The following is a 71,413-nucleotide window of genomic DNA, read 5'->3' on the forward strand; positions in this document are numbered from 1 at the left end:
CTCTCCATCCATCTATCATCATCTATTTTCTATCTACCATCTATGATCTCAATCATCTGTTTATCACCTACCTTTTATCATCTAGCTATCTATCATCTCTCTGTCCATCTATGTCAGAGCAGGCTTATAGTTATTTAGTTTACATTTGATTACAATCTGCTATTACTCGAAATGTTCCAGTAATAGGCATTGGGAAGTCCCGGTTGCCTCCTGTGTTTCTGTGCCACACTCCTATAAATTTGGGCATTCTTTGTCCTCTTACACTCTTTACTGTTTGCTGGAACAAGAAGGTCTCATTGTGAACATTTTCTACACCAGTCAAATGGGGTTAGAAGTTGGAGTCTGGGTGCTCATGATCTTTTAACTAGGAGGGTAGCATTGCTTTTAAGTCCTATTAGCTGACACGTCAAGGATTAAATTGAGTGTTCAAACCTGGAGATACACCCATTGCTTTGTTGTATTATTTATATGTTTGTTTTATGTGGTGCTTGGCATTGAACACTAACATCTTGTTCACCGTAAGCAAGTGCTCTACCACTCTACCACTGTTACATGCCCAGCCCCAGATCTTTATAAATATTACATCTATACACAACTGTGTATCTATGTGAAGCCATTAATGAGTGTATAGTAATGCATTCCATTCTGTTACCTCTATTATCACGAGTTTTTTTTTTTCCTTCTCTTTGTCTTCCTCTTCCTCCTCCTTTTGCTGGTACTGGGTCTTGAACTCATGGCTTGAGTGCTGTCTCTTAACTTTTTCACTCAAGACTGGTGTTGTACCATTTGAGCCACAGCTTCACTTCTGGCTTTGTGGTGATGAATTGGAGATAAATGTCTCATAAACTTTCCTGCCAAAATTGGTTCTAAGCTCATATCTGAGATTTCATCCTTCTGAGTAGCTAGGATTATAGGAGTGAGCTACTGGAACCTGGTTGGGAAGCTTTTTTCTTTATATAGCTGAGTAATATCTCATTGATGATATGCAACATTTAACCCATTCACCTAGTAGAGGATACCTTGACCATTGCTGATTTGGGATGATTATGAATAAAACTCCAATAAGCATCCATGTGCAGGATTGTGTGTGTGCGTGTGTGTGTGTGTGTCTGTTGTGTTATTGGGAATTGAACCCAAAGGGTTGTGCATGCTCATGCATATGTTTGGTTTGTTTCTGAGACAGCATCTTGTTATGTAACACAAACTGGCCTCAACCTCATGAGCATCTTCCTGCCTTGTGCTCTCAAAAGCTGGGATTACGGGTGTATCTCACGATACCTGGCTAAGGAAAATTTTCTTTCTTTTTTCTTTCTTGCCTGTACTGCGGTTTGAACTCAGGGCCTCACTTTTGCCAGGCAGGTTCTTTACTACCTGAATCATGGCTCCAAACCCTCCCCATTCCAAACAAAAGAACAAATACAACTTTATTTCAATTTTCATTAGTTTCCATCCTTGGGGACACAGCACCACATAATTCTATTGTCCAATGGTCTCAGCATTGGACAAAGTTACTTCTCAGTTTGACCTGAACTATGCCGCTGTTTGCATGGGTCCGACTTGCCTTTCCCCAGATTCTTCTGTTTTTGTGCCATTTACTTCCAGGAGCTACCATGTTGTGGTGTTGCTCCTGGCTTTGTATATCAAGTAGAACTCAGTTGTATCTTTGTGAATGAGTATCTACCTTCAAGCATGTCTCTTGGGCAATTTGAGGGTTTGTACTTAAGGTCACACGCTTGCCAGGCAAGCATCGATCACTGGAATCACCCCGTTACTGGCTTTTTCAGGCAGGGCAGTATATTTTTGCTTAGGGCTGGCTTTGAACCAGCATCTTTCTGCTTTTGCCTCCCAAGGAGCTAGATTTACAAGCACATACCACTATGTCCAACTTACTGATTGTGACAGGGGGCTCATTAACTTATTTTTGCCCGGGTAGCACAGGAATATAGTCATCTCGATCTCTACCTCCCAAGTATTTGGGATTACAGGTGTGAACCACTAAACACCATCTTCTAGAAGAAGTATATATTCCCTTTCGTTCTGGAAGTCCAGCAAAAATGGCCACAAACCACAACCTTCCACATAGATATTTGCCGTACTTGTATTTATTTTTATTTGTGCCAGTCCTGGGGCTTGAACTCAGAGCCTGGGCACTGTTCCCTAGCTTTTTTTTTGCCCAAGGCTAGTACTCTACCACTCATTCCACAGTTTCACTTCTGGCTTTTGGGTGTTTAATTGGAAATGTGAATTTCATAGACTTTTCTGCCTGGGCTGGTTTTGAAGTGAGATCCTCTGATGTCAGCCCCTGGAGTAGCTAGGATTACAGGTCTGAGAGCCAGCACCTGCCTGGATTTTTTTAAAACTAAGTTCTGGTCACAGCAGGCTTCCCTAAGCTCTGGGAGAGACATGTGCGGGGAAGGTTTCTAATACCTTGCTCTGACCAGTTAAAAGTAGCTGTCCAGCTGCTTCAGTATTTTGCTTCTAAATTTCTTCTACTACATGTCTAAGCTCATTACTCATAATTTTGTCCTGAAATGCTTTGAGTATGGTCCAGCTCAGCCACGTTCTTGGCTACTTTGTTACAGGATGACACCTTTCCCTCCCTGTTTCCAGTACTGGGCTCCATTTCCATGTGTGTGTGGGGAACATCCAAAGGGCTTTTATTGTCCAAAGTTCCTCCATCATTCTGCTGCAGGTCACTTAATCCTTAAGAAGACTCCATTAGCCAGGTTCCTGGTGGCCTGCCGTTAATGCTAGCCATTCTGGAGACTGAGATCTGAGGACTGCAGTTAGAAGCTAACCCCGGAAGGAAAATCTGTGAGGCTTTTAGCTACAATTAACCAACTAAAAGCCAGAAGTAGAGCTATGGCTCAAGTGGTAGGGTGCTAGCCTTGGGCAAAAAATCTCAGGGACAAGGCTCGGGCTCTAAGTCCAAGTCTCAGGTCTGGCACATGCGCGTGTGTGTGTGTGTGTGTGTGCATGCACACACACACACAAAGTCTCTGGGCTGGGCTATGTGATTCACTTGCTCTAGCAAGTTGAAGGCCCTAAGTGCAAATCCCAGTGTCATTAAGAGACCCACATTCCCCCCCCCCCCGTTTTCTGCACGACCATCTGCACTGCTTTACATGCTGTATTCAGGGAAAGCTTGGCCTTTCCTAGTCTGTTCCTTGAAACTCCTCCAGCCTCTGTTCATTACCCAGTTCCAACAACCAATTCTCATTACAAAGCCTCTGTCTTGTCTATTTTTGTGCTGCTAAAATGTAATACACAATAGTGGGCAATCGTTAGACAAGAGAGGTGTATTTTGGGGCTGGGGATATAGCCTAGTGGCAAGAGTGCCTGCCTCGGATACACGAGGCCCTAGGTTCGATTCCCCAGCACCACATATACAGAAAACGGCCAGAAGCGGCGCTGTGGCTCAAGTGGCAGAGTGCTAGCCTTGAGCGGGAAGAAGCCAGGGACAGTGCTCAGGCCCTGAGTTCAAGGCCCAGGACTGGCCAAAAAAAAAAAAAAAAAAAAGAGAGGTGTATTTCTCACAGTTCTGAAGTTGGGAACTACAAGATACATTTAGTGGCAGATGGCCCGCTGGCTTAATGGAAGACACTTCTCATCCCTGAGTTCAAAACACTGCCTTGATCACTTCTTTCGGTGGCATTAATCACTCATGAAGGCTCCACCTCCCACAGCCCGCATCTCCCAACCCTGTCCTCTTGGTGACTCACTGCCAGCACTTGGAGAGACATTTTCAAACCACAGAAGGAATCTTTGGTTCTAGCCAGCTATTGGTATTTGTCAGTCAGTTGGGAATTGTTTTCTGACTGTGGTCTTCATGCCAGGCAAGTGGGCTTCGGAGCGGCGAATTCCACCTGTTTCTTGGTGTGTGTTTGAACAGTCCATAAATAAATCAGTACTTTGCTAGATACAATGTGGTACAATCCCCCTGCCACTCCTGACATTGCTAGTGTCTTGTCTATGACTTTTTAATATGTGACTGGCGCCCCCTAGTGAACAAAAACTTTGGTTAGCCTCCAGATGGAGAAGAGAGGCCATGGAAATGGCAGGTGTCCCCACAATTCACTTAAAAAAAAAAAAAAGTAAGTAAACATGATGAGGTTTGTGTGTGTGACTGACAGCAATCTGCTCTCCCTGGTAGCAGTGAGCTCTCCCTAAATTAGGGATGTACAAATCAATCTGCACTCTTATTTCCAACTCACCAGCCAAAAGCTTCGGGAAGCAGGGGTGTGGCTCAGGTGGTAGAGTGCTAGCTTTGGGAGAACAAAAACAAAACAACTGAGAGCATGAGGCTTCAAGCTCAAGCCCCAGTACCAGCACAAGAAGAAAAAAGAAAAGGAGTTGATTGTTATCCCATTTCCAAGTGGAAAGACTTGACTCCCCCCACCCTCCACCCCCTCGAATTCAGGGCCTGGTTGCTGCCCCTGAGGTGTTTAACTCCAATTCCGGCTTTTTGTGTTTGTTTTGGGGGTTTAATGGGGGGGGGGGGGCTTTTCGGCAAGGCTTACTTGAACCTCAGCCTTCTGAGCAACTAGGATTACCGGTGTGAGCCAGCAGCGCCTGGCTTGACTAATTTCTTCAATCAAATGGTTGACAAATCATACATGGGTTGGTTACAAGAACAAAGCATTTCAAGAAGGCGACTTGAGCTATTCGAAAAAATGGGTTACTTCTAATGACCTGTTCTCCCCAGACTCATCGTTAATGACCCGGAAGGAGCGGCCACCATATATATACACACATATAAATATACATATCTATGACCACTCTTGTGGCCCTGGGTGAGGGCTTCGTCCCGCAGCCCCCCAGCCGCCGTGCTTGTTCAGCGCGCTCCCGATACGAGGCCTGGAGACCACGCAGCCGGGGCGACCGACAGGAGAAGCCGGGTGGTCCGCAGAGCCCTCCGTGTCCCGGGGCTGCGGTTCCGTCACGCATCCCCGGCCGGCCGGGGGGGGGAGGCGGGGAGAGACCCGCGGACGAGGGGGCCATCGTGAGGGCTCGTGCGGTGACTGGGGTTATGGACCAGGGGCCGCGGGTCCCCGAGGTCCGCCCGCCCGCCCCGCCCGGGGAACCCAGGACGCCTCGCCCGCTCCTTCATCTTCGGCCCGGCATCTCGGCATCTCCCCCCCCCGCCGCTTCCCGGGGCGACTCGGGGATGCGAGCCCGGGGCCCCGCGGCGGGGCGGCGCGCTCCTCCGCCTCCTCCTCCGCCCCCTCTTCCTCGGGGGGCCGGGGTGGGCGAGCGGCCCCGCGCCCGGAGCGAGGGGGGCGGGGGGGCGGGGCGTCGAGGGCGGCGCGCGGCGGAGGGCGGGGCGGGGGCCGGGGGCGGGCAGAGGGGCGCGGGGCGCAGCGCGCCTGCGCGCAGCATCCCCGCGCCGGGAGCCGCACGCCGCGCCGCCGTCCTCCCCGCCCCCCCCGCACGCGCGAGCCCCCCCCCCGCCGCGCCCCCGCCCCGCGCGCCGTCACGTGACGCCGGCGGAGGGGATTGGGGCCGCGGCGGCGCGGGCCGCTCAGTGGTGCAGCGCCGGGCGCGCGCAGCGGGTCCTCCTCCTCCTCCGCCGCCGCCGCCGCCGCCGCCTCCTCAGCCTCTCCCGGGAGCCCCGACCCACCGCACCTCCGGCCCCGCGCCCTCCGCTCGCTGCCTTCGCGTCCGCGCCGCCGCGGCCCCGGGAGGAGGAGGAGGAGACCGGCCAGGGCCCCGCCGCCCCGCCGCCCCGCCGCCCCGCCGCCCGCCGCCCGCCGCCCGCCGGCCTCCGCGGTCACCGACCCGCCGCCCGCCGCCCGCCGCCCGCCGCCCGCCGCGATGGGGCTCCCGGACTCGCAGTCGGGCGGGGTCCTCAGCGCGATGTCCACGGCGCTCAACGACACGATGGAGTTCTACCGCTGGACCTGGTCCATCGCAGGTACCCGCGCCGCCGCCCCGTCCTCGCCCGGCCCCCCGGGGCCCCCCGGCCCCCCGGCCCCCCGGCCCCCCGGCCCCCCCGGCCCCCCGACCCCCGGCCTCCCGGCCCCCCGGCCCCCCGGCCCCCCGGCCCCCCGCGGCCCCGCGGCTGTTGGGATCCCAGCCGGTGGCGGCGGCGCGGGGGCGCCCGGTTCTCCCCCACCGGACGTTAAGGCCGCCCCGAGCCCGGGGCGAGCGAGGCGCCCCGCGCTCCCCGCCTCCCGTCCGCTCGCCCCTCGGGTGCGGGTCCCCCCCGCCCGGCCCCCCGCGCGCAGCGTCGCCCCTGACCTGAGCTCGGAGGCGCGGGGAGGAGCGGGCCGGGGCCGGGCGGGGGGACCCGTGCGCCCGTCGGGCAGCTCCGGGGCGAGGCTCTCCACCAGCCGCCCGCGGTGGCCTGGCGCACTGCGGCGGGCGCGGCGCCGTCCGGCCGCCGGGGACCCCCGGTCCCCCCCCCCCGCCCCGCCCGGCCCGCCGGCCCCGCTCCCCCGTGTGTTTGGCGGCGCTGTCATCGGGTTGAGGGGTGTTCTTTTTCCCCGGGGTGGGGGGGACGGTGGCGGGTAGGGAAGCAGCCGCGGTTCCAGTGTTTGCCACGCCGCCGTCCGCCCTCCCCCCTCCGCCTGGTGGCGCTGGGCGATGCGAGGGCACCCGCGGCGTCCGGAGCGCCCTGTCACCGGTGGTGTGCGGTGCGGCACCGTGGGCACCGTGGGCACCGTGGGCGCGGGGTGCCCCGGGATGCAGGGAGTCGAGGCGGTGAGCGCGCGCGCGCGCGATGGTGGGGGCGCACAGCAGGACGGTGCCATGTACCAAGGATTGGGTTGCGGACAAAATGTCTGCTGGACTTTCGCATGTGGAGCGTGGTTTTGTGGTGTTTTTGGTGTTTTTTTGACATCGATACTCCATTGACTTTTTAAAAAGTGTCATGTTTCAGAACTCAAATCTGACAGGCACTGGGAGATAAGCTATGCAATGGGCCCCTAGAACCGAGCAAGGTAAAAGGCAGGTGGCTCTGTGTTTAGTTTCTCAAGCAGGGTCTCTCCCTCTCTCTCTCTCTCTCTCTGTACCCCCAGGCTGGCTGTGGTTCCCCTCTCCCCATCCTCTCAAGTTCTTGGGACTGTGGGTGTGTACCACCACACTGGTCCCAGAGGCAGCTTCGAATGGAGTGCTGCTCCTCGCAGCCTCTCTTTAGAGTCCCGTCACACTGATGTCAGGCTGGGCCTGAAAACCCTGGGGAAGACATACATACCCTTCCTTCCATCCCTGTGATTTGGCTTGGGACATTGCATCAGAGATTCTCATTGTGCAATTGTTCTGATCCGAACAGCAGACAAGTTTCCCCAGCAGGTAATTTCACTTTGCATACTTTGGAGTCAGGAATTGTTGAGGCCCTCCAGTATCCTCGGAGCCAGAGCCACACCTAGGAGTGTGCTCAGTCACCTGCCATTCCCTTCCTGTCCCCGAGCTTTCTCACGTTCTGAGTCTCAGAAAGAAAAGTGGACAGCCGAGGTAGAATACACCTTTCTGGGCTGGCCAGTTCCTTCCTAATGATGCTTAGATGAGAAAGATCATGGATGGCTGGGAGAGGAACGCTTGCCATTAGCTTTGCAGGACATGTAAAATAATAGCATGTTGCAGGTCAGGCCTGAGAAGTGAGAGAATCAGCGGAACTCAAGGGACCCCTCGCTAGCAGGAGGGAGGAAAGTATTCACCTGCACTCCTGCGATCCCCTTACGAAACCTGAGAGCCTGTCCTGGTCTCAATCACCAGCGTAGACAGAGATGCCTTTTCACCTGGACGGGCCCTTTTTCCTTGCTGCCCTTGTAAGGTGGGGGTTGATTCTGGTTGAGGGAGGGTATAGATGGAGTTGGGGGAGATGCCCCTCTCCTTCCCTGCCCATCCCTCTTCCGCTTCCTCTGGTCCTTCCATTAGCCTCGACCATGCTGCTCCCCTTCTAAGAACAGCTCTTCTGTAATCTCGTATAGTCTGGCTAAGGTTGGGCTTATTAGACAAGACAGCACAAAGTTGGCGATTCCGATATTTGGAAAAAGAGAAGAAATCAGAGTGGGTAGGAGAGAAATAGTAGTGAGCGTGATGGTGAGATGCAAATTATTCAGGAAGAGCGAATCTCTCCAGAAGAATCTGCATCTCTCCAGTCCTAGAACTGTGGTTATGAGCTTTTCCTTCCCTTTTTTTTTTTTTTGGCCAGTCCTGGGCCTTGGACTCAGGGCCTGAGCACTGTCCCTGGCTTCTTCCCGCTCAAGGCTAGCACTCTGCCACTTGAGCCACAGCGCCGCTTCTGGCCGTTTTCTGTATATGTGGTGCTGGGGAATCGAACCTAGGGCCTCGTGTATCCGAGGCAGGCACTCTTGCCACTAGGCTATATCCCCAGCCCTTTTCCTTCCCTTTTAATCCCTTCATATACCTTTTTTCTATCAAAGTGCAAATCAATTACATCTACTTTACACGATCATAAAAGGAGCACTACTTACAGATTTTTAGAGAATATTTGATAGTCCAGGCAATTTTTTTTTGCCATAGAGCAAAGAATTTCTAGAGTAAAAGATCGTTTCGATCTTTAATATCAAATAGTGCTATTTAATAAAACATACCCAAAGCAAGGTGATGAAGGCAGGCTTTTCCAAAGGCCCATATCTAGCAAACACAGAATGTGATCCCTAACGTGCTGACACGGGGCATGCTGCCTTTAGTGTAGAAGCAGCACTGTACACATTGGAAGTGATACTTGGAAAGAGCTGTTCTTTTAGGAAAGCAATCAAAATACTTCGTGACTTCCCTAAATGTTTGTTAGATATTTAGAACAAGGATCGTAATGTGGATCTAATGGAATAAATTGTAGATGCATGTTGGACTTTGTATTCCTTCATCCTCCTTATTTTTTTTCTGTTTATGTTATGAATACATCAGAAAGATTAGGACTATGAGCCTAGGCCGGGTTTCTAATTAAGAAGTAGGCAGATTTTAAAATGTGACAAATCTAAATGTTTCTCATTGTATCAACATCCATAGTATTTATTGATTGCATCCAACTTTGTTACATCAATAAATGTTAGTAGATTTCTCTAGGCCCTACATCTAGCATAGAAATGCAGTAAATCAGGTGTCTCCTCAGCTGCCCTGTTTCTTTCTGGCCTCATGGTTTTACACAGGTCTTGTTCATTTATCTTGGTGGGGAGCGATTTACATTAGTCCTCAGGCCAAAGATACAGTAACCTGAACTTCAATGAAAAGTTCTCATATTTTATTTGGTAGTTGAAGTTAGGACATGAAAGGCCAATTAGCTTAGGCTTTTCGTGTGTGTGTGTGTGTGTGTGTGTGTGTGTGTGTGTGTGCTGGTACTGGCAATTTCAACTCAGGGCCTCCTGTCTTCCCTGAGTTTTTTTTTTGCTCAAGTCTGGTGCTCTGCCTCTTGAGCCACACCTCCAGGTCTGGCTCCTTGCTGGTCCATTGGAGTAAAAGTTTCAGGGATATTTCTGCCCAGGCTGGCTTTGAACCTCAATCCTCAGATCTCAGCCTTGCGAGTAACTAGAACCAGTTCTAGTTCAGTTGATGAGTTTTACTTTGGTGTGGGCAGAAGGGTGCGTGGTGAGAGGAGGATTCCTGTAGCACGATGGTGCAGTTTGGAAGCCAGGCTTAGATGGTCCTTCAGAGAAGGTTCTGGAGGATACTGGGCTGCAGTTCACAAAGCCCAGCTTGCGATTACTGACTCACAGTAAGGCTTAGCTGAGGGTTCAGGGAAGTGCACAAAAGTCTTTGTGCTCAACCCTTGCTGTCCAGCATGCACTGTGTCTTGAGTTGTGAAAGGAAGGGCCATTTGGCAGATGCTGAAGCTGGGTTTTTGTGGTTGTTGTTTTATTTTTGATTTTGTTTTTTCCACAGTTTTCTTACCCCTGCCTGGGAATAAGTTGAAACTGGCACATAAGGTTGGGGTCGGTGTAGTAACACAGCCGATGCCGAGGCAAGGGAACTTGGCTAAGTAAGCCAGGGCAGCCGGCTGTGGTAAGGACCAACCAGTGAGTCATCTAGTTGTGATGTGGGGCCCCTACCCAACCCAGCTCCAGCAAGCTGGAGCAGAAGCAGGTTTATCCTAGGGCTTGCGAGGTGGCAGAGGAGCTGGCATCTTACACGTTGTCAGCTCGATGTTACGCATCTGGCTGACTGTCAAGAGTTACTGTTTAATTTTTCATCTGTGTTACTGTCGGAAGCAGGTTTTGTTTGTTTGGCTTAGTTTGGGAGCACAGTTACTATGGATCATGACTTCCTTTAAAAAATTTTTTTTTAATTCAGCTTGTTGTTATTAGTAAACATTAGTCTTCCATCATATTCAAGTTTGGAGTTTGATTGACATACCTCAGTGCACCCATCAACCTCCGCATCTGTAAGTCAAGCTTCTAACTTGGGCTTTCCCTGGGTCAGGATTTTTCTTTTGTTCAGTGATGTCTCAGCTTCCTTGAAGCTTCCAGGAACCGTGCCGTTTTGGGTCTGGTTGGAGGCTTTCCTGACATTCTCCTGTCCACTCCCCCGCGCACCTTGCAGTCAAACATGGGATCACATGGAATTTCAGGACGCTCTGTGAGGTTCTGAGACTAGTGTCAGGACCTGGTGTGAGGCTTGTAGGCTCTTTGGCGGAGGGAGGCAGAGATTTTAAGGATTAAACCCATCTCCAACAGTGCTTTTGCGGTCTTCAGTCACAAAGCCCTTGACCATCCTTTTCAAATTCAATCTCAAAATTGAATTTTTTCTCAAGCCATGTCATCTGCAAATGATTTAACACTAAACACGGGTTAATGCAATGAGTTATTTTTCATTTATGGCTTTTCTTTAGATTTAGGTATCTATTAGCACAGAGAGAAGAGTTTAGCGAGTCTGTCTTTTCTCACTTTAGATGTTTCGCCATGTCATTAGGACGTTTTGGGTGGGACAGATCCACGTGCTATGATTACTTCCCCTGAGAACGAGAATGTATGAAAATAAACTATTTTTAAAAATCACTTGACTTTGGACTTTGAGAAAAGAGAAGAGGAAGACGTGCATAGGGCTTTCCGGAGCAGCCTCCATGTTTTCTTTCTGTCTCGCTCACCCAGAATCCCCCTGGCCCGCACCGCAGCTCTGCTCAGCCCGAAGAAGCTCCGTGGTCTTGGAGTAGAAGTGCCTGCTCCTTACCCAGGCCTTTCCCTCCTCTCCTCTTCAGCTGCCCTCTATCCCTGCTTTCCAAGGCCGTTTCTCACCAGGGTACCCCGGAACTGTGGAGCACATGGTTCAGTCATGAACACACGATTTTTAATTCTTCACTACTTGCCTCCTTATTCTGTTGCTCACCCCTTCTTAGGTGTTTCTCCCCAGCACTTGTCTCACTATGCGTTCATTCCGGACTGGCCTCCAACTCAGGATCTTCCCAAGTCCGCCTCCCAAGGGCTGACTTGCAAGCCTGGGCTGCCACACTCAGCTAATCTGCATAATTATGAGCAGTGACACGTTGTGATTGCTAAACACCAATATAGTTCTAGACCACACCAAATGAAAAAAGTCTGTAACGTGATTTTTATCCTTACTTTATTGTAAGTTCAACTGATGTTGACTAAATGTGATGAATGAAAACAGTAAATCACTCAGTAGCACGAAAGAGGTGTGAAAATTAGAATTATTCTTTTCTTTGTACATTCCGCAGCATTGTACTGTGTGTGGAAATGGGGACATTGTGGGGTGAATGGGAAGAATTCTGGCATTTCACTGGCTCTGCTTTCTTCCCTGGGGGCTACTGCTAAATAGTCATGGGTGTTTAGAAAACTCCCTTAGCTTTTCCCAACCTCAGCTTTTTCAAGGTATCAGACTAGGTAATTGTTACAACTACTTGGCTCTATAGACAACTTATTCTTTGAGTAGATAAAGCAATTTTGATTAACATAACATTGATGCTTAATTGAAAAATCTCACTGTATAGAATTAACTTAAATATGTTACAGCAAAACTGCTATCAACACTGTCCAAATACAAAGAAGAGCAAATTTGTTCTTAGTCCTTTTAGCTTTATCTTAGGGATTCTACAAGAGATGTGTAAGGGAATGGAGAAACAAATGCCGCAGGTACTTAGTAGGTACCTGAGCAAAGTAGCACTATGCCTATCTAACTTTATCACTGTTCCTTAAGATAACCAAGAGTTGAATTTGTAATCCATGGATCGATATTGTTTATATCATTCACTTTATTGAATTCTCCTATGTCCTAAAGCAAAGACTTAGATATCTATATAAACACAATCTCACATTTTTCGTATTTTTTTCTATAGAGAATACAAAATTTTAGCAGCATCATTACAAAAGCATTCCGTTACAGACACTTTATGTTTGAATATTTCTAGGTGGCAGAGATCAGGAAGATTTCAGTGTCAGCCAAAAACTTGGTGAGACCCTATCTCGCTCAGGAATTTGAGTGAGATGGTTAGTGATTGTCATCTAAGCCACGTGGAAGAGATAATTTGTAGAATCATAGTCCAAAGCTGGACCAGGCAAAAATATAATAACCTACTCGAGAAAGGACTAGAGCAGAAAGGATTGGAGGCATGGCTCAAGTGGTAGAATGCCTTCCTCTCCACTAAGTTGTGTTGTTTTGGTTTTTTTTTTTTTTATCATTTTTGGTTTTAAGTTTGATAGCATACCTTAAAATTTTTATAACATTGCCCAGAAGATCAAGTTTTGCAGCAAAGGGAAAACAATAGAAACAAAATGATTTTTTTGGGGGGGGGGGATTGATTGACTGATTGGAATATATCATATACAAATATGAAAATGTTACAACAGATTGCCCATTTGTATAGCTTCTGTATGCTAATGAAAAAGAAGGCAAATGGTTTTGCTATAGGTAGAATTCTTAACTAATTGATTTATTAATTAAAAAAAACATCTAGTGAGGCACCCAGTGGCTCATGCCTGTACTCCTAGCTACTCAGGAGGTTAAAATCTGAGGATCAGAGTTCTGGGCAGGCAAGTCTGTAAGACTCCTATATCCAATAACTACTTAGAAAAAGCTGAAAGTGGCACTGTAGCTCAAGAGTTAAGAGTGCTAGCCTTGAACAAAAAGCCCAGGGACAGAGCCCAGGCCCAAAGTTCAAGCCCCAGGACTGGCAAACAAAGCAAAAGCAATGAAAGAACAAAAGTTTTTGTAATTTTTCATGGAATATTGTCATCCTTAAATATCTTAATATGGGATTTTATTTATAATTGCACATTAGTTAGAATATGTCTTGAGGTTTGTGAGACAAGTATATTAAGCCACTGAAGGAATTGGTTATTCACATTTCTGCATTAAATTATTCAGATTTAGCATTGGTGATTTTGAACTAGAAAACTTGAAAGAGCGAGCTTTTAAAAAATTGAATTTATTTAGAATTTATCTTTAGGGCCTGGGAATATAGCCTAGTGGTAGAGTGCTTGCCTAGCATGCATGAAAGCTCTGGGTTTGATTCCTCAGCACCCCATACACAGAAAAAGCCAGAAGTGGCACTGTGGCTCAAGTGGTAGAGAGCTAGCTTTGAGCAAAAGAAGTTCAGGGATAGTGCCCAGGCTCAAGAGTTCAAGCCCCAGGACTGGCAAAACAAACAAACAACAACAACAAAACCCCACATTTTAAAAAGAAAGTTGGGGCTGGGAATATGGTTTAGCGGTAGAGTGCTTGCCTTGCATGCATGAAGCCCTGGGTTTGATTCCTCAGCACCACACCTATAGAAAAAGCTGGAAATAGTGCTGTGGCTCAAGTGGTCGAGTGTTACACTTGAACAAAAAGAAACCAAGCTCAGTGCTCAGGCCCTGAGTCCAAGCCCTGGGACTGGCAAAAAGAAGAAGAGAAAAAAGAGTTGTGCAGTGGGGTTTCAATTCAACATGCCACTCTGTGAGAACAATAAATATGCTTATTGCTCAGTGTCATCCTTTCCATCTCTCCCAACCCCTAAGTTTCCTACTTCAACTGCACATGTAGACATTGCGTGTTAGGACTGCATTTGATCAGTATTCCTCTCCCCAGTCTGCCCTAACGCCCGCCCTCTGCCAGCTTCCCGGTCCTCATCTTGTTAAGCTGTCAGTCATTGAGAGGAGCCGCACCCTGGCCGTCCTCTCTGCTGGTGCCGTCCTGTAGTCGCTTCCTGTGTATGCTTGTGGTCCTGCGTGTTTCCATATATGTTTATGATTTAGTTCTAGTGCCCACGTATGAGAGAAAACACCTGTCCTTTGTCTCTCTGCGCCTGGTTTACTTCACTCGTCGTAATTTTTTCCTGTTCCATCTGTCCCACTGCAGTTGGCATAATAGCATTCTTCTGATGTATGAAATTTCCTTGCCCGTGTGTGTGTGTGTGTGTGTGTGTGTGTGTACACACCTACATACCAATAGGAAAAGAGATGAGAGCTGCACTCCCTCCCCTTCTTTCTTCTGTCGTTAAGCTCCTGCCTCTCTTCTTTCTCTCACAGGTGACTGTTAAACAGCTGGGTGACCTAGAATGTCATTCCTGCTGACCTTCCCCGCGCTGCGCCTCCCTCCCGCCCTCGGCCACGCACTCACCTTGCTTCTCCCTTGCTGGCCAAGGTTTCCCTTCCGCCCCTTCTCTAATGTAATTCTGCCCTTGTCCACTGCCACATTCTGCAGACTCTGCCCTTTCTTTGCCATTCTTCCAGGGACGGTTCGGTCTTCTTCTCTGCGCACAGAGGGCTGGAGACCGTCTCTGCGAAGGAGACAGTTCTGTGTTTCCTTGAATGTGCCAATGGTCAGAATGTGCGCTCCAGTCTAGACTACACCCCACCCCATCACCTGCCCCATTTGGTCCAGTTTTGCCTTTTCACCTCATTGATGCACAAAGTATAACTTGACTTGAGCAACATGTTGAGTATCATATCTTAGGTTATACTCAAGAGGCCGCAAGGCGATATTTCAGTCACTCACTATTATAGAAATGGCTTCTTTCTTAGATTCTTCTAGAAAACTTTTCTGCATTCTCTGTATACCAGGCATTGTTATAAAGTTTAGCAAGGAACATGGCTCTGACCTGAGCCCTTGTAACATTTATGATAGAAAAAGACTTGAAGTTTGCCTTTGGAGTACTTACAATCTACAGTGGACATTGTGTTGCTAAGAGCCTTTATATTTGTGTAGTCCATAAAAGCAAGTTTTTTGGCAAGATCACTTAGTATATTAGTGCTGGTTACTAGTCAGATGTCTAAAAAGGGAAGAGAGTTGATTTGCAGCTATTGGTTTTAGTTTAAGATGATAGAGAGTAGGGTGTATACCATACTTCTTGATGTCTTTTTGCTTTGTATATATTTTTAATTTTTATTAACATATTTTACTCATCCAAAGGATTTTATTGTAACAATTTTAAACATGCATGTAATGTATTTTGATAAAATCCACACCCTCTTTTATTCTTTCTTATTCTTCCTCACCTTTGTTTGAACAATATTTTATAGACTTTATTATTCTATTTTCATTCATGCTGATAAAGTACTTTGGGCAAATCCACTCTCCATTTGCCCTTCTTGATGGCTTGCACACTGTCCTGCAGCTGTGCAGGGTTTAGTGATTGCTAGGCAGTGGTTTTCTTTTGTTTGTGGTAGATTAGACAGGTGTCAGTGATGTTAGAGGAAAGAGACGAGTGACTGACTCTTTCCAGTGGGTCATAGGAGCAGACCAAACTTTTATGTTATGACACGATTACAGGCTATATAGAGGAGGCTCAGATTGCTCAGCAGCCATGAGCACTTCTTCACTTTTAGTGAGTTAATCACATTGTAATCGTATTAAAATGCAGATTTTTGCCTACTCATTCTGGGAGGCCTGAGATTCTGAATTTCTTATCAGGTGATCTTTTTTTTTTAAATAAACTGGTGCATGGGCCAACGTTCAGAGTCAAGGAATGGAGTATACATATATATATATATATATATATTTATTTAAAACAATTTGCAACTATCTACAATTATGGAAAAGAAGAAGTTGTAAATGTGCTTGTTATGAATTTAAAAGAATCAGCGATGATGGCACACATCTGTAATCCTAGAATTCTAGAGATTGCACATTTTGAGTTCAAGGCCAGTCTGGGCGACATAGCAAGTTCCAAACCAGCATAGGTGATGTAGCAAAATTCTGTCTCAAGAAAACAAAGGCATCCAAACAATTGATGGCATGTTTGGGGGTAGAATTTTGTATGTCTTTGAAAAAGAGTATGATATTGGTCAATAACTCATTGATATTGGTCAATTGCTCATTTGCCTGAATCACAAAGGTAGCTGCCAAACACTGGTGGCTCACACTTGTAATCTTAGCTACTCAGGAGGCTGAGATCTGAGCATCATGATGTGAAGCCAGGGCAGGCAGGAAGTCCAGGAAAGTTTGGGAAATCCTTGTCTCCAATTAACTACCAAAAAGCCACAAGTGTGTCTGTGGCTGACGTAGTAGAGTGCCAGCCTTGTGCATGAAAGCTCAGGGACAGGGCCTCAAGTCCTAGGACTGGAGTTTGTGTGCGTGCACAAGCGATTTGGATAATCTTCCTATTAACCTCATTTTACAAAGTTTAGAAGATGACAGCCAGAGTTGGAATCTAATTATGTATATAAACAGCCATCCCTCCCCGTTGCTCTCCAACGTCCCCAGGTGCAAACCCTTGCCATTGAATTTCTCCCTGGATGGGACCTTTCCCCAGGGACCTGGAACTCGGATGTCCCTGTGGTGGAAAGCAGCTCCCCTGTGGGCGTCCAACCCAGGTGGCTCAGTCCTCTGACTAGCACGTGTTCAACATTGCTGGACTGTGACCTCCCCCACCCGCCCTCTCCCTGGAAAGTCTGTCCTCGATTCTGACTTCCTGTCTGCGCCCGCTGCCAGGCCGTGGCCAGGGAGTGAGTGGTCTCGCCCTGTTGCCTCTCACGTCCACGGCTCGCCATGTCTCCAAGTCGCCTGCCCTGTACCCGTCAGCAGGCGCCCTGAGTCCTGGCTCCTGGGCTGTCTTGTATCATTCTGGACTGCCAATCTGGCTGCTCGTCAGAGTTGCTGGGGGACTGTGATCATGGTGCTGGAAGATGGGGACCAATCAATCTGGGTAGGGCCCGGCAAAGTGCGGTTTTAAAACACACTTGGTTCTTAATGTGAGCATCCTGGGAGCAGGCAGGTGTTTGGGAAGTCCAGGTCAGGCCTGATTCCCTTCTGCCTCCGATAGTGTGTCCCACGAATGCTTGAACACCCAACCTTGCCGGGCACCAGTGGCTCATGCCTGTACTCCTAGCCACTTGGGGGGCTGAGCTCTGAAGATCCAGCCTGGGCAGGAAAGTCCATGAGATTCTTATCTCTAGTTAACCAGCAAAAAGTTTGAAGTGGAGCTGTGGCTCAAGTGCAAGAGCGCTGGCCTTGAGTAAAAACACTCAGGGGCAGCACCCAGGCCCTGAGATTAAGCCATAGTGCACACTCACACACACACACACACACACACACACACACACACACACACACACACCCCTAATCAGTCAAGTATTGCCAGCTTATGAACACAGTGAATTCTGAGCACCTCATCATCAGGACCCGGTAAAGAACCTCCGGTCACTTCCTGCCCTCTCCCCTGTATATACCCCACACTTCTGGTCTGTTTCATTTCCAAAATAAGTGTTTGAGTTCTTCTCAACTGTTTATACATTTGGTTCTTTGAGATATTTTTGTCTCAGTATCCCTTGTCATTCTGCTAAGAGGATTTTTCCAAGTTTCTCTAATTCTGCCCTCTGAAAAAAGATCTTTCTGCCTTCTTGTCTGCTGGGCAGATGTTTCTTGGTTGAGAAGAAGTTCAAGTGTCCCCTCTACCATGCTTCCACTGTACTTGGGCATTAAAGCGATTGACTTTTCAAATCCTGACTCTTGGGCAGATAATGAGCTTTGTGTGGCCAGGTACCAAGCTGTCACGTGATCCAAACCATTTAGCTGTCAAGGCTTTGAGTTATTTGGCTTCCGTGACATCTAAAGATACCAGTGACAAGAGGACTGAATGTGTGAGTGGAAGATGTTCAGGGACATGCCCCTTTCAGATGGACCAGTCTTCCCGCCCCATACCATTTTCCACAAAGATACAATATTCACACAATTACTAGGCAATTACATGACTTCTCCATCTAGATAAAATTGTACCACTGCTGTCCAAATTAACATTTGTAAACAGACCAGTCTGGCTCTCTCCGAGTTTACTAAAACAATGAAACCCTTCTCACTGGGAACTGTTTCCTAAGAAAAGATAACCCCCTAACGACCAAGAAGGGTGAACTCAAGTCAGAGCCCCGCGGTGGGGGGGACGCACAGGAAGTAGAGGTGCCAGGATCTGAGCCAGCCTGGACTGCATGCTGAGGTCACCCGAGAAAGAAGGATGTGTTAGTCGTAGTCCTCGTAGTTCTCCTTGTTAACCTTTTACCTTAGACCTCGATCTGCGACACTACGTGGCTTATTTAAATTAAGACAAGATAAGAAACTTGCTACCCAAGGAGGCTACAGAGGGAAAGATCCAATGCTTTAGCGATAGTCCGAATTTAAGCGAAGATGAAATTTACTTTCTTGTAACTTTCTCTCCTTGGTTCTAATTGTGTCCTTTGAAAATAGAGAGTAAATCTGATCTTTCATAATTTCTCTTAGTCTTTGATGAATCCTGTCTCTTTTGCAGGATCAACGTCTTACCCCCCCCCCCCCCCCAACATACAGTATCTTGACTTCCAAAGCATTTACAGGTCACAGCCTTCAGGTGACAGCCCCTGAGAAGTTACAGGCATGGCTTGCTTGAGTATCTCTTGTTATGGTACTAAGGGAACTTTCCCAGGTCTCTCTCACTTTCTTTTTCTCTTAAGGACCAATCTTTTGCACCGGTATTTGGAAAAACAAATGGAGGGGAATTTTCTCCCTTAAAATGACTGAATGTATGGATGCCACAAAAATAGCCGTGTGGATCCACAAGACACAAAATGGCTAAGAATTTCATGTGATAGGACAAAGGAATCATTCCTTTTATCTTTTATTATTTGTCTTACTTTTGCATAACCTTAAAATTATCTTTAAGTAGTTGTACAAATGAGTTTCAATGTAAAGGGATTATTCCTAAAGCTCAAATGTGTAGAATTCTAGTAAAGGCTTAGAACTATTAATAAATGGGCTCAAAATAAGTACAACAGTTTTTGGACCTTAGTGCAATGAGCATAATATGAAATATAGAAGTAGGACAATTCAAAAATCAAATTGAGAAAAATTACAGATTTGTGTTGTTTTTGATCCTCTCAGGAACACTTTCTGAGAATTCCCACATATTACAGAAACATGTTTGGGTCCTGACACACTTTGGTGACAGAATCTGAGTTCATTGGGGACAGACAGGAGACAGTTTCAAAAGAATTTCATTTGTTGTCCAATTAAATTTGTGGTATGGAATCCCATCTGTAAGAGTTTAGTATTGGGACACTGACAATATGATTAAAAATATATCTTTGATTTGAACTCAGTTTATTTGATTTGAAAATATTTATATTGAAACATTTGCAGCCAGGCACTAGTGACATATGTCTGTAATTCCGGCTACTCAGGAAGCTAAGATCTGTATGCGTGAAGTTTCAAAGCCAGCCGCCAGAAATGTCTGAGACTCCTCCTGCAGCTCATTAACAAAAAGCAGGGTTGGAGGTGTGGTTCCGGTGGTGGCGTGCGTCAGCCTGAGCAAGTAAGCTGAAAGAGCGCGTAGTGCTGAGTCAAAGTCCTGGTACCAGAAAAAGGATTGTGATCAAGAAAATACGGGGAGCTTATTATCTTAACGTGTTCAAAGGCTACAAAAGCTCAGTAAGTACAATCGTGCAACTCACGATTTTCCTTTACTGTTTTAGCCCCCCAACACTTGTGCTCAGGTCTTGAGGCCCTTGTTGGTAATGGTGGGTCACCACGTTCTCATGCGGGACTGTTCGTTGCCTGTGGCATCCACGTCTTCCTTTTCGTGGCAAAGAAGACGTAACAGGATACTTGAATCACATCAGGATCTCTGGAGGCAATACCACAAGTAAATACAGAAACACACGCACACGCACACGCGCACACAATCGGTACAAGGGCATGGAGAAATTGTGTGCAGGCCACGTGGGCGGGTGGTGTTGGTCTGTGGTTTAGGTCCCGCCTGCCACCCTCTCTCTCCCAGGAGCTCGCCTGCCTCTTGAGAACTGGAAGGCTCCTCTGAGGCGTGTGCACTTGCAGAGCTGGAAGCGGGGACTTGTGAAGTGGATGCTGAATGGACGGAAGGCTTGCATGGCTGGGGAGAGAAAGGAGGGAGCCGCAGAGTGAGCGAGGACACAGTGACGGGAAGCCTTAGAGAGAGCGCTCACACACACACACGCGCGCGCACACACACACACACACACACGCCTCATCCTCAGGCCTGGGTGTTGGTGACTCGAGGCTAACGCACCTGCACTGAGGAGGATCGGGAAGAAGCCAGCTGGTTAGTCGAGAGGCTGTAGATTCGACCAAAGGGAAATGGCGAACTCCGTTCTCTACCCGTAGTAGATGTGGAAGCGCCTTGGTAGACCACACCTTGCAAGACCACCCCCCTGCCGCCTGGGACGTGGCTCCGGAAGCGGGGGGAGGGGGACGCCTGGATGAGGGTGATGAGCCCTGGGATGGGACCCGACAGGAAAGGTGCGCAGGTGCAAAGCAGATTCCCTCACCAGGCAAATTTCCCTCGTTTTCTTCGACTTCAGCCCACTCTTCCTCCTAATTGTTACTGGAAATACAGAGTACACTTTCCAGAAGGTGATAGGCTATGAGAGCATCGAATTATTTTTCATGTTTTTGTGTGCCAGTACTGGGGCTTGAACTCAGGACTGGGACGCTGGCCCTGAACTATTTTGCTCAAGCCTGGCACTCCACCGGCTTCAGCCATGACTCACTTGAGGCCTTTGGGTGGTTAATTGTGGACCAGAGGCTGCCGGGCCGGCTGCACGTTGGCAGTCCTCAGGTCCTCGCCTCCCCGTGACCTAGGATTTCAGGGGTGAGGCCCTGGCGCTGGGCTGGGGTGACTGAACGTACTGCTTACGGGCGGTCCACGGATGATGCTAAACATCCAGTAGATGTTTCCCAGAAAATGCCCAATCGTCCTGGCAAGGCTGACGGCATCCGACCCTGCGCTTCCGCTGCTGCTCCAGGTGACCGTGTCTATGAAAGCCAGGGAAGCACCAGTCTGGTTCACTGTCTCCGGTCAGTGTTTATGGTGAAGGAGGTGAAGGGCACTTGTGCCCCGAGGGCACAGTAGCAGGGCAGTGCTGGATAGAATTCAGCCAGTCTCCCTGCCCCCGGGCCCCCTCACATCCATTCTGATACCTCGGTTTCCTCCATTTTTTTTTTAACTCTTCTGTTGGCTCCCCTTCACTTTGTGTCCTGAGAGCTCGCCAGCCTCTCGTTCAGGTCTCTCTGCTCTGACGGGCCTCTCTAAATTCCCTTACTTGACCCAGAGAATGTTACCGTGGTGATAAACCAAGTGCAAGCTGGGCGGGTGGTGCGTGCCTGTAGTCTCAGCTCCTTGGGAGGTGAGGCACCGGAGAATCCCTCAGGCCCTCACGTTCAAGACCAGCTGGACAGCATCGTGAGGTCCTCATCTCAAAGTAAAAGTTTAAAAGTCATTCTTTTAAATTTCTTAACTTCTGGAAAGATTATGAGCCAGCCTGCCCTGCCTGCCTGCCTGCCTTCCCTCCCTCCTTCCTCCCCTTCCTTTCTTTTCTTTTTTTCCTACTTACTGCTCAAACCTTTCTTTGGGGTAGGAATCATCTGTGTGACCAGGAATGAGAAACCATCCATAGAGATACCAGACAAACTTATCTTCCTTTCTTTCTTACAGAGGTTACTCACAATGCTTTGGCTCTGTCCCGCAGTCTAATGGAACACACAGTATTTACCTTAGCATTTGTGAGGAAGACACGGCGGCTTACAGCAAGGCTTTAGGCTTCAGGAGTTTATGGAGATGAGTGAAGGGCCTTTGACTGCGGAAGGTGCGGTCCCAGGAGAATAATTAACAAGGAAGGATAGCAGTCCCTGGGAAAACCGTGGTGGCTCTCGGGAAGTCTCGTCCTATTGTGTTTTTACTTTGAAATGTGTTTGATCTCCAAGAACAGTAGAGCTGGCCTTGAACTCATGATCCTCCTGCTTGAGCTGGAAGGATCTCAGCTTTTGAACTAGTTTCATTGAAGCAGTAGTGATTTCAGCACTTCATGAGGTTGTGTTTCACCTTTCATCACTCCATGTTTTCAGTGCTAGAGTTAGAACCAGGGCCTCGTGTGGTTGGCAGGCACTCTACTGCTGAGGTACCCTAGCCATACCCACGTTAGTATCTTTTAAGTAAGATATTTTAGTGCTTAGGTTTCTAACCCAGAACCCTTTGGCATATATATATAGGTTTAGTAAACCTTGTAATCAGCAATTACCTTAGATTCATTTGAATATTCGCTTGAATAGTATGGACATCAGAATTGTGTGGTCAATCATATTTACACAAATGTAAGTTCTAAGCACACACATTGATTATTTGTGGGAGAGTGAATGGATGCATGTACTCAGTAGAAAAGCAAAATCTTGAATCCTATTACCATTGAGGTGAATTGTAGGGACCATGGAGTCCCTCAGTAGAACTGTATTTTTATTTTCACTATCCAGAAGAATTTCAGCTCACCATTCCATTGACCATGAATCTCTCCCATCTCATTGTTAACTGGCATTAGAGCTAGATGCAGCTTCCAAATTATGCCGACACACACTGACCAATTTCCCATGTAACACGGGGTTACCTTAAAATATGTATTTTCAGTCTGCAGCATCATTTTCCTCTTTCTCTTTCCTCCATTCTCCCCATCCCTCCCTCCTTGCCTCCTTCCCTCCCCCGCCTTCTCTTCCTTCCTTCTCTGGTACTAGGAGGGTTTGCCCCACTGACACCCTTCCACTTGAGCCATGCCTCCAGCCCAGCCTTTTGCTGCTTAATTGATGGAATTGCATGGACTTCTCTGCCCAGGCTGGCTTGGAGCCATAATCCTCCAGGTCTCAGCCTCCTGAGTAGTTTAGGGTTACAGGCATAAGCCACCTGTTCCCAGTCTCAAGCACTTCTCCTCTCGAGAGTATCTGTTGTATTTTTAAGTGCCCTTTCTTATTTCTTGTGTTCGTTTTTCGAGGTTTCTGTAAAACATAGTGTAGACCATGAGCGACCAGAGCAAATTTCCAGAAGCAGCTTTGAGTGTTGCCTCTGGTTTGTAGGTCACTGGGTCTGGTATTTGGGGGGACTAGGAAGCGAAGTGAACGCACCGCTCCTTTCCCCACATGCGGCCCTGTAACGGTGCGTGGTTTCCTTCCCTGCAGATAAGCGCGTGGAGGACTGGCCCCTGATGCAGTCGCCCTGGCCCACGCTGAGCATTAGCACGCTCTATCTCCTGTTCGTGTGGCTGGGTCCCAAGTGGATGAAGGACCGGGAGCCGCTCCAGATGCGCTTCGTGCTCATCGTCTATAATTTCGGGATGGTTTTACTGAACCTCTTCATCTTCAGAGAGGTAGGTCTGTCCCCTAAGGTCACTCAGTGTCACACCTCTCCGGGGTTATTGATGAGCTATCAATATTGATGAATTGATGAATATCAATTATTGATGAACCATCGCAGTCTTGGATCCCAAGATAACAGTTAGCTACATCTGCACTGTCTCAGGTTGTTAGTAGTCGAGTTAAGCGAGACAGGTTTTTGGGGTTTGTTTTTCTTTTCTTGGTGTTTGGAACAAGAGTGAGGTCCTGAGTTTAAACCTCATACCACCAACAAACATTTTTAAAAAGCAGTTATTTGCTTAAGATCCTTATTTATTAGTCTCAGGCTTGGGTAATGGATCTAAATATACAGAAATAGATACCAGTTTCAAGTTAAATCTTTTTATGTCCTTTTACTGTATTTTTGTGGGGAAACTCAAACTAGTTAACAGTCATCCATGCCTGTTTGTTTAATCCTGGGGGTGGGCCCAGAAGTAAGTACTCTACCACGGTCCCAAACCCACACAGCCTAAATGAGTTCACTGTCATACCATAGTCACCAGCTATTAAGCTTTTTTTGGATGCCAGAAAATTGTCCAAGTAGTTTGGAAAGGAAATCTGACATCTAACAGCCTTGGGTTTGTTTTTTTTTTTCAGTACTGAAGTTTGAACTCAGGATCTTGAGTTTGCTTCACTGTACTCTTGCTTTTTGCTGCTCAATTGAATCTCAGAGACTTTTCTGCTGGGATTGGCTACCAACCCTGATATTCTGGATCTCAGCTTCCTGAGTAGCTAGGAATTTAGGTGTACCCAGCTGATAAAGCCATTTCATGTGAAGAGAGTCTAAAGAAGCTAGGTGTGAGGCACATGCCCATAATCCCAGCATTTGGGAGACAGAGGCAGGAGAATCAGGAGTTTGAGACCATCCTGGGTTATGGAGTGCCAAATAGTTTATCTGGCTTGGATAACTTTGTTAGCTCTGACATCCTGGGTAAAGACAAGATGTGAATTAAGGCAGGACAACTCTTGGATCTAAATCATGGGCTGTGTTAAGATAGCTTAGGCTTATGAAGTAGATGCAGATAATGCCTTCCTCCAAAGATTATGTTTGATTTTTAGTATACACTGCAGTTCTAGAGCAAAGTTGACACACAGTAACAGTTAGAAATTCCAGTGCATTAGACATTTAGAGAGAGCTCAGGGGAAGAGCACTGGCCCAGCAGGTGGAAGGGAGCCCTGGGTTTGATCCGCAGCCTGGCAAGAAAGAGAAAAAGAATCAAAATGACCAATCAATGTTTCGTGGATTTGAAAACTTTTAAAAGAGGCTATTACTTTCACATTTTAATATTAATATTAATAATTTGAGAAGTTGCTTATGAAGCTGAGTGTATTTAATGCTGCAGCTAATAAAACTTTTAATATTGTTCCTTTCTTGCAGTTGTTCATGGGATCCTATAATGCAGGCTACAGCTATATTTGCCAGACTGTAGACTACTCCAATAATGTTAATGAAGTCAGAGTAAGTATGCTAAAATACTGATAATTATTTTTAAATTAAAAAATGTATTATAAAGGCAATGTACAAAGGTTATAGTTACATAAGTCTTTTGGACAATGTCACCCCTTCCCTCACTCTTTCCCAGTAATTATTTTATAATTATATAGGTAAAAATTATACTCAATATGGCTGTAAAATTATGCTGAGTTGTTTGGAGTCAATAAAATGCTGGCTATCTCTCTTTCTCTTGATCTCTCTCTCTCTTTGTCCTCAATCTCTTTCTGTCTCTGTCTCTCTCCTCTCTCTCTCTTAAAACTGCTTTCATACCTCCAGCATGATCTTTTATTTGGCAATGTGAGAGTAAATGCATAATGGATAGAAAGTATCTAGCACTTTCCATATGTTATGTAAAAATATTATTTTTGATTTTTGTGCGTGGAGTCAAGAATGGAAAAATCAGAAAGAGTAACTCATTTGGTAAGAAAAATCTGAGGAAAACATGTTACGAACTAGATGATATTTAGGAAATTAAACAGTAATTTGTATAGGTATAAACTTGGTCTTTATTATTTGTAGAAAAATCACGAGTAATATGTCTTATAATGTTTAGTAATACAATATTTTAAATTACTGCACAGTGTAAGTGGAAGAAACAAGAACTCATTTTAATTGGTATTTCGTGAACTCCTGTGTGTGGGTGGGGTCCCAGTGGCTCATGGCAATGACTCCAGCTATGTGGGAGGCTGAGATCTGGGGATCCCTGTTGGAGGCCAGCTTGTGCAGACAGAGTTGAGAGATTCTTATCTCCAGGTGCCACCAAAAATCCAGAAATGAGGTTGTGGCTCAAGCAGCAGCCTTTAGAGGAAAGCTAATGGCCATGCCTAGGTCTTTAATTCAAGCCCAGTACCAGCACAGACAAAACAACACAAACAAAAAACAAAGCAAAAACAAAGGTAATGTAGTTTACAAACTAGGAGAACCATTGATCATTAGAAGAAAACTGTGACTAGCTTAAAGGCACACATGGAGGAAAAAATACGACATTGTCTCTATCCTAGAATTTTCTATGCCAAAGGGCTGCAGTTACTTTAAAAGTATTAACCAAATAATTATTAACTATAGTGTCTGTGCACAGAAAACTACCTAAAGCCTATTTTCAACCAATTATTTTTAAGACTGTGTTCAAGAAAATTCAGGAAATGACTCTCAATCAATAAAAGACTTTGGTCTTTCTCTTTACTGTCTATGTTTAGAAATTCTAATTTGAGGGAATCCTTGTTGGATTTTATGGGCTGTAGAGTTGCTTGATGCCAGGTTTCAACATAAAGCGAGCTAAGATGTTCAGGTTGGAACAAGGCCCAAGGTCTCATTCCCCAACATCAGTACAAAAAATAAAGTTGTCACTTCGATTTAAACAGCAAAAAGAAAAACAAAAAACAACCAAACCCTCAAAACACACAACAAAACTAACGACATCCCTAGATGCAGCTATAAAGTGAGGATGTTTTCCCACTGTGACACATGCCTGTACCTGTCTATGAGTGAACGTGTCACACCCGGACACACCCCCTAACTATGTGTCACACCCGGACACACCCCCCTAACTTATCTAAGTAGATAACAGTTCTCTACTGACATATTGGGTTTTTTTTGGCCAGTCCTGGGCCTTGGACTCAGGGCCTGAGCACTGTCCCTGGCTTCTTCCCGCTCAAGGCTAGCACTCTGCCACTTGAGCCACAGCGCCACTTCTGGCCGTTTTCTGTATATGTGGTGCTGGGGAATCGAACCCAGGGCCTCGTGTATCCGAGGCAGGCACTCTTGCCACTAGGCCATATCCCCAGCCCTGGTTATTTTTTTTTTAACTTAACATGATGCTTATGGAAACGCTTCGTAGAAAAGTACTACCTCTCAGGTACTGTTAAAATGATTCATCTTCTCTGCTTATCTTGGCCACCTCTTCAGAGGTCACCTCCGCACAGTCCTCCTCCCAGCCTGTCATATAATCTTTCTGCACCATCTGGTGTCTTAATTAGAGCCCAGGAAAAGAAAAGACTTACTCCCTGTAAGCAGGATTATATTCATGACCTAGGGAATATTTGTTGTTTTGTTTGTCTGTCTGATCATTTTAAAGACTTTCTTTTTTTTTACTATTACTTTTTCCTACAAACAGGCATGGTAAGACCTATAGCCAGACACTAATCGAGACTGCTGGTTGCCTAAACGAACAGTAGCTCTATTTGAGGGTTAGCGGGGCTTATGCACTGTGCTTGCAGTGTCTTCACAAAGGAGACAGGTCAATTTCTCTGCCAGGCTGAGACGCAGAGCCAGGTTCGTGTTTGTGTGTGTGCATTCACCCGTGTAAGTCTGCACACTTTCTCTAGTTGTATTGGAACTGCAGAGATAGTGTTGAGTTCTCTTCCATTATAGATGCCTCAGCTCCAAATTTGCTCACGCAAAAAAAAAAAAAAAAAATTGACGTCTTGTGTCTTTGCTGTGTAATGTGTCCTGGACTTAATTAACCCTGGAGAGAAGCCACAATAATACAGTCGTTGGTGTTTATAACCTCCTTTCCATCTTTTCTTACAGATAGCCGCTGCCTTATGGTGGTACTTTGTGTCTAAAGGAGTGGAATATTTGGACACAGTGTTTTTTATCTTGAGGAAGAAAAACAACCAAGTGTCCTTCCTTCACGTGTATCACCACTGCACAATGTTCACGCTCTGGTGGATTGGGATCAAGTGGGTTGCCGGGGGACAAGGTGAGGAGCGCATCCGTGCGAGTCGGGTTCCCCAGATCTGCCGGGTAGAAGCTGGGCACGGGCTCACGGCTGTGATCCCAGCCTCCCACAAGGCTGAGCCCCGAGGCTCTGAGCTCCGACCCAGCCCAGGCAGCAGCAAAGTCCATGACACGCCGATTAACCAGCAAAAAGCCAGAAGTGGAGCGATGGCTGAAGAGAGCCAGCCATGAGTGAGAAAGCCAAGAAAGAGCACAAAGCCTTGAGTTCAAGACACCCCCCCCCCCCTCCACCACACACACACACACACAGGAAGCACTTGGGAGTTTACTTGGCCTGTCCGTGAGCTTGCTTTCATGGTGAGAGCTGGAGCATGTGTGGTATGGTTTTTGAACTTGGTTGACCATTGAACTTGAACTTGCTTTTATGGTGAATCATTCACGTACAGTACTTAAGAGAAAAAAATTTTGGAGAAAGAAAAGCTTCACTTAAAAAAAAAACAGTTAAAACCTCTTAACACTGAAGATTTACCCCAGAGATACACATAAACCAGTGGAGAAAATAACCTCAAGGTCGGCAGGAGTTAGCAGTTCTGGTCCCAAGGACACCACATGCAAACCCCAGTGTGGATTCTTGGTAGTCCTGGCCCAGAGCCAGACAGGCCGCAGCCTTCCCGGAAAGGAAGCCGTGTACCGTGCCAGCCGCGCTAAAGCCCATCTGGATGCAGCTAGGTCACGTGTGGCTCACGCCGAGCTTCCTCTGGCGAAGGCCTGGGTTCCAGTCCTCCTGAGGAATGAGTACAACATAGGCAGTACAAGATCATACAATTACAGTCACACTGAGTATAAAGACGATTGTAAGTCTGAACTGACCCTTTATATCACTTCATGACAAGATTCATTGTTACCTCTACTTGGATTTGATTTCATATTCTGGACAGAAAGAATCGTATTGATTTCAACCTGAATATCTCGTATATAGGCATATACTAAATAGAGTATTGTGAGTGTGTGCTGCTGTTATATTCAAAGCTATAGAAACCCAAGAACTGAGTAGCATTTTGTCATTGTATGCACATTGGCACACCTAACAGCAATAATGGAACACTTACAAATCTACTTAAACACTTAGATGTACTGTAACCTATTCAAGTCAGTATCGGGGCTTGAACTCAGGGCCTCAGCACTGAGAATAAGGCCAGGGTGCTCAAAGCTGCTACTGTACTACTTGAGCCACAGCTCCAGTTCTGGCTTTTTGGTGGTTAAGTGGAGTTGAGTCTCATGGACTTTTCTGCCCGGGCTAACTTCGAATTGCCGTCCTTCGATCTCAGTCTCCTGAGTAGCTAGGATGATGGGAATGCGCCACTGGGGCCTGCTTTTGTACTATAACTTTTTCTCTGAACAGTATTATAAGCAGAAGTAATGTAGGCAGTATTTTTATATTAAAGTGTATTTTAAGCTTACTGATGTACTCCATTTGGGAATTTACCATTTGAAAGCTCTTTACACTTGAAGGATACACTTTTTCTTTTGGTTCCATTCCTGGGGCTTAGATGTAGGGCCTGGGTGTTGTCCCTGAGCTTTGTTGCCCAAGCCTGGCTCTTTGCCACTTGAGGCACGTCTCTACTTTCAGGTTTTTGGTGATCAATTGGAGCCAAGAGTCTCACAAACCCTCCAGCCGAGTCTGATTTTGAGCCTGGCCAAACAATATTTGTATTTATTTTTTACGGTAGAATACTTAACTCTGAACTTTAAAGAAGGATCCAATGTTAGGAAATAAAGTGAATTCCTTTATTTTTCCCCTTGCTACCTCCTGACTACTCACGTTTTCTCTGCTTGGCACTTGCCTCTTGTTTCTCCAAAGCGTTTTTCGGGGCCCAGATGAACTCCTTCATCCACGTGATCATGTACTCCTACTACGGGCTCACGGCCTTCGGGCCTTGGATCCAGAAGTACCTGTGGTGGAAGCGCTACCTCACCATGCTGCAGCTGGTGAGTGCCCAGCCCTGTGCCGCCACCCTCATACAGCGCGTCCTCGGGCTGTGCATCGCCTCCGTGTAGTAATCCAATGGCAACGCTAGACCCCGTCGTTTAAAATGCCTAGAGAAGCCAACAACTCCCAGCTACTCAGGAGGCTGAGACCTGAGGATCATGGTTTGAAGCCAGCCCAGGCAGAAAATTCCCTGAGACGCTTATCTCCAACTAATCACAAACAGCAAGAAGTGGAGCTCTGGCTCAAGTGGTAGAGTGCTAGCCTGGAGCACAAGGCTCAGGGACAGCACCCAGGCCCAGAGTTCAAGCCCCAGGACTGGCGCACAGCAACAGCAACAACAGCTATAGAATGGGTGGTTAGTGGTGAGGTAAAGCCTAGTGGTAAAACACTTGCCTGGCGTGTGAAAGGCCCTGGGTTCAGCCCCTAGCACCATAAATAGACAAGTAAATAAATAACTTTAAATAGAATGGTTGGTTAAAAATCAAAACACAACACAAAATATGTAGATTCACGTGTGACTACGAAAAAGTGTTTTTTTTCCTTGAGTGACTCCCCCCCCCCCACTACTGAGGTTTGAACCCGGAGCAGGGGGCCCTCCATTAGCTTTTCCACTCAAGGCTGGCAGCCCGCCCCTGGAGCACACCTTCACTTTGGGCTTTCTGATGGCTGATGAGAGAAAATTTTCACACACTTTCCTGCCTGAGCTGGCTTGGCACTAGAATCTTCAGCTCTCAGCCTCCTGGGTAGCTGCATTACAGGTGTGAGCCACCAGCTCTTTTTGCCAGTGCTGGGGCTTGAACTCAGGGCCTGAGCACACTGTCCCTGGCTTCTTTTTGCTCAAGGCTAGCACTCTGCCACTTGAGCCACAGCGCCACTTCTGGCTTTTTCTCTATATGTGGTGCTGAGGAATCGAACCCAGGGCTTCTTGTATACGAGGTGAGCACTCTACCACTAGGCCATGTTCCCAGCCCTGATTTTTTGTTTTTAAACTTAAAATGTGTCCCTTTCTTCATCTTGTCCTTGCTTACATTTTCTGGGTTTGTTCCCTTTTTTAGCCCCATAAACTTCGAATGTAAAGTTGAGAAGAGGGATTTAATAAAGGAAGGCATTAGGGCCAGAGAACACCTTTTCATTCTCTACGCTGTGTTCAAGAGCAGAGACAGCGATGTTCAAATGCTTTGTTCAGACCAGACAGTTTGAGCAGCTACTCTTGGATTGACTTTGAGTCGCTTCCAACAGCGCCAAAGCGCCATTCAGAGCTGGTCTCTGGTTGGCAATTAATCTCCGAGCCTTAGAGTTTATTATAATTGGCTTTAATCATAGCGTGTACACAGTTTTATCAGTGGAATCACATGTGGAAATATCCATCTCTGCCTTCATGTTGCTACACACTTGCCTAACCAAACAGGAAACACGACTTTCGGGGCTGGGCCTGAGCTCTCACTTGCCAGGGGCTGCCGGGGAAGTTCCCTCGAGTCCTGCCTGTGCCAGTCCTTTCTCTCCGCTGTCAGTGGGTGATGGGCCCGCTCCCCGCCCTGCCCCGGCTCCTGTGGGGTGCACCCTGTGCACACCCTCTGCCCGGTGCAGGCGCTGAGGACCAGGGTGACGCCACAGTTCCGAAAATTTGGGAGTTTGCCATGAGAATGATAAATGCTGTTCCATACAAATCTCTCGCTTAGGTGGGATAAATTATCGTAATAATATCTGGTGTAACGTCAGGATTTGCTAATGCTACCCTTGAGAAAGAACCCAGAACGGCTTATTCCAAATTGGATGACCAGCTGATTAATTACTTATAAACACCATAGACTTTATGATTATTATTGTTATTATTAGTGCTGGCACTGGAGCTTGAACTCGGGGCCTGAACGAGAGTCTCTCACCTCACTTTGCCACTTGAGCCATACCTCCACTTCTGGCTTTTTGCTGGTTAGTTGGTGATAAGAATCTCATGGGCTTTATGCTTGTAGACAGGATTCGAACCTTGATCCTCCGACCTCAGCCTCCTGAGTGGTCAGGATTGAAGGTGTGAGCCTCCGGTGCCGGCTGCCGACTGCAGTTCTTCATATCAGAAGCCACTGACTCAGTGATACTTCAGAATTTAGCGTTCAGATTTTGAGCATCGTAGTTTTGGGTTTTCTCTTTTTAAGAGTGCTTAACATTGAAAACTCTTCTTTACTCTTATTTTCAAACCCCTGTGAATTGTAGGCAGAATATTAGTTTTGAAAGAACGGTTTATTTAAATGCAAATTCTCTTACTTTCTGTGTGAAACAAGAAATGAGCCTTTTTGGTAAGTTAGTTTTTTAAAGTGTATGTACTTGCTTGCTGAAAGTTTGGTAGGAAAAAAGTCAGTCTAAAATGTAAGAGGAAGGAACAAAAAAGGACCTCCTTTAGTATTACTGCTTTTCTTTCCTAAACCATTGGTTCTCTCTCATTAGATAACAATAGCCAACAAATACTTAGAGTGCACATGGGTGTGAGCGCGAAGGCCAAGGCCCTGCCTTCTGGAGTTATAGTCTAATGGGAAGATGGACGGTGCAGAATCACTAAAGACAGCTTGAGCGAGCTGGAATTCTGCCATAAAACTCCATGAAACCCCCGCCTCTCTGTGGCTCTGACATGTGGCTCTGGGGTCTGGCATACGCTTCCCAGTAGGGAAGCCCTTGCTGAGCAGACGGCTTTCACGCTGTGTCCTGAACCAGACAGAGCCAGAAAAGCACTGGGCTTTTCAAACATAGACCCTAATCGGGTCCCCTGATAGTCTGTAGAAGACCCTGGTGCTACCTGCCGGATGAAGGTCGCTAGTCCAGTCCTGTTGCTTTTGTCTCGCAGGTCCAGTTCCATGTGACCATCGGACACACGGCGTTGTCTCTGTACACCGACTGCCCCTTTCCCAAGTGGATGCACTGGGCTCTGATCGCCTACGCCATCAGCTTCATATTCCTCTTCCTCAACTTCTACGCCCGGACGTACAATGAGCCTAAGAAAGCCAAACATGGGAAAGTAGCCACGAATGGTATTGCAGCCAATGGTGTGAGCAAAGCAGAAAAACAGCTAGTGTTAGAAAATGGCAAAAGCCAGAGAAACGGAAAGGCAAAAGGAGAGTAAATTGAACGGGGCCTTAACTGTGCTTAGCAGTGAGAAAACTCCTATGTCACATAGAATTTCAGGGACAGCAGAAGCAGAGGGTTTGGGGTGGGGAGAAAAGGCAAATGTGCTCTGTGTACCAGAAACCTTTAGGCTGAGCAAGCATTCCGTACAATACCCAGATGTTTTATTTATAACGTTTTTATTTTAGACCTTTTTTTTTTTTTATTAGCCTTGATATTCACACCAAAGCAGTGGCACCGTGGCTTTGGGCGCCCCCGCCACGCCCACCGGGCCGGGGGTGGAGATTTCACGTGTGTTGCGATCACCCATCCTTCAGCCTGGATTTTTAGATGATCACAGAAACACAGTCTTCAGGAATTCTTTTTTTCTTTTTAGCTAACTCCCCATTTGCACTTACTAATTAGAATCGGTTACCTTCCATTCTCTTGCCCAACGATGGAAACGTGGATGGCGACATTTGAATTTGTTTCTTGTCCATGATGGTCAGCTCTCTCCACCTCTGTAGTTAGAAGATTCCCTTTGGGTTGTAATTAAATTTTTAAAAATCTGCTGATCTCTGTAGAATCTTAGAGGCTTGATGATGATGGTGTTGGTGAAAAAATACAAAAGAACAGGCAAATCCCTTCCTGGTGGCCTCAGGTGACCAGATGCGTGGCACAAATCATTGTGGGAAACATTTTTTTTTCTTTTTGATGAAAAGGCAGCCTTTGAATACTCCTATCATTAGCAGCAATCTATTATGAAAGTTAAGATTATTGTCTGATTGAAACATGAAACAACTCATACCTTACTAGTGACATCGTAAGATAGTTACATTCATGTACAGTTAGAAATCTGAGAGCATGTTGATTTTTATCAGGCTTTTCTTGTTTTGATTTGTGGCTGTTATTGATTTTTCATATGTGGAAATATACCTACCTCTTCTGTTGGAAAGAACATTTAAAATTAAATAAATTTTAATTTAAAAATATCAAGGAGTCTTCTAATGTAACTTTTAACTTTCGATCTAACTTACAAATCCTTGGAGATATATATATATATATATATATACACATATACCCATACACGCATATATGTATTATGTGTGTATACACACACGTATATACACACACACACATAGCTTTACAAATAGCATACACCCAACATTTTTTGTCAGTCTATCCTTCTCTTTCACTGTATTTAATTTGGGAGTGATATTTCCCATGTGACTAAGTTGCAAAGTCTTATTTATTAACTAGATATGAAGTGTAAACCTATTTTGGTGCAATAGTCTTGACTCCTTGGTGCTAAAGATTGTTCAATTCAGTGCTTGATGTTACAAGGTGTTTATTGTTCAAAGAAAAGATGAATAAAATTGAGAGCAGTCTGATCAAGTTCAATTTGCTATTTGCAAATGAAGTATTTCATGGAGTAAGAATGAGCAACTGGAAGTAAAGGAGAAAAGAACTGATTCACACCAATTCGTTTGTTAGGGGATGTCACAGGGATCTTTGTGGAAAGAGAAAAATGTGACAAAAATAGCATGAACATTTCTAAGAATCTCAACAAACATGTAAAAACTGCATGGGTAAGATGTATGCTGTTTGTACAAACTCTTGGACAATATTTTGTAAAACTATAAAATATTTATTGTGCATTAAAGTTACATACTTCCCCTGCAAGACACGCAGTCATGAAAACGACTGGAAACTTGCAGCCCCTATGGCAGTCACGCCTCGGTGTGTAACGGCGAGAGATTTGTAATTCTTCATGAACATTCTGTACTGGTTTCTCGGTTCCTTCCCGCCACTTGATTTCAGCACAATAAATATACTACTGATGTAGGAAAAAAAAATTTACATTTTTGTTAGTTTATTATCATGTAAGTTGCTTGTTAGATGCTTATTTATATGACACTAGATCTTGGGGGAATTACAGGCTGTTTTTTTGTTTGTTTGTTTTTGTGCTGGTCCTGGGGCTTGAACTCAGAGCCTGAATGCTGTCCCTGAACTGTTTTGCGTAAGGCTTGTATTTTGCCATTTGAACCACAGCTCCGCCTCTAGCTTTTTGGTGGGTAGTGATAAAAGTCTCATGAATTGTCCTGCCTGGGCCGGCTTTGAACTGTAAATCTTCAGATCTCAGCCTTGAGTAGCTAAGATTACATATGTGAGCCCCTGGTGCCCGGCCAGTTTTTATTTTTATGATAGCATGTTTAAAAGTTAGCTGCTTTTGCACTCAAGCATAAAACCTATTTAAAATTATTCTTACACATAGGAGGTTGCTCTTCAATCAAATGCTCTGACATTATTCAGCCCTTACTATGTATTTCATACTTCTTGTGGCAATTTACAATTTATCTTTGAATGGTCTCACAAAGAAAGCTTCAGCTTACCCTGTCTGCTTACCTGTACAGTGCGTTTTGATCTGTGACCCCTCTTCCATTGTTCTTCCACTCTCTCCCCATGAATCCCCTCCATTCCTAGTTCCATTTTCAGGTATGTAAGTAGGACAACGCCATTCGCCCATGTTCCTCTCATCGCCCTGCCCTGGCCCCGACCCCTGACCCCACGGCATTGTTTCTAAAAGTCGATGAAGAAGTCATACCCCTTTGTGGCAAAACTTTGCCACCAGAATACTACAATACACCCTTCTCAAATAGAAAATGGAGAAGTTATTACATATTTGACAAGAAATACATGAACCTTAAAGTGAGTTTCCTAATAGAGTCAGGTATTGTAGCTCTTTTTCTTTTATTATTGTTCCCTCTTTTTCTAAGGGACATTGAAGAGCTTCAGTTTTAACATGATTCTGTCTCTGACTCTGTCTCTCTCTTTGTGCAAGTCCTGGGTCTTGAACTCACAGCCTCAGTACTCTCCCTTAGCTTTTTCATTCAAGGCTGGCATTCTGTCATTTGAGCCACAGCTCCAGTTCTGGCCTTTTAGTGGTTAATTGGAGATAAAAGTCTCACAGGCTTTTTCTGCTTGGGCTGGCTTTGAACCCTGATCCTCAGAACTCAGCCTCCTGCGTAGCTAGGATTACAGGCGTGAGCCACCAGTGTCCAGTGATTCATTCTACATCTAGACATTGAACATGTTTTAACATAGAATATGAGGTTCACCTGTGAAAGCCAGGGATCTGTCAGTATGTCCTTGGGGTTACGGACTTCATTGCTGCCCGGCTGAGGCCGTTACTTATCCAGGACTGCCTTGGAAAGGCTTCTGACAGCTCAGGAGGATTTCCTGAGGTGCGTGGAAGACTCCGAGTGATTTTTAAGTGTAATCCCCACGGATCAGGAGGAAGGACGTAGAAACGGAGCCTCCCGCCCCCCGCCTTTCCACGAGAGGGAAAATGGGTGATGCTGAGGAACGTTGCCTCTTGTGGACTGGGTGCGTGTTCCTGGTCCCGTGCTTGCTGAGGGAAAGACGCTGACGCCCAGCGAGGGCGCGGCACCTTAGATCTCCACAACCCCCATGGTGCTCATCCCTGTCCCGGGACAGCACCCAGGAGCCACCGCGGCCTGCAGCTTGCCCCCAAGGGATGGGAAAGCCATTAATAGTGGCGCTGTCTACGCTTCATGCGTGACTTGTGACTCCTGACCAACAAGAGGACTCGTGAGGAGGGAGGCGAGGAGAAACACGTGTCACAATTCCAAGCGCTACAAACCATGTGTTGGGAGTTAAGTTTCCTGGTATAAGTAGCAGAGGGAAGACTGTGTGTGTGTGTGTGTGTGTGTGTGTGTGTGTGTGTGTGCTGGTCCTGGGGCTTGAACACAGGGCCTGAGCCTTTTAGGTCAAGGCTAGTGCCCTTATCACTTAAGCCACATCTCCATTTCTGCCTCCTGTTGATGGGGGGAGGCCTGAATCCGGGCCTGGGCACTGTCCCTGAGCTCATTTGCTCAGGGCTAGCACTCCACTACTTGGTGCCACTGCGCCACCTCTGGTTTTCTGGTGATTAATTGGAAGCCAGAGTCTGGCGGGTTTCCCTGCCAGGCTGTGATCCGCAGAGCTCGGCCTCCTGAGCCGCGAGTGCCCACCTGTGCCTTTTTGTTTTTTTTTTTGTAGTCCCTAGTTGGAGATAAGAGTCTCACAGATTTGTCTGCCTGAGCTGGCTTCGAAAGCCCATCCTCGGATCTTAGCCTCCCGAGTAGTTCGAAAGGCAGGTGTGCGCCACGGGTTGCACCGGCTGCGTTGACTGATCTTTGTCTTCCGTTCTCACGAGCGAGGCGCTCCCTGGGGCCGTGTCCTTAAAGCGGCAGCTCCTCTGGGTCTCCACGCAGCCTGACGCCCATCGCGTCCATCTGCCCAGTTAGGCAGTGCAGCTACAGACACAGCCATACTGTACTCGAACGTGGATGCAGAACACGTCCACATTAAACAAGAAACTGGGAGGTTTCAATAAGAGAGATTTCTGAAAAGATACGCAACAGGCTCTTGACCTGACTATGTCTCAGTTTACATACAAGACTATGAGTTATAAAAAGAGTAACATTGGTCCATAAACATATTCCACATAGGTGGTCTCTAGGTGATCCCGAATCTCTCTCTCTCTCTCTTTATCTATCTATCTCTCTCTCTCTCTCTGTCTCCCCTCTTGCAATTTGAGACATTCTTTTCTCAGTCTAAAACATTTCTATTTTCCATGGAGATAAAAGCAGCTCCAGTTGCAATTCTTTTGTTATCTGTGAGGTATTCTATGTAAACTAAGTGTCCCTCCCTGTGAGAATAGTACTTTATGAACCAGTCTTTCAAGAATGATCATTTCCAGTGATTTGGTAATCAGGGAGTGGAGAAAAGCTGAGACTTGCATGATGCCTAGCATTATGTCAGCAGCAGTGTGTCCTCACCTTTGTGGTTTCTGTTCGAATTTCCTTAATCTGGAAATCCTATACATTATATATAGGGAATAGTCTACAATGAGAGTGTCTGCTCTTCATATCCAGTTTGTGTATCATCTACCTGTGTATCTAGGCACATATATATGTATACCTAAATACTTTAATCTTCTGTGGTGCTTGGAATAGAACAAACTTTCTACTACCCAGTTGGATTCCCCACATTTCAAATATGTTGGGCTTCGGTCAAGTGCACTGTACTCTCCCTTGGCCTTTTTGATTCAGGCTGGTGCTCTATCGCTTGAGCCACAGTTCTACTTCTGGCTTTGTGCTGGTTAAATGGAGCCAAGAGTTGTACTGACCTTTCTACTAGGGCTGGTGAGGAGCTGGAATCCTCACATCTCTGTCCCTGAGTAGCTAAGATGATACTAGCTTCCAACAAGGTCTTGAACTTCTGTGCTCCTGGGGGGCTGGGACCTCGGTCTCCCAATGACTGGCACTACGGGGGCCTTCCGCCATGCCCAGAGCTCCTTCACTGCGTGAACATTGAGTTCTTTGGAGAAAATTCCCTGAGGTAAGGTTATTGAATACATGATAAATTGATTTCCTAGCTTTCCCCGAAAGAAAAGACATAAACAGTGTGGGGGGGGGAGGGGGGAGGTGTATGGGGACATGCAGCTCATGCTGGCCATTGGGCCCACAAATGACTATTGTGGACACCGTCAACATGGGGGCTTACAGCCCGGCCCACTGCCCAAGGCTCAGTCATGCCCCCCCCCCCATTACCCTGTCCAACTGGGACAGGAATTCCAGAGACTTGGACAATGGCAGTTCATCACCATGGCGCTTCATGCTGTACCTGCAAAGCCACATTTTAGCAGTCTTCATTCAGCTCACAAGCCTTTAAAAGGGCTTCTTTTCAGAAGAGATGACCAGCCATTTCTTTCATTTGGCAGGGTACGTTTTGTATCTTTCCGTTTCAACTCGGAACAATGTCCTAATTCCATTTTCTGTAAGAATCTGGTCTAGAGGAGCCTGGTCAGATCACGAGGTGTCACGCTCAGGCTGCGTGGAGTAGTTCATGCCTGTGATCCCAGCTTCGTGGGGGATGGAGACAGGACCAGCCCAGCCCAGGCAAAAGCTGGAGACCCAACCAACCAAAAGCTAAAGGGCTAGGTGGGAAGAAAGCTTACCTGTCAGAGCAAAGCCCTGAGTTTAAAAGCAGATTCCCGGTACCAGCCTTCCCCCACCAACACCCACCGTGTACAAGTGGAAGCCATTATTCGGCTTCGCTTCCTGGCTCGTGCGATGCTACTGCGGGGAAGGCATTAAGAGACACAGCCCCCGATGGCGGTGTTCCGGGTGGCTTTTCAGACGCACACGCGCACGTTTGGAGGTGCTGCCGTGCCTCGTTTCTCCACAAGCCCACGAGGCCGCCAGCCCTGGACGGGACCTGTGCGGGAGGGAAACGTGTCACCATCGTGAGCCGCTGTCCGCTCGGGATCGAACAGATCCCGCAGCGCTTGGGGTGTGTTGGGGTGCTCCACACACTGCGAACGACAGGCGTCCCCCGGTTCCCGGCAGCTTTCGAAGAAACGGGGCCTGGGTTTCCTCCTCCCAGCCCGGATGGAAACCTGCGCCTCTCACCGTCCAAAGCCAGGCGCTGCGGCTCACGCCTGCCGTCCTGGCTACTGGGGAGGCCGAGATCTGAAGATCACTGTTCAAAGCCAGCCTGAGCAGGCAAGTCTGTGAGACTCTTAACTCCAGTGACCCCCCTGAAAGCCAGAAGGAAGGGAGGGAGGGAAGGGAAGGGAGGGAGGGAGGGAGGGAGGACAGGACATGGAAGCCCAGTGGTTCTTGCCACACTGGGTGCTGCCTGACCCTGGGGACAGATGTTTCTTCGTGGGGCGCGAGGTGACGGGACGCGAGCCTCCCACTCGGCGAGCATCTCTCTCCCTCTGCGCCCACGCGTGACTCGAGGAGGCGTGATCGGCCGGCCGGCCGGGCGTGCTTACACACCCACCTCCCATCCCTCTGGTGACTTCGTGTCTAGAAACACTGAAATCGCCTCCCCGAGCGTCATACCTGGGACACGTGACCCCACGCTCGGGGAGGCGACGGGGTCAGGGCGCGTCCTCGCTCCTGAAGGAGGGACGCCCGCGTGTCTGCTGGGGTCCCGGGGGGGGGGCCCCCACGTCGAGTGGGAGCTGTCTCGCCGCAGGCGCACTGGGCCGGCTCTTGACACGCGGCGTGGGCCGTCACCCGCCCGGTGCGGGCCTCTGCCACGCCGGCCTGACTCCGTAGTGACAAGGATGCCCCTGGAGAGGGACGGCCGCCACCGTGCCCGCCTCCCGTGGGGAGCTCTGATGGGCCTCCTCCGTCCCTGCCTCGACTTCCATCTGTGTTTTGTGTCTGTTGAACCCCTTTGTTTCCTCGAGGGTCAGAGGTTCAGTGTGCCAGTCTCCTCTTCCCTTCCATCTGCAGCCATGTGATCCGGGTCTGCCGTTCCTATTTGAGCAGGACGCACGGCAAAGGGCGATCGGTGTGGGCCCTCGGGAGGGGCCCATGATAACACTACTGCTACGGGGGCTTACCAATGCCGGGCCACGGGAACTGTAACTACAGGCCGCAATAGCTACCCTGGTTGGTCTAGTTCTTAGCACATATCTTTTTTTTTTTTTTTTTTAAAGAAGCTTCTTTTCAGGGCTGGGGATATGGCCTAGTGGCAAGAGTGCTCGCCTCGTATACATGAAGCCCTGGGTTCGATTCCCCAGCACCACATATACAGAAAATGGCCAGAAGTGGCGCTGTGGCTCAGGTGGCAGAGTGCTAGCCTTGAGTGGGAAGAAGCCAGGGACAGTGCTCAGGCCCTGAGTCCAAGCCCCAGGACTGGCAAAAAAAAAAAAAAAAAAGAATCCTCTTTTCTGTAATGGGGATATAAATAAAATTTAAGTACTTGAATGTAATACAACCTTTTCTGTTCCACCACTGGGGCTTGGCCTCAGTCTTGCACTTGATTCTTGAGCCACAGCTCCACTTCCTGCTTTTTGCCCGTTCATTGCTCCTGTCAGCGTGGGCTGGCCTTGCATCAGGACACGCCGATCTCAGGCTCCTGGGTAGCTGGGATTACAGGCACGAGCCACCAGCGCCTGGCTCAGTGACTTGAATTTTGTGGATGAGGTTGGTAGGAGTTGGTGGTTTGACTTTCATAGGTAAGCTTCCCTCAACCCAATTTTTAAAATCGAATTTCTCATCTCCAACACTTCAGCAGTCTGTGTTTTCAGAGGTGACGGTGGTCGCCTTGGAATCGTGAGCTGTCTTAGTGGCAGCTTCCTCTACTCTGCCTCATGATTCAATAAGTTAAATACCTGCCTTCCATCATAAAAAAGGCTATTGAACTCTTTGATCTATTTCTCCCATTGTTATAGGCTTAGACCTTGTGTTAATTTTTATTATCTATTTAGCAGAGCTTCCCGAAGAATAGAAAAACAAGTGAGTTGACCTGTTATGTTCAGACTCTGTAAATGTTTCTTCAAAAGAAATCCTTCTTGGCTGGGCACTGGTGGCTCTTGCCTGTAATCCTAGCTACTTAGGAGGCAAGGATCTGAAGACTGACATTCAAAGCCAGCCTGGATAGGAAAGCCCACGAGACTCTTATCTCCAATTAACCACCAAAAAACCAGAAGTGGAGCTGTGCTTCCAACTAGTAAAGTGTTAGCCTTGAACAAAAAGTAGCTCAGGGACAGCGCCCAGGAGTTCAAGAAGTTCAAGCCATACAAATGACAAAAAGAAAATAAAAAGCCTTCTTGAGGGAGATCTTAATTCAAAGGACATTTCCATCTGAGCTTTGACTAAGTTGCTCAGCCTTTCTGAATTTGTTTCTTTACAAGAGACAATGTAGAGAATCATATCTAACGGAATCGATGAGACTGAAATTGATATGGCACACACGAATCCCTGGCGTTTTTCTATCATCTCCACCAAGGTCTGTTTACCCTTGAGACTGGTGAAAGTCTGTTTATTTATTATTTGATTTTATGACAAGAATAAAGAGGTTTAATAGTTTGTAAGCTCATTATTGTTTCTACAGCCATAAAAAGAAAGGGAATTAGTGCTCTAGGTTGTTATCTAATTGTAAATAATCCACATCCTGTCTTATTTTTAAATTTCATTTCTATTTAGGGTTATTCTCCAGCCCTGGCAGAAACAAGCCATTCATTACTTATTTAAACCAACATCACGATTTTTCTTTATACAAAGCCTAAAGCATACTTCTGACGTGGTTTCATTACTGTGAAAAAAATTGTAGAGCCTTTCTTGTGAATTGGTCGCACTAAGCATTTTTTTTGGGGGGGGGGGACATGGTACTAGGATTTGATTTCTGGGTTTCATGCTTGCTACGCAGGCCCTTTACCCCGGAGTAATGGCTCCAGCCCTGCTTTGTGATGGCCACTTTGTAAGAGAGGGTCTCACATCCTGTGCCTTGGGTAGCAATCCGCCTACTTTAGACTTCCAGTGGCTGTTGAGATAAGAGGCACATGGGGACACGTCCAGACCCCCTTATCGACGGACTCTCCTGCTGCGGCTGGCTGGCACTGCGATCTTCCCAATGTCAGCTCCCGCGTAACTCAGGGTGTGTGTGTCGAGGTGCCGACCTACCTGTGGAGGGGCGGTCTTACGAACGCTTCTGCCCAGTCTGGCTTCTAACTGAACTCCTCCCTTCTAAGCCTCCCAATGAATTCAACTAATATAGTGCATACATTAGCCATCTCACGGAGAATCCAGTGCATTGTGGTGTGCGTATCCATACCTCTCACATCTATCAATCTTATCTATCTAGCTATCATCTATTTACTATGGTGGTGGCATCTGAACCCAGGGCCTTAAGTATGCTATGCAGACATTCTACATCTGAGTTATAGCCAGTGCATGACAATATAAACTTGTTAGCATGATGCTATGAATTTGAATTACCCTTGGGAAAAAAATATATATAATAAGATGCAAACAGTAAAATCTTTTGCAGACAGAAAATTCAAATTAAAGGCTTTACTGGGACATTAATTGTATCTCTGCTATCTTGATATTGTTGATTGTGCATTAATAGATTCTAATTTAAATTTGGGCAAAGAAAATCACTGTAAGACGTAACATGGTTTATTAATCAATACTGATACATTTGAAAGTTTGTTTAATTGCAAAATAAACTTCAGGAATCTTCTACATTAGCAGGCATTGCTTTTATGCTAGAAATGAATGTGCACTTGTAACAAGGCACTAGTAGAACGGCTCTGGTTAGAATAGCAGGAGAGATAATCAGATTAAGGGCTCATGGTCAGACACTGTGACAAAAATAGAAATTAATGACCCTAAGTCCAGAAGTTTCTGCCACAGTCCTTCCCTGGCTTAAACAATGGCACTAATTCCATGCCCTTCTCTGCACAGCTCTCCAAATCTCCTACAGCTTGATTGTAAGTGCTTCAAGAATATTTATTGCCTAGCAAAAAGGCACGTGCCTGACTCCTAGCTTCTCTTGGCACTAAGGCAGGAACATCACTTCAGTCCAGAACTGCGGGGGGAGGGGGGCCGGCAATATAAAAAGAGCCTACTTCCCCCTCCCCCGTTTAAAAGAATTAGCTTAGTGACAGGAAACCAAGGAAAAGTTATTACATCATTGAAGCTGTTAAGGATTCATGAAATTTCTTGGAAGTGATCCCTTAAAATTTTACTAGAGGGCTGGGGATATGGCCTAGTGGCAAGAGTGCTTGCCTCGTATACATGAGGCCCTAGGTTCAATTCCCCAGCACCACATATACAGAAAACGGCCAGAAGTGGCGCTGTGGCTCAAGTGGCAGAGTGCTAGCCTTGAGCGGGAAGAAGCCAGGGACAGTGCTCAGGCCCTGAGTCCAAGACCCAGGACTGGCAAAAATAAATAAAAAAATAAAATAAAATAGAATAAAATTTTACTAGAGCCGGGCACCGGTGGCTCACATCTGTAATCCTAGCTACTCAGGAGGCTGAAACCTGAGGCTCACGGTTCAAAGCCAGCCTGCAGGAGAATCTGTGAGAATTTTATCTCTAATTCACCACGGAAAGAGCTGGTGGAGCTATGGCTCAAGTGGTCGAGCTGTAGCTTTGAGCAAAAGGAGCTCAAGGGTAGTGCCTAGGCCAGAGTTCAATCCCCAGAACCAGCCAAAACCCAAAAACAAAAGAACAAAACCCCAAATAACCCACTAGGAATCACATTTTTTTAAAGTAGGAAGGCTAAGGCAAGAACTGAATGACAGAGTTGTGGCTCTGCACACGCAAGGCTCTGAGATCAATAGCAGCACTGCAAAATATACAAATACATGCATACATAAATAACTACTGCAAGATAAATACATTCATTTATTTCTTTACTTTTGTGGGTCCTGGGTCTTGAACTCAGGGCCTGGGCACTGTCCCTGAGCCTCTTTATGCTTAAGGCTAGCACTCTACCGCTGGAGCCACAGCTCCACTTCTGGCTTTTTTTAATAGTTTATTGGAGATAAGAGTCTGAGGGGGACTTTTCTGCCAGGGCTGGCTTTGAACCCTGATTTCAGCCTCCTGAATAGCTAGGATTACAGGCGTGAGCCACTGGCCCTGGCTTACATTGTAGATATACTTCATGCAAACTGACAAGTTTTGCAGAAATTACGGAAGGTTCTGTACACTCACACCCCCACTTCACATAACTTTCACGTAACTTTCTTTTGTGTGTGTGTGTGTGTGTGTGTGTGTGTTTAAAAAACAAATCAACTAGCGCTCAAAGCTCTCCTTGGGGCCTCTCTCTTGGGACTGTATGGATTCTATGGGTTTTGAAAACTCTTAAGTGACACGTACCCAGCATGGCGGGGCCACGTGACTTCCATTGTGGTGGTACCATTTTGCATTCCTACCTATGACGAAGGAGCATTCCTACCGCTCCACATTCACAGTGACATTGAATGTTGTCACTGTTCCAGGTTTGTGCCATTCTAATAGGTGTGCAGTGCTATTTCATTTTTAATATGCATATCTGTGATGACAGATGTGGTGGAGAATCTTTCTACATCTTATTTGTCATCTGTACTTCTCCTGTGAGGTGTATACTCACACTTTTTTTTTTTCATTTTAACTGGGTTAAAAAGAACCCTTCTTTTTCTTTTATTCTCTCTGTCTCTGTCGGTCTGTCTGTTTCTCTATCTGTGCACGTGCCAGTCCTGGGACTTGAACCCACATCTTGGGAGCTGTCCCTGAGTTTCTTATTCAAGACTAGCACTCTACAATTTGAGCCACAGCTTCACTTCTGGCTTTTTTCAGTGATTACCTGGAATAAGAATCTCACAGACCTCCATACCCAGGCTGGCTTTGAACTGTGATCCTGAGATCTCAGCCTCCTGAGTAGCTCGGATTGTAGGTGTGAGCCAACAGCGCCCAGCCTGGGTAGTTCATGTCCTGACCGTTAAATTTTCAGAGCTCTATGGGAATTTTGGGTAATAGACCTTTAGCAGGTATATCTTTACAAGACTTTTCTTCTACTCTGCTATTGTTTCATTTTCATAATCTGTAGCTATGTATGTAATATCTATATTATATATCTTACCGCTCTATCTGCCTGTCTGTCATTTGTCTATCTATATCTGAGCGAGTGCAGCTGTACCAGTGCTGGAACTTGAGCTGTCACTTGGATTTTCTACTCCTAACTGGTGCTTCCCCGCGTGAGCCGCACTTCTACCCCCAGCTTTTTGCTGGTTTGTTGGAAATAATAACCTCTGTGGTTTATCTGCATAGGCTGGCTCTCATCCTTAAGTCTCATATCTCAGTCTTCTGAGAAGCTATTACGGGCATAAGCCACAGATGCCTGGCCGTAAATACTATTTTTGAGTTAAGCAATTTAGCATTTGTTCAGATCTACAAGCTGGGCAAAGTGTTGCACAGCATCAGAATATATTTTGGAAAATTGTGATCTCCTATTGTCACAACAGCTTTACACCTAGACCATTGTTAAAGCAAGAGCACCTGATTGGGAAGCGATCAATCCCGGATATTTACAATGAATCCTTTATGTTCCTTATATTTTTCATAGAGACAATTAGTTTCATTTAGCATATTGAACCGAATCGCCATTTTTATGCCATTAACGTGTGGTACACTGGGCAGGGGGTGAAGAGGGATTGCCTTTTATTCTACTGAGAAATTAAGGCTCATTAGAGCCCCAACGTATGGGGTGGGTTTGGCTCACCCCACATTTCATTTTCGTATTCAAAAATTCATGCTCGCGGCTTTATAACAATCAGGGAGCGGAGTTTTAGTCGCCCAACTTGTTTACTAGAGTCGTGGAAGTGTCTATTATAAACGGCAATCTATGTTACCAGGCGTGTTCTTGAATTACTACGTCTCAATCAATTATTGAGTTATGAAATCCTAGAACCCTGAGCCAAGAAACAGCGCTCCCTCGGTGTAGGCCACACCGCCCCGCAGCCCCGATTCCCGGTCCTCCTTCCTCAGACGGAGGACTGAGCTGCAGGCAGGAGCGTCCAGACCCATTCCTGCAGGCCTCGGCTGCCCTTCCTGCATGGTCAGTCGCGCTGCTGTGTTGGGAAGGGTGGAGCCTAGCGCCCGCGTTCTCGCCGCACTTTGGGACCCAAGCTCCCTACTTCCGGAAGCTAAGAAATGAAGTTTTTACTGTGATACTTGCCAGCTTCTGAGACTGACTGCGTTGTTCACTTACCCCGACTAATCCGGGGCGCCGAAGACAAGAGTGATTGGTGTTGATGGAGGCCGAAGAGGACTGGCATGGCAGAGGGCGGGGGAACACAAATCAGGTCAGTGTTAGTGACTGGGGTTGTAAGTCAGAGAGACGAAGACCATTCTAGTTATCTAGGCAAAGGTAAAGTCTGACTGTGGGAATTCACTTCACACCTAGAGACAGCCAGGGTTTTTGCCTCCCGTGCTATCTCTCCGGCGAGGGTTGCGAAACTTCTTTCTCATGAAGATAGAGATCCACCTGCAGTGATTACAGCGTGCAACGCAATCGTGTTCCAACTTAGAACATTTTTTGTATTCAGAATTCGAGGCTGATTTCAAAGTTGCAGATAACCATCAGATTGCTCAGTGTGTGGGCCCGGCTTGGCCTTGGTGGCACCGATGCTCGTGGATTCACACTCGTGCATGGGTGAGGCCTGGGCTGGATCCACGTTTGTACACGGGTGAGGCTCGGGCTGGGATTTCTCCCACGAGCGCCGTTGGTCAGAGGAGAGAATGATCCAGTGTGGAATGTCCCGGGGCTGTGGTGGTCAAACTAAGATGATTCCACACTTCCTGCTGTTTGTGATCAAGTGCCTGTGTGTGTGTGCGCGTGCGCGTGCACCTGTGCACGCATGCCCGTATTGGGATTTGAACACAGGGCCTCGCTCTCTCCCTTGGCGTTTTTCACTCATGACGGACCCTTTCCCACTCGAGCCACTCCTCTCCACTTCCAAGTTTGGGATGATGGGCTGGGAACAAGTGTTGCGTGGCGTTTGCTTCGTGGGCTGGCTATGCAGAGTGGCCGGTCCCCCCACTTCAGCCTCCCGAGTAGCTGGGATTTACAGGTGCGAGCCACCGGAGCCCAGCTTGCTGCTTGCTGACTTTGCACCAGTGCTGTCACAGGACCTCACAACAAGTGCCGGTGCTTCACGAACACTGCGATCCACACCACATGGTTAAGGGGTGTGTGTGTGTGTGTGTGTGTGTGTGTGTGTGTGTGTCCGGGGGCTCTGTTGGTGAAGGTCTAAACCCTGGCTTGACACTCACAGGCTGTGGGAATGAGGGCCGTGCCACTCCCTGCGCCTCCGTTCTGAAGGGTATGCGTGAGGGTTCAGTAAGAGATACCCTGAAAGCAGTTAGCCTAGGGCCTCGTACATATCACACGGTCAATGAATGGTAAGTGTTACAATTACAGGGCGTCTAGATCGTTACAACAATAACAGTGTTCCTGTCACATAATAGTGAGACTGGATGGCTCTTTTGATGTACAGTCTGTCTCATTGATGTTTAACCACTAGTTAGGAAGTGGCCCTTAACTGCAGTGACATCAAGGACCACATGGCCAGCAGGGTTCTGCGTGGGCCTCCTCTGCGCTCAGCACGGCAGTGGGAGTCTATTTTAGGCCACCGCGTGGTGACCAGCCGTGCACCTGTTATATGCAACTGGAAGAAAGTGGTGGTTTCCCTACTCATGAGATTGTAGAAAGTGGGTCAGCCTGCTCGGGGATACTTCTTATCATCATGGGTGTGGAATATTAATTATTTTCTAGTATGAGAAAAAACACAATCGGGCAGCACGCAGAGAAGTAAAATCATGTCATATTTTCCTCATAGAGCTGTGAAATAAGTTAATACATTGCTTTAACCTTGCTCTAATTTTGCTTTCCTTTACATACCTCATTGTGCTCCTTAAAAGAAAAGACATGGCTACTGGATTGCACTACCACTCCAAGTTAACCATGCGCCAAAGAATTAATATTGTTGTTGTTGTTGTTGTTGTTATTGTTATTAGCCAGTCCTGGGGCTTGAACTCTGGGCCTGTGCCTCCTTTTTTTGCTCAAGGCTAGCGCTCTACCACTTGAGCCACAGCATCGCTTCCATTTTGTGTGTGTGTGTGAGTGGTTAATTGGAGATAAGAGACGTTCCTGCCTGGGCTAGCTTGGCAATGCGATCCTCAGATTTCAGCTTCCCGAGTAGGTAGGATTACAGGCGTGAGTCTCCGGTGCCTGGCAATTATTATTTTTGAGCCGGTTACTAAGGCTTAAACTCAGGGCCTGAGCACTGTCCCCTAGCTCGTTCACTCAAGGCTCGTGATCCACCAGTTGGGCCGCTGCTCCACTTCCAGCCTTTTGCTGGTTATTTCGGAATGGCGTCTGAGGCGCTTTTCTGCCGAGACTGGCTTAGAATCTCCATCCTCAGGTCTCAGCCTCTTGACTAGCTAGGATTACAGGCATGAAGCCACCAGTGCCCACTTAAGAATTATTTTTAAAAAGCTTCCATGGTGATTAAAAGACAACCTACAGTACTTACTTATCCTTTCATATTCAGAGTTTTAGCTGGAGGCTTCCTCACTGTAACTGAATTTAGACAACTAGCGGATAGCAGCATCATTTTAGAAACAAGGCATTGTTTGTCAAGAAGTGTGGGACCCTAGACAATGACTGTCGCCTTTTATGTGAATTATCCCTTATACCCTCAGAATACTGTTGAATACATTCGTTCATTCAACGCATATTGAATGCATTCCTTGTATATACCAATGATTGTGCAAGCCTCAGGGAGATAGTAGGATGCATCCCAAATCTTTGAAGAAGACACTGACTGGAGATTTGGCACAGAAAGGAATGTTTATATTCCAAGTCTAGATGAAGGCAAGGAGCGTGAGAAGTGATGAAACTTTGCACCTTAGTGAGGCACTGGTATCTCACACTCGTCATCCTCGCTACTCAGGTGGCTGAGATCGAAGGACTGGGGTTTGAGGCCAGACTGAGCAGAAAAGTCCACAAGATTCACCTGCAAACTAAACAGCCAAAGGCTGAGGCGGAGGCCTGGCTCACGTGGTAGCATGCCAGCTTTGAGAGGTAAAGCTGAGAGCTAGGTCTTGAGTTCAAATTTACTCCAGTGCTGAAAAAAAAATCTCCTTACATCTTACTTACTGACATCTTTTATGAACAGATATTCACAGTAGTGTATAGTACATTTATAATTATATATGTTAATTCAGTAATTTATATTAATATTAGTATATTCTGTATCCATTATATATGTATTTACTTTCCAATAGAACACTATATTGCAATACACTATTCCCTATCAACAGATTAAAGAATTTATTGACTAAAATATGTGTTTACAGAAATAGCTAACTAAAGCCCACCTTATTTTGTATACATGTAAAAAATATTAAGGCATAAGGTTGGAATATTTTGGCCAAGTTCTCACCCCCTGAGCTAGATTTCAGGGTTTCCCTTTCTTTAGACTGTAGTGTGTTCTTTAAAGATCAGAGACCAACTACATAGGTCAAAAAGAGAGAAAAATTGTAAGCCTAAACAAGTATACAATGTGTTTCATATCTTCTGGGAATAAGGCTATGTTTTGACCCAAGAGCTCGATACAACTTTAAAGAACATTTAGAATAAGTACAGTGAACTACTATTCCTTATAAATGTTTAGAGTTTGTGGTACAATAATAAGATTACTGATACGGTGCTAGAAAAAGACAATTCATTTAAAATTTATTTTTATTACTATTTTTAAGTAGGTGTACAAAGGGTTTTCAATTCAATATGTCAGTTTGTGAGTACAATGCATCTTGATCAATGTCAGCCTTTCGATCATTAACCCCTTTCTTTCCCAACCCCACCCATCCCCTCAATTTAGGACAATACATTGTAACCCATTCCTTTAATATGTAATCATAGTAAAACGATCAAATGCCTAACATATCACTAGAAGACAATTTATAATGAAAGCCTAGGAACATGAAGGACATTTTTAATATATTAAAAATAAGCGCTAATGTGGTACATAATGGAATTTTACACAGCCATTAGAAAAGAATAATGTTAAGTCATTTGCAGGACAATGGATGGACCTAAAACAATTCATGTGAAGTGAGGTAAGCCAAGCTCAGGGAGACCATTGGTGCATGTTTTCTCTTATATGGGGAAGGTAGATCTAAAATACACTGGGACATGATAAATTATACAAAAGAGCATATTCTTAGGAGAGGAACACAAAGGCGCAATGTTTTTTTTTTGGCCAGTCCTGGGGCTTGGACTCAGGGCCTGAGCACTGTCCCTGGCTTCTTCCCGCTCAAGGCTAGCACTCTGCCTCTTGAGCCACAGCGCCGCTTCTGGCCGTTTTCTGTATATGTGGTGCTGGGGAATCGAACCTAGGGCCTCGTGTATCCGAGGCAGGCGCTCTTGCCACTAGGCTATATCCCCAGCCCCCAAAGGCGCAATGTTGATGTGCCTCTGATCATACGAAATAATATTTGTTGAAATGAATTGCAGGAACTGAAAACCGTAAGTTTTCTGTTGTGTTAAACAGAAGAGCTGAGATCAAGTTAAGCCAAGATATGTTGTAATTATTAATTGGTGCGATAGTCACTAGCTAAATATTTGCTCTCCACAAAGAAGGGTGGCAGGCTTTTCCCTGCTAGGCAAGTTTTGATTCATTGCTACTAGTTTAAGTTGATACAATGGGATTGTTCCTGATGCATACTGTAATGTTTACTCAACTTGCCTACCATCCACAAGACAACCAGTATCCAAGTTACAGCTGGACTGTGATCTGAAAGTCTGTTGATCATTCAATTTGGCATTCCTGTTGCAACATACATATATATGCATATAAGTGTATGTATGTATTGAGTTCGTCTGAAACAGTTCTAATAGAAAGCTATCTGTCAGGTAGGAGTCAGCAGTACTTACTTGACTTTGTGTAAGCAGTGCTCACTTGCTATCTTATTTGATTTTTTGACTTGGAGTTTACAGGCTTGGAGTCTGGAAGCAAGGGGATGTTTTTGTGGTTTTTTTTTGGCCAGTCCTGGGCCTTGGACTCAGGGCCTGAGCACTGTCCCTGGCTTCTTCCCGCTCAAGGCTAGCACTCCGCCACTTGAGCCACAGCGCCGCTTCTGGCCGTTTTCTGTATATGTGGTGCTGGGGAATAGAACCTAGGGCCTCGTGTATCCGAGGCAGGCACTCTTGCCACTAGGCTATATCCCCAGCCCGCAAGGGGATGTTTTTAAGTGGCTGGTGTGAATTGACTAATATTAGCTCGCATCCTTAACAGAGAATTCATTCTACCCGTAAATTAATCGCCTGGGCTGATTTCATGACTGGAAAGAGAAATAGGTGCTAACTTTGAGACTGCCTCAAAACACTTTAGATCTTAGACATAGAAATCGACCCTCTCAGCTGGGCGCTGGTGTAATCTTAACTCCTCAGGAGGCTGAGATCGGAGGACTGAGGTTAGAAGCCAGCCAGGGCAAACAAATCTTTGAGATTTTGACTTACAACTAGCCAGCCAAAAGCTGGAGGTGGCGGTGTGGCTCAAGTGGTAGAGCACCAGCCTTCAGCAGAAAAAAAAGCCAAGTGAGAGTTCAGGACCTGAGTCCATGTCCCAGTACTAGTGCACGCACGCGCGCACGCGTGCACACACACACACACACACACACAACCGACATTCTCTGAAGCACAGTGAATACTAGGTGAACGTGAACTATGATGATTATTGATTTTCTGCTATCAACATGGTCCTCCACTTTCTATCTCAGGGACTTTGAATTATCTCTATCTTAGCAATTTATTGTAGAAATACCCTCAAATAACTAAAAAATTCTTTGGGAACAACAAATATTTATTGAACAACCTCTTCTATGCCTGACGCTGTCATAAGAAGTGGTATGTTGAGGTCCTGAGACTCAAAATTATTAATTCAGGATAGAGTATGTCCTACCACAAGTAACATAAAACCCAATTAATATGAATTTAAATGGATTTTCCCCCTTACATAAGTCGAAGCATAGAGGACAGCTTTGGTCCAGTAGCCATTGCTCAGGATGCATTGTATTCATAAACTGCTTTGCCAAAAGGCAACTCCTTTGTACAACTGCTTAAATATAATAAAAATTAGAAAAAAAATCACACATGTAGTTCTTCAAATAATTTTTAATCCTCCCCCTTCCCCCAATGGATCTCATTCTTGTTTGTAATTTAATGTGCTCTTCGTGGATTTTTATTTTACATTACATTTTTCGTTTTTCGGTTTTTTTTCAGTGCTAACTAAGGCTTGAACTCAGGACTTTGTTCTTGCTTGGCAGGAGCTCTGCCATTGAACATACCTCTATGCCTTTACGTTAGTTTTTACTTTTAAAAGTATTGCATTAAGCCAGATACCAGTGGCTCACGCCTACAATCCTAGCTACTCAGGAGGCTGAGATCTGAGGACCAAGGTTCCAAGCCAGCCAGGGTAGAACCCAAAAATCCAGAGGTAAAGCTGTGGCTCAAGAGGTAGAGAGCCAGCCTTGAGCAAAAAACACTCAAGGACAGTGCCCAGGCCCTGAGTTCAAGCCCCAGGACCCGCACACACAAAGAAATGACTGCATTAAGATCCTTGTCCTGGTTATGGCGTGTGTGTGCGTGTGTGTGCATGTGTGTGTGTGTGTGCGCACGTGCGTGCCCTCTTCTGTGACTGGCAAAGGCCTCGCCTGATCCCTGGCCTTGCTTTTCCAATGAGTGAAACAACCCTTGTGGACGGCACGCACAGGGGTCATTTCTGAATCTGTGTCCGGAACGCCTTTTCGGTGCTCTGACACTTCCAGATGAGGAGAGAGAGATAGGTCCGAAACAGAGGAACCAGGAAGGGGCTGGGGATATGGCCTAGTGGCAAGAGAGCTTGCCTCGTATACATGAGGCCCTGGGTTCGATTCCCCAGCACCACATATACAGAAAATGGCCAGAAGTGGTGCTGTGGCTCAAGTGGCAGAGTGCTAGCCTTGAGCCAAAAGAAGCCAGGCTGCTATGCAGACTTAAGGCCCATGAGTGGGGAGAGGGTTTCTCTGCCATGAAGGTATGGAAGAGCGCCCTGGACACTTGGGAAGAGGCAGAAGCCAAGGGAGCTGCCATGAGCCCGGCCAGCCTTCCATCCAGTCAGGGGGTGGGGTGGGGGGGAGAGGCTGACAGAGACCCTGCCCTTGTCACCTAAACGCTGGCATCCAAAGAATGGCAAAGACAGAGATATGGATTTTTTAGGCCCTTCTGAGGGTGGGTGGAGGGGAGAGGGAAGGGGAAGGGAGAAGGGAGGGGAAGGGGAGAGAGAGAGACTTTGGGCAGGGGAAAATCACAGGCACACAGAGAGGGAGGACGGAGGGAGGACATTGAGGGAGCTTGGTGTGAGGGGTGGGTCATTTGGAAGGAAGCTAGCAGAACTGGCATTTCCAGGCGTCCCTGGTAAGGTGTGGCGCCAACAAACCGACCAGGTTTTCTCAATTCCAGTTGGTTTTGCCTGTGGTAGAGACACCAGCTTAACGAAGAAGCTGGGATGAGAACAGGAAAATGATGAGGTAAGAATTACTCACTGATGTTTACAAATAAATAAAGCATCTCCAAAAATATTTAGTTCAAGATGAGGCCACTTAGAACGAAGAGTTATTGACCAAGAGTTATTGACTCATGAAGCCCTGGAATGAACCAAGTCCCTCCCCTGCCCATCTTTCAAATAAAATTCCTTCTCTTCTTGTGAAATGAAAATTTTGTTAAGCACCACCCAGGCTTTCATTGCTACATCTGCTCATCACCTAATTATTAGCTGTCAGGCAGTGCAACTAATGGCTAGAGGGAGTTCAATGGGGAAAAGAGTAAGCATTGAGAGAACTGAATTGACTCAACGCCTGCATCTCCTAGCACATGCAGTCACAGTGCAATTGTATGACACATCACACTTGCATTTGTATTTTTTATTTTCAATTATTTTTTTGTGCTGGTCTTGGGGCTTGAATGCAGGACTTTTCATTCTCCTTGGCTTTTACATCTAGGTTGCCCCCCCAGTTCCACTTTCCAATTTCTTTGCTGGTTATTTGGAGCTCAGAGTTTTATGGATTTGTCTGCTTGGGCTATTTTTTGAACCCCGGTCCTCAGACCACAGCCTGCTGAATAGCTAGGATTATTGACGTGAGCTGCCGGTGCCAGGGGTCACATCTGTATGTATGTACATATATACATATTGCTTTTTATTTTTGGTGCCAGTCCTTGGGCTTGAACTCAAGGCCCTGGGCACTGTCCCTGAGCTCTTCTTGCTCAATCCTAGCACTCCAACACTTTGAGCCACAGCTCCACTTCTGGTTTTTGAGTGGTTAATCGGAGGTAAGAGTCTCACTGGGACTTTTCTACCTGGGCTGGCTCTGAACCACGATCCTCAATCTCAGCCTTCGGGGTGGTTAGGATGACAGCCACCTGTGCATAGCTTATACTTTTAGCTTTTTGGTAGTTTGTTGGAGATAAGAGTCTCACAGACTTTCCTTCCCAGGCTGGCTTTGAACTGTGATCCTTAAATCTCAGCCTCCTTATCTTGTAGGGTGAATTCAGTAGTGAGAAAATGGAGAAGCCACATTTTGAAAGATCACATCCGGAGTCTTTATTAAAAAGCAACTACATGGTGGACTCCTGTCTTATAGACCAGCAGCCTGCAAGCATATTTAACACTGTTAGGAAAATGAGACATGAGGCCAGAAAGGAGAGAAAGAGTAACAACAACACAAAAACCCAAACCCAATACCAACAATCCAATTCAGCTCCAGTGGAGAGCTGAACTGAGATGCCCTGGTGACTGGAGGCGAGCCAGGAGACGAGACAGGACAAAAACAAGGAGACACGACACGTGGCATGGTGAAATGGCGCATGGGCAGGTTGGGTCCTAAAGAGGGGTCAGGGTCATAGGACACTTGAATCCCCGGCATTGGACTGACAGGTTTCCTAACCTATCATCCAAGTCCCCATCCTTGGCTCCAGGGACTCGGGCATGCCCATCACCTGGGAGGAGGGGGTTTCATTTTCCTCCACCATGATGACTAGACACCAGACCCCGCCACCCACCACGTGGCCAAGATGGCGCCGGCCAGCCCAGATCTCCCTACTCCATTCCCCACTGCTCATATGTACGTGAAACCAAATCATCTCTTTCTCGGTGAGAGAGCTGCATTGGACCCTCATGACCAGGAGCCTAACCAAGTTACTGTAACCCAAGTTTACCAAGGAGGCCTTCCTGGCCTCCCCCTGTTTCCTTAGCGTAACAACATGGCTGGCAGTCCTTTCCCAGGTCAGGCTGGGTAAGGTTTACAAATCCATGCGCCGAGGAAAGAAGGTCACACAGCACAAACCCAAGTTCCAGCAGATCCAGAGCAGCCTTCAGGTAGGAATTAGCCACGAGCGATGGAGCCAGGCAGGAGTCCTCCCGCGGGGAGGTGGCCAGGATGACCAGGTAGATTGCACTCCAGATGTCCTTGAACTCTACCCCCACGGAATCTCCAGGTGAGAGGGGATGGGCTGGAGAGCAGCAGTGTCTCCGAAGGAAGGATGGTCACACCTCCCGCTGGCTTACCTGCAAATGGCTACCCAGGCTGCCTGAAGAAGCTCCACCTAAGGCAGGAGCTGGGCTTTAGCGACCTCTCCCAGCATCTTCCTGCTTGCTTTCTCTGAGCACAACACGCTCTAGCAATGCAGGTGTCATCCATTCACCGGCACCACGCTTCGTGTCTGCATTTTTAAGGGAACGAACTTCCCCAGATCTTCTACAGGATGACCCTAAAAAATTCCTTGAAGGGTATTTACAACGTGGCTGAATTCCTCCACACTGTTTTCTGGTTGGTATAAAACCATGCGGCTGTTCTTCTGGACTCTACCTAGAAGAAGAATTAAATTCTAGTGATGAGATTGGAGCAACTTAGATGAAACCTCCAGCAAAATCATCCCATCACCCTCAGCCTGGCAGATTTCCTAAAGCCTGGCTACTGCTCATGAAGACAGCAGGAATTCATCCTGACTGTTGAGTCACAGACCAGCAGTGACCTCTCTTAATTCCTGGCAAGGAAGGAGCCGTGTTTGTGTTAGGTCCGCCCCGGGAGGTCTCCATGCAGAGAATGGTGATGTACAGAGAGGTTACAGTTACATGTGTCAGGTAAGAAGGACATTCCTTTTTGGACAATGTCACCCCTTCCTTCACTGTCTCCCAGTCCCCTCCCCCCATTCCAACCCACATGTTATATAGTTCATGTTCAACATGGTGTCTAGTGCGTGTCGCTGCTGCATTTGTGGGAATGACTCTTCGTCTCTCCAAAATTGAAAATTAGGAAGCCTCCGCATCGTGGTCGGTGATGGCTTGGGAATTTCAATGGGCAGTGATGTGTCGCAGCAACCTCAGGACACGGCAAGTCCCTGTCTTCTGGATCCTGTGCCTGTGGGTGGAGCCGTGGGTGGTGGAGTAATCCTGTGTGCACCGCCCCACGAAGGCCACGGGCAGGAGGCTTTCCCTGTGCCCAAAGCTTAAAACTCCACCTGAAACCAGAACCAGCGCAGAACGGGGCTGAGGCGCGTGGCGCGAGGGGTAGAGGACCTGCCTAGCCAGCGAGAGGCCCTGGGTTCAAAACCCTAACAACCTCCCCACTCCTCCCCCCCCCCACAAACATACCATATGGAGAAATTGTTCAGCACCTGGCCACTGTTGGCATAACAGTTCTGTTTGGATTGGGTAAGCTGGGAGAGAGCGAAGGAAGGGTGACAGTATCCATGTCATCCAGAGATAAGTCAAGTGCGCGGGAGGATGCGTGGTTCCAGGTCGCAGCTATTATGCCATTGTGTGCCAAAGGCCTTGGGCATGTGAGAAACTGGGTATCCTGAGCATGGAGGGACTGGGAGGAAAGGGCAAAGGTGAGGCAGGGAAGCCGAGAGGGTGCCTGGGTGGCGTCATGCCCCTCCTCTTCCCGGGGACCCTGGGAAGCCCAGAGGAGGAGTTTAACCCGAGCAAAGCCCCTGATGGCCCTGTGCTGTAGCCCACCCAGGCGCACGACTCCATCAGACACCAGAGCCCCCACCCCCCAGACCTCCATCAGACACCAGAGCCCCTGCCCCCCAGACCTCCATCAGACACCAGAGCCCCTGCCCCCCAGACCTCCATCAGACACCAGAGCCCCTGCCCCCCAGACCTCCATCAGACACCAGAGCCCCCGCCCCCCAGACCTCCATCAGACACCAGAGCCCCTGCCCCCCAGACCTCCATCAGACACCAGAGCCCCCGCCCCCCAGACCTCCATCAGACACCAGAGCCCCCGCCCCCCAGACCTCCATCAGACACCAGAGCCCCCGCCCCCCAGACCTCCATCAGACACCAGAACCCCCGCCCCCCAGACCTCCATCAGACACCAGAGCCCCCGCCCCCCAGACCTCCATCAGACACCAGAGCCCCTGCCCCCCAGACCTCCATCAGACACCAGAACCCCCGCCCCCCAGACCTCCATCAGACACCAGAGCCCCTGCCCCCAAGACCTCCATCAGACACCAGAGCCCCTGCCCCCCAGACCTCCATCAGACACCAGAACCCCTGCCCCCCAGACCTCCATCAGACACCAGAACCCCCGCCCCCCAGACCTCCATCAGACACCAGAGCCCCCGCCCCCCAGACCTCCATCAGACACCAGAGCCCCTGCCCCCCAGACCTCCATCAGACACCAGAGCCCCTGCCCCCCAGACCTCCATCAGACACCAGAACCCCCGCCCCCCAGACCTCCATCAGACACCAGAGCCCCTGCCCCCCAGACCTCCATCAGACACCAGAACCCCCGCCCCCCAGACCTCCATCAGACACCAGAGCCCCTGCCCCCCATCAGACACCAGAGCCCCTGCCCCCCATCAGACACCAGAACCCCTGCCCCCCATCAGACACCAGAGCCCCTGCCCCCCAGACCTCCATCAGACACCAGAGCCCCCGCCCCCCAGACCTCCATCAGACACCAGAGCCCCTGCCCCCCAGACCTCCATCAGACACCAGAGCCCCCGCCCCCATCAGACACCAGAGCCCCTGCCCTCCGACCTCCAGGGAGCACCGCTTGCTTCCAGACCCCACGAAGGCCCTCCTCCTCTTCCTGTCACCCACCCGGTTCTTCCTCCTCCTCCTCCCCTCTCCTCCCTTTCTCTTCCCCCTCCTCCTCCCTCCTCCCTCCCCCACCATGTGGAGGACACCTCATCTGGCAGCAATTCCAGTTGAAAGTCTGGTTAGGGGCTTAGACCCACCACCCATAACTAAAAGGCTTTCCCTCGGTTTCCCCTGATATCTATCTTACTCTTACTTTCAAATAAACATTGTCCTTGCTCCTGTCACCAGAGGCAGAATAAGAATTTCTGGACAAGTCATAAGGTTATAAAAAAAAAAAAAAAAGGCTTGGCAAAGCTTTCTTGAGTCAGTCAGCACGTAGGCAAGGAAACCAACAGCAAGGAAGAGACACACTCTAACAGTGTGGGTGCTCACAGCTCCTTGGCATCGGGGTTATTTAGAGGATGGAGGCAGGAGTCTGACCTCAAAGGGAGGCGAAGACCGGTGTTTCATCTTCGCGCTCATCTCTCCTGGTGTTACCCTTTCTGGATGTTGTAGGCATTCTCCAAGGTAAGAATGCACCCTGCCAGGAAACAGGTGCTTGTCCTTGAGGTACAGAAGGCCTCCTGCCGTCTCTCTTAGAAGCAAAGACAGTGCTTCTATATTTTTAAATACCTTGTTTCTGAGTTGCTTTCACCAGGCCTCATTTGTTCTAATTTATCTTGTTTCATTTTTTCCTAAAATGACTTTGGTCCCTTAATCATAAAAAAAAGAAGATGATGAATATCTCCTGTATTGGCTTAAAGTTTTGTGTTTGTTTGTTTTGCCAGTCTTGGGGCTTGATGAGTTCAGGGCCCGGGCACTGTCCCTGGCTTCTTTTTGCTCAAGGCTAGCACTGAACCACTTCAGTCACAGCACCACTTCTGGCTTTTTCTGTATATGGGGTACTGAGGAATTGAACCCAGGGCTTCATGCATGCGAGGCGAGCCCTCTACCGCTATTGCTTGAAGTGTTTTAAAATTCCTGGCAGCCATTTGCTATGCTTCATTTTCCCCAGTCTGTCCTGCCTCATTCCCACTTCACCTGTCTCGTAATTCTTTATTTGGTAGAGAGAAAGAAGCCAAGACTCCCAGACAGTATCTACATGACAGAATCCATTTTCTGACAACATGGATTTACATGGTTGCTACGGCATGATATACAATGTGGATGAGGCGTGCTCAGTTTAGTGAGCTTATTTTTGCTTGCTTGCAACTTGGGAATCTAACCCGAGAAAGTGGCCACTCTGGGGAACAGTTTTTGCTTTGTTTGGTTGGTCATGGGGCATGAACTCAGGGCCTGGGCACTGCCCCTGAGTGTCTTGTGCTCAAAGCTACTGCTCTATTACTTGAGCCGCAGCGCCCCTTCTAGTTTTTTTTTTTCTGAGTAGCTTATTAGAGATAAGAGTCTCAGGGACTTTCCTGCCCGGGCTGGCTTCAAACCATGATCCTCAGACCTCAGCCTCCCGCCTAGCTAAGCTTACAGGCGTGAACCACCCGTGCCCAGTGGGAGCAACTATCTAAGCCACAATTCATACAATAGTGAGTGCCAGACTGAGAAGAGAAGGCGACACAGGAAGAGAAGGCCAAGCAAACGAAACGCAAGGGGCTCTGTTGGTCTGCCATCTGCCCTGAGCCTGGCCACACAGTCCAATGCAGACAGCACTTTAGTTTAAAAGAAGTTATCTGTTCCTCAGTTCTTATGGGTCAGAAATGTGCTCTCCTGTAACGAATATGACATAGCCTCTCTCCCAATTCTGTATCTCATTTCCAGTGTCTGGTTCCCTCATTCAACTCCCGCCCCCCGCCCCACTGTGGCTTATCTAAAGATAACTCCAGTGCAGGGAATGGGCAGTAAATTAAACTTCACCTACGTGGCCAAAGGAGAAATAGAGTATAGACAGGCTCTCAAACTGCAGCTACTATAAGACTCACCCGAAGAGATGGATCCCTGCGGAGCAGGTACGGTGGCCCCACCTTTAGCAGGGCCAGGTGGGGCCCACAGGTCTGCATTTTTGACAACTCCCCAAGTGATGGCAATGTGACTTGTCAGCCACCCACACTTTGGGAGCCACGAGCTGCTGAGCTAGCTTCAGGACTAGGGATCGAATGTAGCTTATTTCCCTCGTCCTCCTTCCGTCTCCACCTTCCCGTTTTCCAGGGGGATGTGGTTCCGATCTCACGCGGGAGCAAATGCGGAGTGGCGTGCAGCATTGCCACTGAGGAGGGGCTGACGAGGAGGGGAGAGGTCACCGGGGCAGGTCAGGTCTGCTCAGATTTCTGGTGTAGAGTGGTAACAGGAATGATGCTCTAATTATTGTGGCCATACATGCGACGGAACGCAAATGCCTTCTAATTCACTTCTTCAAATGTATATATATATAGATAGATAGATTGGTAGCCAGGTGTGGTGTCTCAAGCCTGTAATCCTAGTTGCTCAGCAGGTGGAGGGCTGGGGAGGGAGGTTCCAAGTCAGCCTAGGCAGAAAAGAAGTGCTTGGGATCCCATCGCCATCGATGGCGGAGTGCAGGGGACACTGTCTGCCATCCCCAGAGCCAAGGCCAGGCACAAGGATCACCGCCCAGCTGGGGAAGGCAGACACCGAGGCTGAACCTAAGAAAGGAACCACACAGAAGAGGGGCTTGAGGTGTTGCTCACGCGGTAAAACACCTGCCGCGCGAGCACGAGGCTCCGAGCTCAACTCCCGTGACTGCATAGTCACAGACACTCAAGCACGCTCCCCACGTACCACCTTGTCTCACCAACTTCAGCGTTCAGTCCTTCATTATTTTCAAAATATTATTTGCGAAACAAAATACAGTTGCCTGTCAATATCCACTTTTACTGCAGTTTATTATTTTTTTGATAGAAAGTTGGGATCTCCAGGAATGGCTGCTTCGCTATTATTAAATATTTTGCTATTGGTTTATGACTTTTTAAATCATAGTAAAAGGACATGGCCTGAATAATTTCTACACAGTGGATTTCTTTGGAAACTTTCCCTATTTCAAATTTAGCTTTTTTTCCTCCATAGACCTTCAATTATACTATTCAAAAATTTTAAAGGCTGGCATATTATATACTTTTGACATCTTAATCCTGTTTTGCCTTTGTAGTTCTTGTTGAAATCTATTTTATCTCCTGTTGGTTTTATCTTTTCCTTTCCTTTCGCTGCTTTTTCTTATGTATTCTGTAATGTTTGAACTTTGTACCTATTTTATGTGTGTTTTACAGAATGATGTTCACAACAATTTGCTCCAAACTGCTTTGTTTCCTTTTAAATGAGAGGTTGTAATTTATTTACATTTATTACCAATTACCTAAAACATCAAGGCTGATTTTTGTTGCTCATTTTAATGATACCTTTATTTTGTACTTGCTTCCGTTACACTCCTATTTCCAATGAACGACCAAAAGGCTGGAAGGGGAGCTATGGCTCCGATGGCCTTGAGCAAGAGGAGCTCAGCCCTGCGCCGGGGCCCTGAGTTCAAGCCCCAGGACTGACCCCAGAAGAATCAGACAGGATCTGACCCCTCCATTCCCAGAGCCCGGGCCAGTCCCCCCGACACGTCAGAATGGAGACGGGTCCCGCACCTGCCACTCCGTGGCCAGCCAGGGCCTTGCCATGGGTGACCCAGCCCTGCCTAAGAAGAAGACACCTCTGCTGGCAGATTACCCCCCCCCCCCCAGGCATGGGAACAGTCATCACCGCTGGAGACGCTGCCGGGGCCACAGTGGGGCTCCATCTCCAGGGAAGGCGCCTCGTGCCCTGGGAAACCAGCGAAGACCGCTGGCTTGCCGCGATGCCCATCACGCGCTGACCAATACGAGAAGCCGGGAAAGGCGAGGGGGCCCCCGGCCTCCGCAGGCCCACAGTGACGACCAGGGGAAAGGCAGGCGCGAGATCAAAGCCCGAACACACACAGACACGCAGAAGGCTCCCAGAAGCACCGAACGATCCGGTACGTGGACAGCTTGGAGATTTCTGAGCTTGAAGAAAGGTCTTTGGGAATATCCCAGCCAGACAGAAAGACCAAACAAAAGAAGGAAAAGAAAGAAGGAAGGAGGGAAGGAGGGAGAGAGAGAGGAAGGGAAGGAAAGATGGAAGGAGAGAGGAGAGAAGGAAGGGAGTAAAGGCAGAGGGAGGGGGAAGGTAGTAGGAGGCTTAGTGGGGCACCGTTAGGTGAATCAACATTAGCACTATGAATTTGCTAGAAGAGATGGGAATGGCACGAAAACACAGGGCTGGGAATGCGGCCTCGTGGCAAGAGTGCTTGCCTAGCACACATGAAGCCCTGGGTTCAATTTCTCAGCACCACATATATAGAAAAAGCTGGAAGTGGCTCAGTGGCTCAAGTGGCAGAGTGCTAGCCTTGAGCAGAGAGAAGCCAGGGACAGTGCTCAGGCCCTGAGTGCAAGCCCCAGGACTGGCCAAAAAAATAATAATAAAAAAATAAAGGACAAGGGCCAAAGACTGGCTAAATTTTGGGAAAATTTACCAAATCCAAGTCCTGGAAGATCCCTAACAGAGCAGATCTCATTTAGAGAAAGAGAGAGGGGTGGGGGAGGGAGGGAGAGAGAGGGAGAGGCAGGGGAGAGAGAGAGAGAGAGAGAGAGGAGAGATTAATTTCAAATAAGCAACCTTACAAAGCAACGTAAAGAATTAGGAAAGCAAGGATGGGTGAAATGAAAACCTAGCGGAAGGAAATAGCAAAGTTCAGGTTGTGGCACGGGGTGCAGATTTTGGGGTGCTTTTAGACAAGCTTAAAGTGAGAAGGATAAAGAGAAAAAAGCAGAGACTAGGAAAGCTTCATCCACCTTCCGCTTGCTCAGAAAGGAAGCCTGTAAAGTTTGGACCAAGTGAGGCATGGCTACTGAAGAGATTGAGGCCAGGAAAAAGAATCCCAGGCGGGCAGCGGCGGCTCGCACCTGTAACCCTAGCCCCTGTAAAACCTGAAGACGGGAGGATCACAGTTCAAAGCCAGCCCAGGCTCAAAACTTCATGAGACACTTCCTTCAACTCCTAGCTAGGTACAGTGGCTGAGAACAGGAGGGATTGCGGTTCCAGGACAACCTGGGCAGAGAGTCTGAGAAACTCCGTTTCCACCGAGGGACGGTGCCTACGGTGGGGGTGCCTGTGGTCCCCGAAAAGACAGGGAGGCTACAGCAAGCGGACTGCGGTCAGGTGAACCTCCAAGCGGGAAGCAAGACTCTACCCTAAAAACGACCATCCAAAACTAGAACTGGGCACGGCTCCGCGGCGGCATCCCAGCCTTAGTAAGGCCGAGGCTGCGAGTTCGAGCCCCACGACGACCTTGTGGGGGAGTTTGCACTGGGGCCCTAGGAAAAGGGCCTCGAGGCCGCCTCGGGAATTGGTAAGCGTCCACTCCCGGCAGGCTCAAGGACACGAAGATTGCTAACTCATTAGGAAGACTTGTTTTCGCGTGTGCCGGTCCTGGGGGCTTGAGGCCCACGTCGGGAACTCGGCAAGGACCCTGTGCCTCGGTCCCCAGACGCCAGCTTGCGAGCCGTTTCCCCTGCTCGTGGGACCCCGGCCCCTTCAAACTCACCCTGGAAACAGGGCACCTGCACCTGCCCCTGTGGTTTGGAAAGCTTATCTGCTCTCCATCTGACTTCTCCTTTCAGAAACCATTTCCTGCTCCTCAGCAGCTTTCTGTCGGTGCCCGCAGCGTCATCCTCTTAGCCTTTCTCTTTTTCTTTGTCCTGGGGCTTGAACTTTGGCCCTGGGCGCTGTCCCTGAGCTCTCCAGCTCGAGGCTAGCGCTCTGCCACTTGAGCCACAGCGCCACTCCCAGTTTTCTAGTGGTTCATTGGAGATAAGAGTCTCACAGGGACTTTTCAGCCTGGGCTGGCTTTGAACCATGATCCTCAGATCTCAGCCTCCTGCGTAGCTAGGATTACAGGTGTGAGCCTTTGGCGCCCCCTTTTCTTAACATCTATCTGTCTGTCTGTCTGTCTATCATCTACCTATCTATCCTCATCTATCTGACTATCATCTGCCTGGCTCTCTGTCTATCTGTATTTCTGTATTGTTGTGCCAGTGCACTGTGTGATCTGAGAGCTATTATCAGTACTTACCATTGGAGCCCAAAGAACCTGCCTGGACCGGGGCCTGAGCTATCAAGTCAGCTCAGGTGTACTGGGCAAATGGATGCCAATGAAGTGTCTGTGACTTTATTGTTTCACTGAGTTAATTCTGACGCAAGAGAAAGACACAGTGTGTCTGGTCTTGGTTCCTAACATGGTTCACTTGTGACTCAAATGTTTCTCCTTATCCACGTCCGGTCCCTTGGAGACCCCTGCAGCCGCGGCCCGGGGCCTGGGCACTGCTAGGGATGGTGCCTCAGCCCAGTGCGTATAGATCAGTGAGCTGGATTACAGGTGCCAGCACTGTGTGTGTGTGTGTGTGTGTGTGTCCGTGTGTGTGTCTGTGTGTGTATAGGTGTGTCTGTGCTATCCTGGGCTTGCACTCAGGGCCTGGGTACTGTCCTTGAGTTGTTTTATTTTTGCTCAAACCTAGCACTCTAAAACCACTACAGCCACAACCCCACTTCTAGAATTTGGGGTGGTTAATTGGAGATAAGAGCCCCACAGACTTTCCTGCCCAGACTGTCTTCAAACCATGATCTCAGCCTCCTGAGTAATAGGATTGCAGGCATGAGCCACTAGCACCTGGCTAAACTTTCTTTTTATCTTTGCCTGTGTTTAACATTTTTCATTATATATGTATATAATATATATACACATATATGTATATATATATATATACACACACACATATATATACACACACACACAGTCTATCTTATGTTAAAACAAAAGAACCAAGTTAGGCCTCTGTTTTCCTCCTATTACTTTTTTTTTTGGCCAGTCCTGGGCCTTGAACTCAGGGCCTGAGCACTGTCCCTGGCTTCTTCCCGCTCAAGGCTAGCACTCTGCCACTTGAGCCACAGCGCCACTCCTGGCCGTTTTCTGTTTATGTGGTGCTGGGAATCGAACCCAGGGCTTCATGTACACGAGGCGAGTACTCTGCCACTAGGCCATATTCCCAGCCTCCTCCTATTACTGAGCTTATTTTATGATCAAATTTTAAAAACGTGTGTCACGAAGGCGTTTGCTCTACCCTGGCTCCATCATCCACATCCTGACTTTGGCCCTCGTGTGTGTGTGTTGTGTGTGTCCTGTAGGTCAGGTGTGTTGTCACTCTGAGAAGTGACATTAACGGAACACAGATCTTACTCTTGACCTCTCAGAATCGGTCGTCACTGACCGTGCACTCTCTTCCATCCCATGGCAAAGCACTGACTTCTCCAGTCTCCCGGACTCCCGTTTCCCCTCGTTTCTAATAAGAAGAAGCCAGTTACAAGTCGGTCAAGTCTCACTCATTTCCCACAGCTACCAAGTAGGTCGTGTGGGTTTGTCCTTGGACCCCTTCATTTTCTTTTTCTTTTTTTTAATATCCATCTTGCAAGTAGGAACAAAGGTTTAGAGAGGCTTAGTAATTTGCCCAATGCAATAAATAGAACTTTGAATTCATAATATAGGATCAATAGTTTGCACATATGGTGTGTGGTCAATGCATTGTTTATCATCACTATTTTGTTTGTTTGTTTGTGTTGCCAGTCCTGGGCCTTGGACTCAGGGCCTGAGCACTGTCCCTGGCTTCTTTTTGCTCAAGGCTAGCACTCTGCCACTTGAGCCACAGCGCCACTTCCGGCTTTTTCTATAGATGTGGTGCTGAGGAGTCGAACCCAGGGCTTCATGTATACGAGACGGGCACTCTACCGCTAGGCCACATTCCCAGCCCGACCCCTTCGTTTTCTCTCTACATTTTTCATTTCTTTCCCCAGCCCCACAGTTTCAACTCCTGTTTCACCCACTCATCCGGGGAATGCCCTGCATGGGGTGGACGATTTTGGAATCTGCTCTCCGTGGTGAAGTTTGCAGGCTACTTGCCCATTTAGGAATGCATTTGCCAAGCACCATGACAGTTTGGGCCATGCACTTGACACTCGGCTAAACACGAGATACCGAGTGAGTGAGACATGACCCTTTCCTCAAACCTTTCACAACAACGCACTGATATTAACTCAGTCTATTTCTCAAGCTACGGTGTCTTTCCTAAGACAAAGGTAGAGGAAGCTGCCTCCCGGGCAGTTGGTGAGCTGTTCAAAGGGCAGGGCAAAGCTCCATTCTTCAGCCAGTCCTTCCTATATTCTTCTTACCCATTCTATTGGTGGCCTCCGTGTCTGAGCCCTAAATCATTCTTCATTTCTTCCCCCTCCCTGCTGGGGTCGCTGCTGTCTCTAAACATACACGCGCCCTCCTCACGCCACCAATAGCCAAGGCCTGTGTTCCTCAAGAAGGTTTTCCTTGAATTCTCTCTGGTGTGTTAGAATATTAATTTTGTGTTGCGCCTGTCCTGGGGTTTGAACTCAGGGCTTGGGCGCTGTCTCTGAGCTACTGTGCTCAAGGCTAGTGCTCTACCACTTGAGCTACGGCTCCACTTCTGGCTTTTTGGTGGTTCATTCGAGATAAGAGTCTCTCGGGTTTGTCTGCTTGAGCTGGCTTTGAATCATAATTCTCAGATCTCAGCCTTCTGAGTAGCTAGGATTGCAGGGGTCAGCCCCAAGTCGAGACCCAGCTAGAAATATTAATTTGTCTTGCTAGTTTAGACCCCCCCCCCAACTTAAATAAGTCTTTTCTGGGTGACAATCTATGGAGGGTATGTTATCATTTCGTCTTACGTGTGCTCAAATCAGGAGACTTGCCTACACTTAGATGACTGGAAGTATTTGCCTGGTTCCCAAGAGCATCAGCCTTCGGGGCTTGGTTAGTGTAAGGGGAGTTGTTCTTTGTGTTTCACGGCAGTACTCGATAAAGGGTGTTCCTTGAGATTGATGGTATTAAAATGAAAAGTCTAGGGGAGTTGGGCTACTCAGAAGGCTGAGATCTGAGGATCACAGTTTGTAGCCAGCCTGGGCAGGAAAGTCTGTGAGAATCCCATCTCCAATTAATCACCAAAAAGGTAAAAGTGGAGCTGTGGCTCGAGTGGAAGAATGCCAATTTTAAGTGAAAAAGCTCAGGGACAACACCCAGGCCTCGAGTTCAAACCTCACTACCAGCACACACACACATCAAAGGTCTATACAAAAGTGAACTTGGGACATGACAGACAGCTAAAACTGCTTTATTTTCTGGTAATATTCTCTTTAATTGGCTAGAACACATTGTGATTATGTATGTACTGCGCATTAAGAATATATAATGCACAGTGCATTTTTTTTCAGCTGGGTTTGAACTCCTGGCCTTGTGGTTGCTGTGTAGGTTCTGTCAGGTAAGCCAGGCCCCTAGTCCTTTCCGCTTGACTTATTTTTCAAATTAAGCCTCGTCTCCACGCCTGAGCCAGCCCCCCCCCCCCACGACCCTCCTGTCTAGCTTTCCCACGTTAGCTGAGGTGACAGGCGTGTAAACCAGGCTACCTTTCATTAGTTGAAATAGGGTCTCACCAACTTTTTCTGTGGCTTGGCCTTGAAACGAGACCCTCCCCGCCTCTGCCTTCAGACTCCGGGCGGCCGTGAGCCTTTGCACCCTGCCAGCAAACCATCCTATTCAGCCTTCTGTAAGGGTACTGTTGCAGAGAACGTCAGAACGTGCTTTCTCTAGAAGGTCCTGCGTGTCATCTTAAAGAAGAGGAACTTGGGGGTTGGAAGGTGGGGTTCCAGAGATTTTGAGTTCAAATTGCTGGCAAAAAGGAACAGGTCCTTGGGTCACAGCATCGGTTCTTCTTCTCTTCGCCCTGTTAACTCTGCCCTTCCTTGGCGGGCTGCGCCACACCGCAGTCTCCGCCCTGGGTACATGGTATTTGATTAGCAAGAGCACCCGCCATCTGCAGATTGGCTAAATCCAAGCCACCGAGGCAAGGGCTTACCAAAGCCATACGGTGTTGAGCTCCCACAGCGGTCGGGGAAGGAGGTGCCGACGGGGCCTTTATTTTGCCAGAGGGGAAACCAGGTCCCCATGGGATTGGCAGGTTCACCCTGGCAGAGGGCCGCTCCCCAGCGCCTGCCCGAAGTGCGAGCTTCCCCCCCCCCCCCCCCCGCACTGCCACACCGGGCTCACCGAAATACTTACAAATAGAGGAATCTGCGGGGCGCCGGTCATCCCAGCGACTCGGGAGGCTGAGATCTGAAGACCGCCGTTCAAAGCCAGCCCAGGCAGGAAAGGCCGTGAGACTCTTCCATTAGCCACCAGGAAACCGGAAGTGGAGCTGTGGCTCCAAGTGGTAGAGTGCTAGCCTTGAGAAGATGTTCAGGAGCAGTAACCCGGCCCCGAGTTCAAGCCCCAGACATGCTGGAAGATGGTTATGTCTATATCCAGCTGATGAGCGCGCGCGCGCGCGCGTGTGTGTGTGTGTGTGTGTGAGTGTGTGTGAGTGTGTGTGTGTTGCCGTGGCCTGAACTTGGAGCCGTGAGGTCTCCCTCAACTTTTCCCCCTCAAGGCTGGCACTCTGTCACTTGAGTCCCACTTCCATCTTTTTGCTGGCTAATGGACGATAAATGTCTCACAGACATGCCCCGCCCTGGATGGCTTTAACCTCTGAGCCTCAGACTTTAGTCTCCTGAAGAGCTGGGATTCCAGGCGTGAGCTGCGCCAGCACCTGGTGCCTGATGAGTTTTAATAGCTGAATTCTCAGTTCCTAGCACGGATGCGTGCGTGTGCACGTACACACACGTACAGAGCCGGGCGGGAAGCAGATGGACCGGACATGGAAGGACAGGACCGTGTGGCGCCTCCTGTAGTCACAACGGACCACGTCTGGAACAAGAGCATCACAAGATGATGTGGTCTCTCCCATGAGCAGGGGAAAGAAAGAAACAACAACGCAGAGCAACCCTGCCCCCTTCTTAGCAGGAGTGGAGTGCTTGAGGGCCCCTCGGGTGAAGAATCATTCATTTCCCTGGCAGCGTGTGGGGCGCGCCCCCGGCCCAGGCTGTCATCACCCGCCTTCATTGTGGTTCTCTTGTTTCCCATCCCAGTTGCAGCAGGGATGAGTCAACCATTACCCAACCTGGCCTTTCCTGAAGGACGGTGGCCCAGCGAGCGAAGATCGCACCTGAGATAGCCAGCCAGCAAGGGACAAGCATCCAAACGAGGACCCGGCATCGAAAGTGAAAGAAATGCAGACACAAAGAACGTGAAAGAAAATCATCCTGTAGCTAAGTCCTTCTTCAGCCAAGCGGCTAATTACCCAGGTTACTTTCCCCAAAGGGAAGTGCACATATTTATTTAGATGAGTTTCTCGCGTGGAGATAAGACGAGGGTGTTGAGAGATCGCGGTGCCCTGGGTGTGACTAAAGAAGGAATTAGTAATTAATGCAGGGACTAGGGATAGCAGAGATAGCCAAGGAGAGATAGAATTGGATGACCCAAGAGTCCAATAGGAAAAAAACGAAATGGGCTTCAGGAAAAGAGATGTGGAAGGAAAGGTCTTCTTCTTCTTCTTCTTCTTCTTCTTCTTCTTCTTCTTCTTCTTCTTCTTCTTCTTCTTCTTCTTCATTCTTCCTCCTCCTCCTCCTCCTCCTCCTCCTCCTCCTCCTCCTCCTCCTCCTCCTCCTCCTCCCTCCTCCTCCTCCTCCTCCCTCCTCCCTCCTCCCCTCCTCCTCTTCCTCTTCTTCCTAAGATCAAGCCTGTTCCAGTGGCTGATTCAGCGAGGTGGAGTCAGGATGGTAAGGGAGCAGGGGAAAGGGCAGCCTCTGTATCAGTATCACAGTGTTTCTGACCTCTTTAAACCGCCGACACCCCCGTTCCCATGCACACGTTCATAACCCGAACACTGAACACTATGCCATTCTGCCGTTTAGAATTCTCTCTTCCTTCTCAGGGTGCCAGAAGGTGAGACAGGCATTAATTAAGTCAAGTAACTCCTTCCTTCCTTCCCTCCCTCCCTCCTCCCTCCCTCCTTCCCTCCCTTCCTTCCTTCCTTCCCTCCTTCCTTCCTCCCTCCCTCCCTTCCTTCTTTTCTTGTGGCCCACTGGGGCTTGAACTCAGGACCTGGGTGCTGTCCCTTAGTTTTGTTGCTCAAGGATCTTTCCCTACCACTTGAGCCACAGTTCTGCTTCCAACTTTTAGGTGATTAATTGGAGGGAAGAGCCTTTCTCACAGACTTTGCTGCCCTGGCTGGCCTTGAACCGCCATCCTCCAATCTCAGCCTCCTGAGCAGCTAGGATTGTGAGGTGCCGGCTACAAGCCCTTCTTGTTCACAACTTCCAATATGGTCTGAAATGTGGAACGCTTTAAAAAAGATCTGTTCAAAGAATAAATAAAGGATTCGCGTGATTAAAGGACGATCTGGCTCAAACAACCACTTCCATGTCGCGTTGTATAACCGGAAGATGGGGTGCTCCTCGGGAGGCCTGCACGGTCTCTGCCTCCGTCACGTCCTTCGGATCTAATAGGCCCCAGAATTAGGGGGTTTAAGGCACGTACCCGTCACAAGTGTGCTGGACATTACCCAACAGGCCACGCTCGCCCAGGACTCCCCGAAACCACCCCTCCAGCGCTCCCGGGGCGGCGTCGGGGGCGCCCGGGGGAGCCGCCGTCTTTCTCTTCGCTGTGGAGGAAGCTTCATCTACAGGGCCGAGCTGGCCAGGCCCAGGCCGCAGCCCCCCGGGCCCCCCGGCCCTCCGCCCGTCCTCACGCGTGTTCTTTCTGTGCCTGCTCTCTTTGCACCTACTTGGCTCGCTCGCTCACCGCGTGCGCCCTGTCACTGGAGCCACGCCTCCAGTCGGGCTTTTTGACAGACTGTGGAGATGCAATCTCTTGAGCCTTTCCGCCCCGCCTGACGGCCATCCGCCGTCCTCCTACTCTGAGCTCCTCTGTCAGGCGTCAGCCGCGGGCACCCGGTTTGCTCGGTGACTTCCAGCCTACATTTCTCAATGATTGGATCCTCCCTGGAAGCATACCGAGGGCATCCTCAGTTCTAGCAAGTTCCACACTGAGTGCCGGGGCGGGTGGGCCCTATGCCAGACAGGAGGGCTCTGTCTGAACCACCTGATCAAGTTCTTGCCCCTCCTTCTTCTCTCTTTCTCTCCCTCCCTCCCTCCT

General features: G+C 47.9%; 1 protein-coding gene across 1 annotated transcript; it reads left to right on the forward strand.

Moving 5' to 3' along the window:
* Positions 1-5,810: 5,810 nt before the first annotated feature.
* Elovl4 (ELOVL fatty acid elongase 4) lies at positions 5,811-33,750 on the forward strand. The gene is made up of 6 exons (XM_048354579.1): positions 5,811-5,914; positions 23,335-23,522; positions 24,926-25,006; positions 27,572-27,743; positions 29,583-29,710; positions 32,545-33,750. The coding sequence occupies exons 1-6, from the start codon at positions 5,815-5,817 to the stop codon at positions 32,818-32,820; spliced, it is 945 nt and encodes a 314-aa protein (XP_048210536.1). The 5' UTR covers positions 5,811-5,814; the 3' UTR covers positions 32,821-33,750.
* Positions 33,751-71,413: the final 37,663 nt, after the last annotated feature.

Source organism: Perognathus longimembris, chromosome 9, assembly GCF_023159225.1.
Source record: "Perognathus longimembris pacificus isolate PPM17 chromosome 9, ASM2315922v1, whole genome shotgun sequence".
Classification (NCBI taxonomy): Eukaryota; Metazoa; Chordata; class Mammalia; order Rodentia; family Heteromyidae; genus Perognathus; species Perognathus longimembris.

Excerpts from the sequence above, each read along its gene's own strand:
- Elovl4 (XM_048354579.1), top strand. The coding sequence starts at position 5,815 with ATGGGGCTCCCGGACTCGCAGTCGGGCGGGGTCCTCAGCGCGATGTCC. Across the intron at positions 5,915-23,334 it reads CTGGACCTGGTCCATCGCAG|ATAAGCGCGTGGAGGACTGG; the intron begins GTACCCGCGCCG and ends CCTTCCCTGCAG. Across the intron at positions 27,744-29,582 it reads GTGGGTTGCCGGGGGACAAG|CGTTTTTCGGGGCCCAGATG; the intron begins GTGAGGAGCGCA and ends GTTTCTCCAAAG.